Source organism: Pelobates fuscus, chromosome 13 (genome assembly GCF_036172605.1).
Source record: "Pelobates fuscus isolate aPelFus1 chromosome 13, aPelFus1.pri, whole genome shotgun sequence".
NCBI classification, from domain to species: domain Eukaryota; kingdom Metazoa; phylum Chordata; class Amphibia; order Anura; family Pelobatidae; genus Pelobates; species Pelobates fuscus.
In genome coordinates this window covers 102,147,344-102,214,916 of record NC_086329.1, presented here as the reverse complement: position 1 = coordinate 102,214,916, position 67,573 = coordinate 102,147,344, and the positions used below count along the sequence as shown (strand labels likewise).

Genomic DNA, 67,573 nt, shown 5'->3' with positions numbered 1-67,573 from the left:
TTTTTTTAATCACATATTTCAAATTGTTCATTCTGTTTTCCTAGCTGTCTTTATTTGCTTGTCAATCAGATAAATAAGTATTTGATCCCCTATCAATCAGGAGGATTTCTGGCTCCCAGGTGTCTTTTATACAGGTAACGAGTTGAGATTAGGAGCACTCTCTTAAAGGGAGTGCTCCTAATCTCAGCTTGTTACCTGTATAAAAGACACCTGTCCACAGAAGCAATGGTCAGATTTAAAACTCCCCACCATGGCCAAGACCAAAGAGCTGTCCAAGGATGTCAGGGAACAGATTGTAGACCTACACAAGACTGGAATGGGCTACAAGAATATTGCCAAGCAGCCTGGTGAGAAGGTGACAACAGTTGGTGCGATTATTCGCAAATGGAAGAAACACAAAATACCTGTCAGTCTCCCTCGGTGTCAGGATCCTACCTCACACGCCTGGGCTGATTACTTATCCTACAAAAGGCTACACTCTGCTCAATGCAAGGCCTTTACATTGGAGTTGATGGTCTACCTGAAAGACCTCTGTTCCTGGCTCATATAACCTTACCTACTTTGTTACCAGCCTGTTGAATACCAACCTGATCTACGCTACTAATCTACTTTACCTTTCCAGGCTGCTTGATACCAACCTGATCTACGTTATCAACCTTTGTTACCAACCTGCTTCATACCAACCTGATCTACACTACTAATCTTCTTTACATTTCCAAGCTGCTTGATGTCTACCTGATCTACGCTACTAATCTTCTTTACCTTTCCAAGCTGCTTGATATCTACCTGATCTACGTTATCAACCTTTGTTACCAACCTGCTTCATACCAACCTGAACAACGCTGTCAACCTGCTTTATATTACCGACCTGCATAATACCAGCCTGAACTACGCTACTTATTGCCTATAATGTAGTTTATAGGTTCTCCTTCTACCATTGCCTATAATTTCATTTATATGTTCTCCTATTTTCCTTCTGCCTATAATCTAACTTTTAGGATTTTCTTCTATGTTACTATGTCTAAACTTACCAATAAAGAACCAAACGTTAACCCTGACCAAAGTCTCTCATCTGACATGCTTAAGACCATGACACAAGGTCTGGTCTTCCATGCAAGATCTCACCTCGTGGAGTTACAATGATCATGAGAATGGTGAGGAATCAGCCCAGAACTACACAGGAGGATCTTGTTAATGATCTCAAGGCAGCTGAGACCATAGTCACCAAGAAAATAACTGGTAACCCACTGTAATGATATTGATGTTGCAAAGTTTTGGAGTCCAGTAGCCAGATCAGCAATGTTTTCTGCCAGAGGTAGCCAGTTGTTACCCAGGTGGTTGAGCCCCGGAGTCTTGAGTGGCAGTCTGGTCTTAAGCAGAGATGAGAGACTGGAACAGAAAGATGATAATCGTAGTGAGGCAAGCTGAGGTCAGTGGGAAGGAGAAGCAGCAAAGTCAAAACGGTCCAAATTCAGCAACAGGTAGGAGAAACAGGAACAAGCTTGATTAGAGAGTACAGGAACCACAATAATCTGGCAAAGGTACAAAGACAGGAAGTGGCTTTTATAGGCCAAGAACCAGACACCTGACCAGACACAGCTGAAGAGAGTTGTCACTGATAACCTTGACTCTACAAGCAATGGTATCAGATCTCAGGCAAATTTGCAAAAGGCAGGCTGGTGTACTGGTAAGGAAGAGGTTTAGCAGCATGTAAACCAGGGTTTGAAACCCAGCAGAGTCAGTTCCTCACACCCACTATGCTGTGAAGGAATGAAATCATGCAGCACCCGCAAGGTCCCATTGCTCAAAAGCACATGTACAGGCCTGTCTGAATCATTCAGATGTTCATTGGCAAACTTCAGAGTAGAACTGGGTGAAAGTGTTGTGGTCAGATGAGACCAAAATCGAGCTCTTCGGCATCAACTCAACTTACCATTTTCGGAGGAGGATGAATGCTGCTTATGACCCCCAAGAACACCATCCCCACTGTCAAACATACATAGAAGTGGAAACATTATGCCTTGGGGGTGTTTTTCTTCTAAGGGGACTGGGCAACTGCACCGCACCAATGGGACGATGGACGCTGAAAGAAGGAGGTTCTCACCCACGATTTGACATGTAGAGTCAAATCGTGGGTGAGAACCTCCTTCCGTCAGCTAGGGCATTAAAAATGGGTTGTGGTATTCCAGCATGACAATGACCCAAAACACACAGCCAAGGCAATAAAGGAGTGGCTCAAGAAGTAGCACATTAAGGTCCTGGAGTGGCCTAACCAGTCTCCAGACCTTAATCCCATAGAAAATCTGTGGAGGGAGCTGAAGGTTCGAGTTGCCATATGTCAGTCTTGGAACCATAATGACTTGGAGAGGATCTGCAAAGAGGAATGGGACAAAATCCCTCCTGAGATGTGTGCAAACCTGGTGGCCAACTGCAAGAAACATCTGACCTCGAAACGTCTGACCTCTGTGATTGCCCTGTGATTGCCAACAAGGGTTTTGCCACCAAGTACTAAGTCGAAGGGGTCAAATACTTATTTCACTCATTGAGTGACATGCAAATCAATTTATAACTTTTTTGACATGCGTTTTTTCCTGGATTTTTTTTGTTGTTGTTGTTTTTCTGTCTCTCACTGTTAAAATACAAAAAGGATCAAAAACATTTTTCCCACACTGTAAATTGCTTTCTTTTCTATGTTTTTTTTTTTTTCCTGACTTTCATAGACTTACCCATTTATTGCAGTGCATCACACATCTCAAATAGTGGGGAATTACAGAGTAATATATAGTATGACTCCTTTTGTTACACAAGTCACAGTCTAACATATAATATTTTATATTCCGCATTATCATATTGATTCCTGGACTGGATTTTCTTCTCCTGGTCTCTCCCTCACAGGTACAGGCAGAGGTACACTCAGTCATCTTCCTTCCTGATAGCATGAAGTGCATGACGGTCTGCACCATGTGACTGAAGAAGGAGCTCCCGGTTGTATGCAGCATCCCACTGTTAGCTTGTGGAATCTCACTCTGCACAGAGTGATACATGCAATGAGGGAATGTAGGTCTGAGTTCTGTTCAGATTAGGTAGGTATTGTGAGCTGTGTGGCTATCTGGTGCATCTGTTGCCATGGCGTCCTGTGCAGCTGCACATCTTGTTCACTCCGAAGGCCGACCATGTCCAGCTAAACCTGTATACTTATCACAGAGAATATAGAATAAGCGTTATATAACAGTATATAAAGAGCTAGTGCATAGTCACAATAAACAAGACAAAATTCTATATTTAACTCATTGAGTCTACATGCAGGCACAGGGGTGCATTGTGGGAGTAAAGCAGGTTAACAGACCTGCTAAGCTAATAATGGGTAACTCCTACGTAATGAGTGATCAAAGGAAGCAGTGACGTGACAAAGTTATACGATGCCATTTCCTCTTACTACAATCGACCCACTTTATAGGAAAACGAAACTACACAGATCAGAGGCGTACCCAGGTGTCTGGCCAAATTGCGTAATGCCCCCCCTCTCCCCTCAAACTGTAGATTTATTTTTTTATTGTCTCTCTGCAAAGCATCCTTTTGTAAGGGAATTTATAAACACACACACTCACATTAATTTACACTGAGATAAGGCCACTACAAGCATAATAAGAAAAGAAATGAAGATAAAAATGGAATTCAGCTCTTGAATAGTTACTGATATACTTAGCTCAAGTGCAGTGTCTAATTTCCTGTTGAACAAACAGGTAAATCAGAAGAGTAGGCGAAGCGCCTTATATGTCCTTAGTAATTTTATAATATGACAAAAAGAGAGAGCAAAAGCTAATAGTGTAGTAAATTTCCAGAAGTAAGTAAGTATATAGGTTTATACTCATATGTATTTGAGCCCAGAAATGGCTCCTAGAGTAAAGCCGGGAGTGGTATGACCCCCCACTCTATGGTATGGAGGTGGTGTAAATCCTCTCCATATAAAAGAGAATACAAATGTATAGTGCACAGTGTGATGTAAAACAGTACAAATAAATGTAAAAAAACCTACTTACATGGAACAGAGCAATCTCAGATTGCTTAATCATAAGTGCGCAGGTGGTTTATATTGGCCCATCTTATGCATTCCACCATGGATTTTGTCCGGGAGCTATCTTCGTTCTGGGCTGTGCCCTTACAGTCGGCTTATGATTCACTGTATGGCTGCAAATGTCTCCCCACAGATACACGCCGCCTCAGCAAAGCCATCCTCCTTTCACAAGGACTTTGAAAATGCCTGACTGACTGGAACTCATTTATATGTTCTCTTTTTACTATCCATATTAACACATGCTAAATAGCTTCCACATTTATAAAAACCTTGTTTATTATGGAAAAAAAATGGTTTCCCCTCTAAAAATGGTTTCAGGTTTCTTAGGAAGGATTTTGTTTAAGGATGGCGGGCATTCTATGCCATCGTTAAGGGGGCAGTCCCCCAGCTATTTTTGGATAATATGAATTCTTCTTCCTAGCGTTACATAAATTAGCATAACTGTGCGCAAACTTGGTACCCATAGCGTACCTTTCTTTAGTAGATAAAAATTAGTTTTAAACCAAAAATAATTGTTTTCTAAAATGAGTTTACTATCGCCTAATATATAATCATTCTCATTCTTGCATATGCATCCCAGATTTATAAAAATAATGTTTCCTAGCCTCACATCCTTTATCATGAGGTTTATTGCTATAGAAACAGGCTACGTCATGTAACTAAAATCTCCTTTTTGCCAATTAATATTTTCCAAAATGTGTAAACTACCTTTAAGGTGTGATGGAGAAAATTGTACTAAGGGCTGTAGTAAATGGTCTATATATTCCTTTGTTCAGCTAGAAATATAATCAATGCCTGAAATAATCAGCCGCCCTGGAGGTTTTTTTGCATCCTTGCGCACCTTTGGCAAAAGGCAGAAAACCGGAATTTTGGGATGGTTTACATCAAGGTATTCCCATTCTTTTTGAGTTAGAATTTATTTTGCTTTCCCACTATCTATCTTAATTTTTATCAGATGATCTATTGTTCCATCAGAGACTTAGAGATACACTGCATACTTATGGGGCATGCATTGCAATCAGCACATTCTGGCAACTCAATGCTTCTTACAGAAAACCAATAGTCGCTCTTACTGTCAATCTGTGTATTGACAGCAAATGTAAAGATGTATGAAATTTAAAGGTCTTAAGAAAGAAGTGGCTGTTTGAGATTAGAAATCTCACCTCACCTGCGGCCATCATATATCTTAATACATTAGCAACAACCTCTTGGTTGGGTGTGACTTGACAGTAAGCCAAAGAAGTGACTTCATAAACAGTAGCTGTATCTTTTGCTGCCCGTGCCATGTGCTGTATTTCCCAGGTAGTATGCGCGAACACCGCAAGACTTCCATATGCCAAAATTTTCGGCTCTAATTATACAAACAAAGCGGTATAATGTAAAAACATTATTCAAACTACAGATACTCTGGAAATGTATTGACAAACTCTGATTTATATATATAACTGTGTGTTTGATATTCCCGAAATAGATCGACCGCACAGCCTGATTTTGTGGAACTATTTTGGGCACAATTAGGTATAAAAAAGCACCAATATTATTGAAAATAGAAAGCATAATAGAGCAACACACTAACGCGTTTCACTTATTTACTGTCTTTCTCTGGTTTGACTGCCGACCGCATACTGTAAACAAGCGCTAGAAACCTTCCTCTGTGGACATATTAAAAGGAAAATTAATACCTACAAGTAAAGTTGCACAGAATAGTTTTGTAGCGCTAAACCCATTCCAGACCTGGAATAGTTTTCACTAATCAGGAGTCTTGTTGTATGATTTGTTTTTTTCTTACTGCTTAAACCTCTATGCATCATAGATTTCTGGAATACATTGTTCAGCCCCTAGCAGCTTCTCTACTCATCACATAGGTTGATATGCCAATACCTGCAATGCAGCAGCTGTTATCATATACACAGCTTAATTTGGTTGTAAGAAGCTGGCTTTGCAGCAGTCTCCAAGCCTCATGTCATAGACTATGGTTCAGGCTCTCTCCAGAGCTGAAAGTAATGTCTTTCCATAAGTTTGATGGATCTTGGAAGGAAAACAAGGAATTCAAATCCCTCCCTTGACATCACTCATACAGAGGGCAGTCTGCTAGCTGCAGTGATTATATGTTATAAGCCAGTCTGGGCATGGACAATGTGTAGGGTGTTCTTTCACTGTAACCTTTGCAATAAGGTAATGTTAATATGGTACTTTACCTTTAGCAGAAAATGTCATAAATAACCAGTCTGTGTAGAATGGATGGGAAGCAGGGCTGTCTCTAGAGATTGTGCTACCTGGGTCCAAGGATAAAACATCTACCCTTTACTCCCAATCCACCCACCTACTCAGTCCACATGAAGTACTTCCCATTCCCATTACAAGATGAAATAAATATTTGCACCCCACAGCCCTTTACGCTTACTCAAAGCCTGAGCCATATCCCCCTAGTTATTACCCTGTCACTTTCACATGCATATCACACCGAAATTAACACCCAAACGCCTACACCCCCCTTACGACCACACAACACTTCGGTCAATGACTCAACAGCTATCATGGCTTATCAGAGACCACTTTTTCCATCAACCCCCGTTAGTCGGGTCTGTGAGGATAAAGGTGGGCACACAGGTAATACACTTCAATTGGAAAAGAACTTGCTATACATCATTTCTATTGCAGAGCTTTTCTCACTCACACCCAGCAGTTGCGACAGAACACGGAAAAGTAAAAGAAAGTCAAAGCAAAAACATATTATACAAAGAAAAGTAGTAGAGAGGATGCATGTGACATTTAACGTCTGGATGCTGCTTATGTTCTCTCTTCAACACTGTAAGTACAATGTTATAAATACTAACAAAAAGTTTCAGATGCAAAAATTTATCTAAACCAGAAAGGATTGAGTGGGTAAATTAGAGGGTTTAACCATAGTTAAACGGTCAGGAACTAAGGGGCATGACTTCAAATTAAGTACAGCTACTAAAACATTACTTTTATTAGTAAGATAAAATAATCAATTATAAAGATATATGTGTATAAAGAGGAAGCATAAAGGTGAAAAAAATGAACAAAATAAACAAATAAGTGATAAAGTGATCAAGTGCTTAATGTTAGGGAATCTAACATTAATCTTAATCTATGTATATAGTACAAAAGAACAAACACTTTTTGCCCTTAAAACAAAAAAAAAATTGAATATATAGCACTTATCTCAATAGACAGTGGTAACAGCTTCCTCCAGGGACATCCCAGCAATAATCCCTCCAATACAGAATAGATATCTAGATCTACAGATCTGTAGATCTACAGCTGCATCCTCATTTTTTTTTGTATATATCTATAAATCTTAATCTAGACTGTACTTTGCAAAGCTGCCGTATGCACCTAAACTGTCAGATATACGGATCTGATACTAAGTGGAAGACACTAACAGCAACAAAGTCCCTAACTGGGATCTTAACATTCTGTGCAGTATCTTCTATCACTTTAGAGTCTCGTAGAATGAATCTACAGGCCATACATTTGCCCCATTGGAAGGTTCCTATCAGTGTATTTTTTAACTAGGTGTGTGAGGATTTTTTTTATTTATTTTTTTATAGCAAGCTCATAGTATTCAGTGTTTTACTACAGATCCACGTTATGTGACTTTTTGTTGACTAGGCAGATCGCTGAGGGAGTCGTTCGTGGAGGTTCATACTATCTACAGGCGTTCATACTCACTGCATAGATTGCGTAGACGTCAGTTCGTAACTTTGTTGCTGTTAGTGTGTTCCCCTTAGTATCAGATCCGTGCATCTGACAGTTTAGGTGCATACGGCAGCTTTGCAGGGTACAGTCTAGATTTCACAAGCCCTGCTCACATGGTGTATATTACTGCTCACTTGGAGTTGACTTACTATGTAGGGCAATTGTGATTGATTCTCCTCACAGCAGTATATTATATCATCTCTGCAGGGATCAGTTTTGACCAAGCAATAATAAAGGAATTCTTCATAATTAGCATTGGCTTTGCTTAGATATAGTCTTATATAGTATTCTATTCCACAACACTTTTTTCTTGCACGTTTAATTAATTTAGGACTTTATTATGTATTTATTATTTTGCCCTATCAGCAAGTGTTGCTCCAATACTTTGGTTCCTTTAGGGAACATCTATTTTAATTCCTACTTTCTAGGGTTAGACCCTTTTCAATTGGAGGACCTTATCTCATTTCTTTCTTCTAGAACTGGTTTCTACCTAAACTAAGAACCCCAGATAATGAGCTATAGTTAAGCCATGAGGTACTATAACCCCCTACCAAATACCTCCAGAGGGTGAGGGACATGGGATACGGATATTACCAGCACCCTACATATTGAGTTACCAACTAATGGGAATAAACTATAAAAGGGGGTATCAGCAATGCACACTTGTCGCTATTTACCTCGGCCCCTCACAAAGCTAGTTCCTACCTGCACCAGACATCCCTCAACCAATAAACACCAAAAAATAAAAATAAATAACATGTGAAGTGAAAAAATAAATGAAAATAGGAGCCGCCCGACGCACGTTTGGCGTGAGATCACGCCGTCCTCAGGGTCCCCTAGTACCCTGACTGTCTTTCTTCTCATGCTATTCAGATGTAAGCTGATCAGTACTTTCCCCTCAGGTTACCACCTGCACAAATATTAGGATATCTGTTTATCCGGTGTTTATCCTTATTTTGTAGGATATAGGCTCTAACCTTTTTCATTGATAATAATAAGGTTTTGGGTTGTTTTTTTAAGGCTACTATCAGATTGGACTGGGCTATTATCCTATTAATCACCTTCCACGGAACTGATTATTGGGATTATTTTTCCTTTTCTTTACGCATTTTGGGTTATCCCCTGTTACCCAGTCTAGGTGACACTCCTGAGGTTCGGAAGTGGGACGTGGGTGCACACACCCACTTAACAGTTGGATACGCGTATGTGACAGCCATATAATCCCCGTCTCCCTTGTTTCGTTATTTTGCTGTTGATTGTAATTGCTGGATTGTGTGTGGTCCCTTTAAAAAAAAACAATTAGCTAATTAATTAATTAATAATATACACATGTGTTGGATCTTCTATTCATCTTGTTATTCATTTTGGGTCTATATAATCACTGCAGTTTGCCATTCTTGTTTATTTATTCTTGATAAAGTCCATAAAATGGATGAAACATGTTGGCTAGTGCACTTTATCCCATGTTTAGGTATTACCCATTGTGATTTTGCAATCTACCTTTTTTCCCACATGTTTTTGCTGCTATTAAGTTTAAAGCAGCACTTTCACTGTCTTGGGACTTTGCCAAAATCGCAAAGTCCCCCGACAGTGACATAGCCGTCGGAGGTCCAGTGGCCAAGGAGGGCAGATAAGGGTGAAATTACTTACCCAAACCTGGCCCACTGTCCGCGCTGCTCCTCTTAAACTCCTGGCCGCTTCACCGCACCAAGAAGCGACATCACTGATGTACTCTCACACATGCGCGAGAGTACAGCATTGAAGGCTATGCTGAATGTCCTCCATAGACAAAGACAATTCCTTGCAGCTGTCACTGATGATGGCTGCAGGAATTGACACATATTGACTAACACATTCAATAGGAATACTTCAGATTCTATCTTTACTAAATACTCAATTTTAACATGGGGCTGACAGTGCCGCTTCATAGATTATTAGTTTTACTACCGATTGCATATTATTGTGCTGGATGTGGCCTACTGGCGTGCTGTGTGCTACCCAACCATACCCTAGTGCCTCCTGATATTCTGCCTTATTAAGGGCTCTCCTGCTGACAGACTATAGTTTATTGCCTGCTGACATATATGTTACCTCCATTGCGGGCTGCTGTACCCGATACTATCTAAATACTGACCTTGCTACATTGTTGGCGTTGTGACTTTCTTTAATTTCCTTATATTCTGCACTTTCTACTTACATTGAATATTTAAGCCGACTCTCCTATTTTGCTTATATTGCCTTTCTGCCAAAAATAAATTTTCAAGGATCGATGCTATTGGGTTGGACTTTGTCAAGTGGTCATCACACCGGTGTGATTGTTTGATATATTTTATCTGTTTATTAGTATTGTATATTTGTGATCATTGTGGAGTTTTTATTTGGTTACTGTTTATATTTATATATTTCATCTGTTTATTAGTATTGTATATTTGTGATTATTGTGGAGTTTTTATTTGGTTACTGTTTATATTTATATATTTCATCTGTTTATTAGTATTGTATATTTGTGATTATTGTGGAGTTTTTATATGGTTACTGTTTATATTTATATATTTAATCTGTGTATCTAAACTGATAAATGAGACTGGACACAATTTTGTGCTGCTCTACCTTACTTAGTATTTTCTTTTTTTATTACCTTCAGTTAGTTACCTTTTTTTTTCTTCTGTTAAGGTGGAATTCCATAAACGAGTATGTGATCATTGTATTATTGGGATTTTTGGATTTTAATTTTATATTATTTTATATTTAGGATTTCTGTTTTTTATATTTTTATTTGTGTCCTACTGATATAACTATTGTGTAATTGTGTTTTAATTCATCATTAAACATGTGGCATATTTAAATAAAGCAGTGTCACTATCTTCTAGTTAAATGATGATATGCTAGAATTATGATCATAGATTATCATAATGGATTATTTGCACATGGTACTGTGATGCAAAATAAATTGGTGCCTTATAAATAGAAATAGTATTTCTCAATCCATGTGGGGAAAATTAACACGAGTACATGATAATAATGATAAATATGATAGTAATGCACATGAATATAAATCATTCTATACAATAATTAACCGGAGTATGAAAAATGCCTGCCCTGGGAAATACACTGCCCTGGGTCCGTATAATGCCACTGTAATTATTACCCATTATAAATAGTACACACCATAATTATTATTCAATAACTATTACTCAATAATTATTATTTTCCCCACCGTATTTTTTTGGTCTGATGAAGACAACCATGTAGGTGCAGGTGTGTGTGGGTTGTGAGTTGGGTGGATGCTATAATTAGTTGAGTGTTGAATCTGTTGAGTGGGCAGTAGGTGAGGTGGTGATATTTTAAGCACGTAACGCATGTTCCGTAGGTTATTCCTCCAACATATTCTGCTATTTGTGGTGGGGATACCTTCATGTTTGCTTAAAGAAACGTATAAGGTAATTGAGGTGTCATATTGTGTTTTTCCAACCTTTACATTTTGTTTTCTAAAAACTAAAACAGGGGTGCCCAAAAGGTAGATTTACGGAAGTTGTAGAACCACAACCCCCGTGATGTGCATGCCTTTAGAATGACAAAGCATTATGGAAGCTGTGGTTTTAAAAAAAAACATCTGTTGATCTACCTTTTGGGCTCCCCTGATCTAAAAGACCTAAAGGATGTAATATAACATTGTAAAATTTTCCACAACCTTCTGTTTTGGCTTTATCTGAACTCATAATAGTAATAACAGTATCAAAAGAAAGAAAACAAATTCCAGAAATTTAAAAAAAAAAGTTTTATTAGCCACCGCAGGCCACTGGCTATAATTCATTTCTAATCGAGATGCTGGATGCCAGGTGCCTAATCCTCCATATTAAATAAGCCAGAATTCCACGATGGTTCAATGGCTGTGAGGGCACGTGGACCAGTCTATTCTCTGGTTGTACAATATCTTTATAGATAAAGGGGAATTGGGGGCACGCTTGGAACATATCCAAAAAGATAAAGGACACAGTGGCACTGACAAATAAGCTGGTGCAGCTAGAAATTACCAAAATGTAATGTCACCAATTACACTTTACAGATGTGATATAATAGAAGAAACAGAAAGGGTGATTTGCGCACACAGAAAAAAGATAATTTGTGTTACCTTACAAATAATAATTTTCTGATAACCAAACCATAGGTCTTTTTTTCAAACCTATGTTAGAATGAGTTAAAAACACACATAGTGTAAACTGTATATGTGAGGTTATGTATAAGTAAGAGTATCTCTTCAAACTCACAATTTTCAGAGCCCATTAAAAGTTGGCTTGGTTCTTTTCATCTCATCCGTGAGATATATAGTAGAATTACAGGAACATCCATCCCTGGGGTAAGCAAGGGAGCTCTGAAGTTGTATCTGCTACAAAAGTAAGCAGGGACAGCTCACTATTTCTCTAGACAGCAGGGACAACCCTACAGATCTCTGGATCTCCTCTCCCGGCTCCTTTTCACAGAAGAATAAAAAGGAGAATCAATGAATTTTATTTTTGTTTACATGAGTGTATTGGCACTTAGATATGCGAGATTGGTTTAGTCTGTGTGTACTTGTGAATGTCTAATTACATGTATTTGTGTGTGTGTGTGTGTGTGTGTGTCTGTGTGCCTGTGTGTGTCTAACAGGCTTTCATGAGAAATCGATTTGTTATGTTTATAATTGTCTTTAAATATGTTTATGGTACCATGTGTAATGCATGTGAGAGATTAAATTGAGTATATTGGATGCTTAGAAATAATAATGTTATCTTCTTCTTAACTTTTGTCGTTGCTTCTGGGCGTTGGGGAAATTTGACAAAATCCTGTTCTAGTACCAAATTGTTCCTGTTACTGCATTCATTATTTTTGTATTGTGAATTATACTCATTTTGTTTCTGATATGGAATTATTAATATAATCGTAAAATGAAGAAAAAGCTGCTTTAATATATACATATTTTTTTCAACAAATTTGTTGTTAGATGTTGACTCCATGACACAATGTGACAATATGAAAACCATTATCCGTGCAGAGGGAGTAGATGTCAGCTTACAATTGGATAAGTCTGGTATAAAAGAGGTCTCTTGGCTTATGGGAGGAAGACACATCGCTACAACCAAGTCCATGGACACCATTGATGTAAAATCTCAGATATTTAAAGGTAGACTGAGTCAGATTTCCAGTAATTCCTTGAAGATTAAAGAAATAACCAGAATGGACGAAGGACTCTACGTGGCACATATATTTATGAAGAGTGGGCAAGAATTTGTTCAGTGCTACAATATCAGTATACACAGTACGTTATTTTGATTGATCGATCAGTTTCTGTTTTGTTTTATATTTATAATATGCGTATTTATTTTACCTGAACTGCCTTTAAATGAACAAAAAAAAAAGCACAGGGAGGCTTCTAGAATGTCATTTTAGGAAATATATGTCACCTAGTTTATTAATGTATTTGTTTTATGCATAGGGAAATTGACAAAGGACAATATATTTGTCCTTCCCAACATCTACCATAATGGGAGCTGTGCAGTGTCCTTAACTTGTAAAGTAAATCTAACAGATGTGACTGTCACCTGGAATAGAGATGACCTAGCCATGACAAATGACACACTCTATCTGGACAATGTTGAACCAAGCAGTAACTACAGTTGCACAGCAATTAATCAAGTCAGTAATGCCTCCATTGATGTAAAGCCGTGGAATTACTGCCGAACGGCAAAAGGTAAACTTATACACTTAAGAATTCATGAATTTGTAAAACTATAAAACATAAAAAAAAAATTTGAACATGTTTTAAATAAATCGAAATCTTCTCGATCTTGGGCTAAATGTCGCCTGCAATGTGTGAATCCATTGAAGGGCATTAAAAAAAATAAACAAAATTAAATAAAATTATTGGCCAATAGGAAAAAAGGAGGTTGTGAGGCATGGTGGGACATTTATTAAAACATAAATAGGTTTCAGAACAGACAGATAAGGTAAACCACTAGCTCATAGGACTATCCTAGACTAGAATGAAGGAGTTTATTTTCCCCCAAAAATTCAAATATTCTAGCTTTTAATTCATTTAGACCAAAGAGGAAAAATGACATTTTAATGTATGTGGGATTCACTAAAGGGAGCTATCACACCTCCACAGTAAAGAAGACTAATGGTCAAGACAGAGTTTTGGAAATCATGTTTATATACATGTTCCAGGAAAACACTATACCTCAGTCTTGGGTCAGTACAGCCACTTACCTGCTTAAACTTACCTGCTAACTAAGGTTCAAAGACAACTGAAGGTGACCATCGGCATTTCATTACGGAGAGGACTACACATAGAGGAGCTATATTATTTTATCTTTGAGATTTGCTGATTTTTGATGTACAATATCCAGTTATATGCATATGGATAAGGTTCAACATACACCTGAAATGCCAATTTTATATAAGAATATTGAGATTGTTTTATGAAGAGGAAATGTGTAATTAAAAATGCATAAAAAGTGAGCCTGACCCATTTTATACACAATCCCCATAAAACTTTGAGTGTGCTTACTTGTTCCTGGAACTTAGCACTACCGCCGCCAACTAACAGTCTAATTGTTTTAACATAAATGTATTTCTAATACACCTGAACAATTTGCTTTCAACTGTCTAATGCTTACATTTTAAGGATCAAAGTGAACTTACTACACATTTAATATTATTTCAACTGTTTATATTATATTTTCAGAACAAAGTTTCAATCATAGCAACATTCCCATATTCTACATTATAACAATATGTGCAATCTTTATTGGGATTTTTGTGGTTGCTTTATACATAAAAAAGAAAAAGAAAGCAGATGGAAACCCTGGAATTAGAGGTAATTGTTGGTTGGATGGCTTTGATGGCCAGCTGAGTTGGTGATTAACTGGCTTGGGTGATAATCTGGGTTGGTGGTTGACTAGCTTGGTTGGTTAGCTGGGTTTATGGCTGACTGGTTGGGTGATTATCTAAGTTGATGGGCTTGTGTTTTAGTTGAGTTAGTGGTTGACTGGCTTGGATGGTTAGCTGGGTTGGAGGTTGACTAGCTTGGTTGGTTAGCTGGGTTCATGGCTGACTGGTTGGGTGGTTATCTAAGTTGATGGGCTTGTGTTTTTAGTTGAGTTAGTGGTTGACTGGCTTGGATGGTTAGCTGGGTTGGAGGTTGAATAGCTTGGGTGGTTAGCTGGGTTCATGGCTGACTGACTTTGGTGGTTAGCTAAGTTAATAGGCTTGGGTTTTTAACTGGGTTGGTGGTTGACTGGCTTGGATGGTTAGCTGGGTTGGTGATTGACTTTGGTGGTTAGCTAAGTTGATGGGCTTGGTTTTTCTGGCTTGGGTGGTTAGCTGGGTTGGTGGTTGACTGGCTTGGATGGTTAGCTGGGTTGGTGATTGACTTTGGTGGTTAGCTAAGTCGATGGGCTTGGTTTTTCTGGCTTGGGTGGTTAGCTGGGTTCATGGCTGACTGACTTTGGTGGTTAGCTAAGTTGATGGGCTTGGGTTTTTAGCTGGGTTGGTGGTTGACTGGCTTGTGTGGTTAGCTGGGTTGGTGGATTACTGGCTTGTGGGGTTAGCTGGGTTGGTGGCTGACTGGTTTGGGTTGTTAGCTGAGTTGGTGATTAACTGGCTTGGGTGGTAATCTGGGTTGGTGGTTGACTAGCTTAGTTGGTTAGCTGGGTTCATGGCTGACTGGCATGGATGGTTATCTAAGTTAATAGGCTTGGGTTTTTAATTGGGTTGGTGGTTGACTGGCTTGGATGTTTAACTGAGTTGATGGTTAGCTGGGTTGGTGGTTGACTGGCTTGGGTGGTTAGCTGAGTTGAAGGTTGACTCGCTTGGTTGGTTAGCTGGGTTGATGGTTGACTGGCTTGGTTGGTTAGCTGGGTTGGTGGCTTACTGGCTTAGGTTTTACACTATTGCCTGGCTTTATATACAACCTTTCTGTGGTCAATGTATCTTACGACAATTACACAAGCATGTACCTAAATACAACTCTTTCTTTATTTTATGTAGATGTGGAAGGTGTGACAGATATACCGACTGTCTATGCTCAGGTTAGACTTATTCATTTTTTTTTTTTAAATCAAATAGGATTAACTAAACAGTTGTCTAGCTTCACTATCCAGCTGAGATCAATAGAAATTCTAGTGAGCAAAGCAAGTTTCAACATTTGTCCATGACAGTGTCCCTTTAATTTTACCAATTGTCTTATTTTGAATACATCCATGTTTTGGCCAAACTTTCCATAAATGCCTTCCCCAATGTTTACAGTGCACAAATACAGTGCACAAATTAAACTTCTTTTTCGTGCACTATTATAATGATAATTTGAATGAAGCAGTATAAATAAATAAACACTGAATCTAATTATAGGTGTAAATGTGGTCAACCTAAATCATACTGTTAATACAAAATGAAAACTCTAAACAACAAGGACAGTGCATTCCAGTGGTTATAGTGCTATGAGTCTTTGGGTGCAGTTCCCTCCTGGCCCCCCAAAGAAATACGCCTGATACTTGGGTCAAATGTTTTAAAAATAATAAGCTATGAATACTGGGATAAACTCCACCTTAAATGTGAGCCCAGTTGTATGGATAATACAGAAATGGAATTTGAAACACAATTTGGCAAAAACCAGCGCATCTGTACCTAAAGACTCCTTCCACCATAACAACTACAAAAATACATTTACACAAATTGTAACGGCGGCAACTAAAGACAGAATCTAGGGAATTCTTAGCCAAATAGGTTTGGGGGTAATTGTAGATAAAGGGATAATGAAACATTGTGTAATGTAAGTCAGTAACGGTCAACAGCGCGTATTGGGTAGGAGGCTCACAAAACACAGGATTCAAAAATATCTTTACATGTTTTTTGTATTTCAGGTGAAACAAGACAGAAGAGAAAGTTTTGCAACAATATATAGTGAAGTTAAAAAAACAAACACTTTTCCAAGACTGATATATTGACATCAAATTTCAGTATTTTCAGGCATTCAGTTTGAAATATTATTTACAAAAAACAGTGTATCATTCAGGAGAGGATAAACTGAGGACTCGGTATATCTTATCTATCATTAAATCGAATTGCAATGGGACTGCTAAAGACAGTGTTAAGGACATTCTTAGCCAAACAGATTTGGGGCTGATTGTGGATACAACGATGCAGGAACATTGTGTAACATCAATCCCAACAGTGACTGCCCAGGCCGGAGAGATATGCCAGGTATACAAAGATGTATCGACCAATGGAGAGATATGGAAACTGTTACAGCTGCTTAAATCCATAGTGGGTCCATATTTTGAATATCCATCCTCGAGGGATCAGTTAAAAAAAAAAAAAACAGATGACATGTTTTAATGAAAACTAAATTAACAAAACAATGGAATCATTTCTGAATAAATATTGTGTGGAATATTGAGTCTGCGTACAGCAGTTAAGAGATATCTGAGACAGGATAAGATAACTTAACATCAATATGTCCATGTTGACCACATGAACTGTCTGGTGACTTGTCCATTGCTGTAAGTCAGAAGGATCTACCGTGGGAATGAAATGTTACTTTAGCAGTAGATGGAATCTCTTTATTTTTACAGTGAGAGCAGTAAAGATGGGGACGTAACATGTTCCAAAGACGTTACCAAATGCAATCAACAAGGATGGACTAGGCATCTTTTTCTATTGTTTAAACCATGTTTACACCACTGAGTCCTAAAGGAATACTCCCTCCAACAGTACATATGAATTTCTCTAAACAGTTAAACATTGATAGACTGAAAGAGTTAGCTTATTCTTTGGCCAAGCAGACAAACCTTCCTCATACAGGGGAGGCCAAGGGGGAGGAAATTGGGTAAAATGTTGTCAGGTGGCAGAACTTTAACTTGCAAAGTAGCAGTATGGTTTAAACATTGAAGGTAAGACCTGGAAACTCCAGCCCCCATACTAACATCAAAAAAGCTGAAATTGTCATGGGATGGGAGTATTCCTTTAATCATTTTTATTTTGTCATGGGATAGGAGTATTCCTTTAATCATTTTTATTTTTTCATGGGGTGGGAGTATTCCTTTAATCATTATTATCTAGCATTTTTTTTTAAAGTATGTGCACAGCTTTAGCTTGGCAAACCATACTTTAAAGGACAATTGCAACAACAACAAAAAAAATATATTATTTAAAACATCATTATTTGATTGCAACAACTATTGCCAATACATTTATTTATTTTTTTAATACAATGCTCAGCTTCGATCAAGCAAGTTCTCTTTGAAGCCCCATCGGCCTTACATGATATCTTTCTCTCTCACCATGGACCAATGAAATGCTTCTCATATAAAACCATTATGCGACGTACGGCACATGTGCAGCAACTGCATTCGCCCTAATCCATCAGAGCACAGGGAGGGATGGAGGCACTGCAAGTGTTCATGGGGCTTGGAGAACAGTTGTTCTGTTCTGTTAACAGCTTTTGTTTTGTAAGATTGCTTGACGTGTCAGAACCTTCTTGCATGTAGACATGTTTTGCTGCTTCATAAAACTATTTTTTTGTGTGGACCAATATGAGTCTCAACTTACAGTTAATAACCGCTCGTTTAGACACATCTTTTATTTCACCTTGTTTCTTGCTCTCTGCAAGAGTGCCTTCCTGTGTCATTTCCTGTGTATTTTTAAAATGAGCTTCGCAAAAAATAAACATTCTCTCACCTGCTTCAAAGAAGCAATTGGACATATCGCAAAACAACTAGTCTCCTGGGGAGTACGCAAACATGTGATTCTGTGTTTCTTATGTTTTCACTTTACTCCTAATAATTTATCTGACCACTTATTATTAATTATCTGTGAAAAAAGAAAATCCAACAGCCAAGTGTTCCTTGAGATAAAAATCGTCATCAATAGTATTTGTGATAGTGTTATAGTGACACGTCAGTGTTAAAATAGAATCTCCTGGAAACAGCCCCGATCTACTCTGACTGTGATTATCATGATTCTTTAATCCGATGCTTTACATAAAGAAGCACCAGGAAGCATTGCATTAAACTTTAAAGGAATGTCCAAAGCGGCAGGGAACCCACCCGGGCCGTCTGAGCTCGGCCCAGGTTATTGGAGCGGTTGGGCGAAACTTTGACTTTTTTCTGCATGGCTACAAGCGATATTTTACAACAATGGACACTTAGATCTGCCCATTAAAATTATGTAGGACATGCGGGAATACATTAATATTGGGGGTATTTCTGTGTTGTACTCTCTGTATCCAGGAAAGTATTTGTTTATCGGTTATCAACTCAATTATCTCCCAGACACAGAGACGCCTGGGTGGTCTTAAGGTGTTCTGAATAGAGACCCCATGCTGGAGGTCTGGGTATAAATGGATCCACATTTGGCTGAATAAAACCAGTTCTTGTACCGTTCATCCAGTCTCGACTGATGTTTGGATATGAAGGAGTTAAAATCCCTGCTTCACTACAGGATCTGGGAGAATCTACAAAGGAGGTTCACTGATAGCTTCGCAAGACATAGACAAAAATATTGTACGCCAATTGTTATTATGGTACTGCTCACTTTTGATTTTGTTCCTCGTTACTTGATTGTTATTTATTACTTTTTAATATCCTTATTGCAAGAATTGTTGAAGACAAACATGTTTTTTGTATTGTTTTGCTCTTTTATATATATATAACAGACTTTATAACAGTGTGGTTAGTCTCATCCCAGTTTCCTAAAAATGGCACGTACGTTACCCCATCCTTAATTCTTGGATGAGCATTTCCATTTCAGTAATATTCGGTAGTGAAAATTATAATATATTTTCCTACATTCCCCACTTTAAGTGTTTTATATTGTATGTTTATAACTCTCTTCTCATTGTAAACAAGTGTTCTTACATCATTCAATTTATCATCCTCATCGTCGCTGTCCCGTTGCCCTTATCTCTCGTTTGTTAATTGTGTTTATTTTTACCCATTTAACCCCTTAAAGACACATGACATGTGTGACATGTCATGATTCCTTTTTATTCCAGAAGTTTGGTCCTTAAGGGGTTAAGGTAGCTTTCATCGAATACTCTATTTTTATATATTTCATAATATGTTGCTTCTTATGTCTCCCAATATAAATTTGCATGAATACATTTGTTTCTTTGTTTTTCTATTTGGAATGGTTAATTCAGAAATAAATTAAAACACAAGTGAAAACATAATTTGTTCTTTAATTCGCTTTAACATTCTACTAAGATCACTTTACAAGCAGACTCTAAATGACATTATATTGTCAATGGATTAACACCATCCTCTCATCTCCAGAATGTGTGCTTAGCAATGCCATCATCATACAGGAATAGTGTTAGGAGTACAAATATGTATTTTATATTAGGTGATCGGCCTCCACCTGCAGGGAGAATATTTTTTTACTTACCTCTTCTCTCTCTGATGTCCGGCTGGCCCCACCTCCTTGGTAGAGATAATTGTGATCGATGATCTCAGCCAATCCAATGCTTTCTTAATCCAATGTTTGGGAGGCAAGTGTGCGTCAGATGTTTTTACTTTGCTAATTCTGTGGAAGCGCCTCTAATAGTTGTCTGAGTGACAGTCACTACGTGCAAGTTAATCATGCAATGTAGACACTACCATTCCTGCAGTATGGCAAAGTTCACTGGTTAAAATGAGGGGGACATGGCACCTAGACCCCTTCATTGAGACACATCATTGAGATGAAGTGGTCTTGGTGGTAATAGTGCCCCTTTAACCTGTACATTCTGCTGGGCAAATCACCTTGAACGCTGCAGTTTTTCAGGAACTCGTCTTGGAACCATTTCATTATTAGCCCTTAAGTCCTCTGTAGTACTGAGAGAGAAATTACCCCTCCAATTACACCATTTGTGACTTGGCCATATTTGGAGTTAAGTGTACAGTACACAGTGTGGAGATATTGCTGCGGGTGATGGGGTTTTAATGCATTGAGTAAAAGGGTTAATTCAGCAAGGTTTGAGGTCAATACCTCAGTTGGGCTGCTCAGGGTGTCATTTCCTCCCCTCAGCTCACACAGAAAGTAAAGTTTTATATTTTCAGAACTGACAGCAACGGAAAGAGAGACCACAGCTGCACAGCTCTGAAACCGATTACTCTGTACTCTGATTACACAGGCTATGAGAGCGCTGCTAGCCACATTCTGTCAGAGAGTGCTTTTCTAATGTAATCACTGCCTTTTTAGAGAAAAGGCATTGTTTACATTGCTCCCTAGGAACACCTCTGGTGGCAGTAACTCAAACGGCTACTAGAGGTGCTTCCTATATCAGTGCTGCGCACTGTGCAACACTGACTTTCATCGTCTCCACGCTATGCATGGAGGTCCTAAACGTTCCCCATTGATTAAATGCATCTCTATGAGGATATGCTAATTAATGCAGTGCGCATAGCCTGCCAATGCTTTCCTATGAGAAAGCATTGGATTGGCAGAGATTGCCTGATATGATGATATTGGCCAAGGAGGTGGAGTGGGGGCGGGGCCAGATACAGCCAGAAAGGCGCACCATGGTAAAAATATAAGTAAAACACATTTTTAATGGGGGAAAAGGGAGACCAGCCACCTAATCAGTGGTTTTAGAACTATAGTGTCAGAAATACACATTAGTATTCCTGACACTATTGTTGTCCTTTAACCCCTTAAGGACACATGACATGTGTGACATGTCATGATTCCCTTTTATTCCAGAAGTTTGGTCCTTAAGGGGTTAAACAGCAGTTGGTCAGATAAAATAACAATAGAATATGTCCCAGCATTGCTGCTCAACCAGATGACAAAGTGGTTGAGCTACCTACTAAACAGCTTTCTAATTTGTTAATTTAAGAAGGGCAATCCCACATCAGCGTACCAAATTAGGGAGCTATCTACTACACAGTGCTCTGATTTGCTATCTTAAATATTGCAGTCCCACATAAGGGTCCCAAATTAGGGAGCTATCAACTAAACAGTACCCTAATTTGCTATCCTTATATAGGCAGTCCCACATAGGAGAACCAAGTTAGGGAGCTATCTACTAAACCGTGCTCTAATTTGGTATCTTACATATTGAAATCCCACATCAGGGTACCAAACTAAGTGCACTATCAACCAAACAGCACAGACATTTGGTATCATTAGGCAATTCTACATAGGGGCATCACATCAGGGGGGCTATCTATTAAACACTACCCTAATTTGGTTTAAATAGGACAATCCCACATCAGGGTCTCAAAATAAAAAGAAATGAGGTAAACGTAACTGCAGTATCTAAAAAGTGTTAAAAAAAATATACAAAACAAGAACTGTGATGCAACACCTTTCACCCCAGCAGTGTGGCTTAAGCAAATCCAAGAAAATTAGGTGTGCATTAGTGTGCACACCATGTGCTACCAATCTTTTATTGAATGACAATGTTATATGGCAAACGTTTGTCTTTTTGTCCATTTGCATTGACAAAGGGCTTGTGCCTAAAAATGTTTGCCATATAACTTTGTCTTTCCACATCAGGGTCCCAAATTAAAGAGCTTTCAACAAAAACAGCATCCTAAATCGCACGTAAGGGTACCAAACTAGCAACTAAACAATGCCCTAATTTGGTATCTTAAATATTGCAATCCTACATCAGGGTATCAAATTAAAAGAGATATCTACTAAACAGCACCCTAATTTAATTACCTAAATAGGGTGGTCCCACACCAGGGTACCAAATTAAGGCGCTATCTACTAAACAGTGTCCTTATTTGATACCTAAAATAGGCAATCCCACATCAAGGTACCAAATTAAAAGAGCTATCTATTAACAGCCCCCTAATTTGGTATACTAAGAAGGGCAATCCCACACAAGGGTACCAAACAAGGGGAACTATCTACTAACAGCCCCCTAATTTGGTATACTGAGAAGGGCAATCCCACTTTAGGGTACCAAATTAGGGGAGCTATCTACTAAACAGCTCTCTAATTTTGTATCTTAATGCAATTCCGCATCAGTGTCACAAATCAGGGAGATATCAACTAAACAGCTAACAGAAAACAAAAAAAGGGGACTTAGTGCCAAGACCATGGATGGACTGGGGACAGAAATTCGGCCTGGGCATTTAAAGGCTGAGTAGCCAAACACGGATGGGGTCTAGAGAGCAGTGTATTGTGTCATCAGCAATGACATGCACACTTCCCAAAGTGGGCATGTCAGTGGGAGGCTCCTCCAGGTCAGCTTGTACATTTTTGGTACATAAATGATTGTTACAAGATTGTTCATATTAATAGCTTCATGAATAAAAGGAACATTGGAGTGGGATGCACTGTGGAAGGCAAACACTTCCGGTTTTGCTAGATGGAGCAGTAGATGAAATTCATGGTGAAATATATGATATCATCGCGCCGGCATTTAGCAATGGAAGATCACACTCATCTAGAGGCAGGAAGCACCAATAGGAATGGAAGCAAGACAGTCATGGGGGTTTAAAAAGACTCCAAAGGGGAACGGAGATTTATATTTGTTTTTTTATGTTTTGTTTAAATCTAAATGGTCTCTGAGAAAGTTCCTAAAAGATTATAACATTATAAAATGTCATGCACAGTTATACACTAAGTTGTTTTTTTTTTATTCTGTTCTGTTAGCAGAATTTCCCTTATTTTTGTTTGTATTTGTATTGGTATTTGGAGGCTAGAGGAAGTCTTAGGGGGACACATTCTTCTCTGTCAAGGAAAGTTATTTCTTTACATATTTTTTTTCACATGACAGGTGCATTGTCACCATATGGGCAGGAGGAGCTGTCTACTACCTTATACCAACCCACCCCTAATAAAACACTGACCCTCTTAGGTATGGGTCAATACATGCACAGCTTTAATTTTATTATATTCATAATTATAATAATAATAATAATAATAATAATAATAATAATAATAATAATAATAATAATAACATATGAATAACTTGTTAAAGTCATGCCCTACCCCCAAATCCTCAGCCATCCAACAGTATCACTTCCCCACATATCAAATCACAAGTCAATGACCCATTAATATAACATAATATAACATAAACAAGATCCAACATTTTCCACATGATCCTGGCAGGGGTATACCTTGATACCCTACACCACCTCACCCGGATTCTGAGCTACCAACAAGCTTGAAACCCACTAACATCTTACCAACAGGTAACCAACCATATTAACCAGCCAACTAACTACAGTTGCTCTTCTCTTCCTTAAGCATGCCTGTTATCCTCTTAACCTTCCTTATACCAGCCAGAAGTTCAGACCTTGAACCCTTAAGCTGTCTGAGCTCTGCCCCCCCAAAGAAACAAAGCCTTGGCCAGCCCTTTCTGTAGCCCCAAATTAAACAAATCACATCCCACATCTGAGAGATGCACCCTATCCCGCCTGAAATAGCCAAGCTGCATGACCTCCCGTTCCCTGTGCCTGACTACCACCCCGCCCAACTTCAATGTAAAACTAGCCATTAACCCGTTAACTTTCCCTCGGCAGCACCCCACAGCCACAAAACTCCATGTGTTGCGAAAGTAACCTTGCCACTTGTACTTGCCTGCTTGGCAGCCTCCTGCCCACAAACTACGGGCCCTGCAGGAAAACCTGTAGAAGACTATCGAACATGACCTAGTATTAGCACTGATTTCCCTGGAACTGTTTTGGGCATAGGACCATGTGCATGGTCAAAACTATGACTTCCAGGAAATTCTTGAACCCCTGAACCGATCTGGGTGATTTTTGGATATGTTGTTCGTCCAGATCATGTAACTTTTATGGGGTTTTATGAGTTTTTAAGGTACTTTTTTTGTGCTTGGAGATAATTGGGTTAGATTAGTACAGTTCTGATTCAATTATCTCCCAAGCACAGAGGAGGGATTCTATTGTTTGTGTATGGGAGTGTCTCACTGTATGACTCTGTTTTTATTGGTTTATTCACTTTGTTTCCCTGTGCCCAACAAGGTCCACCTGGGTGTCACCCTTGTTGGGAAAATTGCATGAAAGGCCAGTGTGCCTCCATTAAAATTCTGTTACTGCTACGCTCTCTGGAGTAGGAGAATTCACCCACTGGAACCTGGAGCCTGGTCTTGGGTCCAGGGTGGGTGAAGGACAGCGAGACCAAGGCGCAGCTGCATCAGTGGAAGTGGGGTCTGCAGTGCTTATGTCTGGTGGAGTGCTAGAATTCCTCGCTGAGCATTAGGAGCATCGACTGGCAGAGTCGGAGTGCCAGGCGGTCCGTCATACCATGCATGCTGCCGACGGAGCTGGGGAACTATCTCCGATCCCACCAACTGAACCCCAGGGACCCAGGTCCTAATCCTATTCACATCCTGCTTCATTCTCTTAACTAAAAGCCGTTGCGGGATAAGCCCAAGGTCGATACCGCCCGCATGCAGCACTAGTACATCCGTCCGCCTACCCCCAACTACCATACTAAGGACCTCGTTACATACATCCCACCAGCCATAACTCCGATAACCAAACCATTGCAACTTAATCCGGTCCTCAGGAAAGTCTAACTGCTGACCCCAGAAATGAGTTGCAGCTCTCCTCGTGGCGCAGAAAATAAAGGAATGGCCCACAATCCAAGCCACTTGACCTAGGGAAGCAAAAGAGGAAAAAGAGGAACGCCGCTACAAACAAACCCGCCTCATACCCGTCGAAGCATAGCCCCTGAAGACTGCGCACTAGGTCCTTAAGTAAGTCGAGCGAGACCAGCCTCCGCATGTCAGGGGCACTGCACCCCTTCTAGAACCCGTTCAAGGCTTGCCGAATTATAAAATTTTTGGTATAGTCCTCCCACCTCCCAAACTTTGGATGGGGGTTGGAAGGGGTTTCACGTTCGCAACCTTAAAACTCTTTGGAATCACTGGATCAATATTACAAGCCATATCCGCTCTCGGGGTCAGGTTTTACATCACAAAACTTCAATATTAAAATCGGGACTAGACAAGTGTGCCTTCTCTCCCCCTTTTGTATATAATGGTGTTAGAACCCATTGAAATTTCAATAAGACAAAATAAATAAATCAAAGGTTTTACGAATGCAGTAGGACAAATAACATTAAATATTTACAATATCCTACTATACTTAGAAGAACCAAAAATTTCGGTCCCAGAGTTTCTAAAGGAGATAGGTAAATACTCTAAAGCAGGGGTAGGCAACCTTTTAGCAGCAAGAAGACAGGCAAGGCTGCGCCAATAAAACAGTAAAAAATAAATATAAGAGAAACAACATTCCAGTAATAAGGGTATAATCCACTGGAATAGGTAGTCGGAAATAGAAGTCTCACTAAAATATCAGGATAGAGTGGGGGTGAAATCCTCAGGAATTGATCCATCCGGATGGTTAAAATATCCGTATATGTGGAGAGACAAAGGGGAGATACAGCGACTAATAGTGCAATATGCCAAAATCCAGGGATAAAACTGAATAAAGATTGGTAATACACTCACATTGAAAAGAGCTATACCAGCTCTGGAATGGAGGGCGTGTAGCGGTATAATCCCCGCTTAGCGGATATACCGGAGTGTTATGTCCGTCAATACAGTCTGAGTATCCAAGTGATAAAAAGACAACAATAGTGCTCTCAATGTGATAAAAAATGAGATATAAAATAGATAAAATTATGCTCACAAACATAGAGCAGGAATTACTGCTCTATTTATAAAGCGTTGGTGGAATGTTCTGTACACACAACAACGATACAAAACAACTTAAATTTACTGGTATCAAAAAATGTGTCACCCCTTGGAGAGGTGGTGGTATCAAAAACATTTTAGGCAACATAGAGATGGAGTGGGTATTTAACATGAAAATCAGAAAAACTTAATACATTTTAGGAGATATTTATGATGACAAGAGTACCAAGCCTGAATCACAGAAGCATCAGCAAAAATAATACCAGGTAGGTACATGTCTGAAATATATATAAAAAAAAAAAAAGTTGAGCGAGCCCGACCTCCGCGTGTCAGGGGCACTGCGCCCCTTCCGGAAACCCTTCAAGGCTTGTCTAATGATAACATTTTTGGTATAGTCCTCCCACCGCCTAAACTTAAACCAAAACGCGAGTGAGTGCAGACATATGCCGATCCACGTTCTGCAGGAGACGTACCTTTGGCCAAGAGTCAGAAGATATACCAGAGCAATGCGCCCAACCGGGAACCCCGGACTACCTCCATGTCCAACCCTGCAATATACCACTTGTAAGCATCCAAAACCTTACAATAGGCCGTCCATGTACCGGTGGCCAATGATGACCTCACGAGTCTCCCAAGAAAGCCGTTTCGAGACTCCACATCTCCCCGGGCCAAACTGACCATCTGCCATCACCTCCGGTGCCTCCTTCCGAAATCGATACCGTTGCGAACGAGACAGAGCATCAGCCACCACATTCAAATACCCTGGCAGATGACGCGCGCAGAACACCAAGTTAAGCGACATACAAAGCAACATGAAGCGATGCAAGAGACCACTGAGACGGAAGAAGCCAATAGATTATTAACTGCATGCACCACTGACAAGTTGTCCGAGTAGAAAAAAATGTTCCGATCCATGAGGAGATAACCCCATAGAGACACCAACAGAGGGAAGAGCTCCAGGAAGGCCAAGTTCTGCATCAGCAGGCTGCCTGCCCAGGACCCCGGCCAAGTCGCAGCACACCACCACCCCCGAAATAAGACCCAAAACCTACACTGCCTGAGGCATCCGTGTACAGCTCTAGGTCCGCTGCCGACACTGCTGCCTTACAAAATAATAATTTCCCATTAAAGTGCTCCAAGTAGGTGTCCCAGACATCAAGGTCCACCCACATGAGCTTAGATATCCTTAAAAAAGGATGCGGAGACCGTACAACCGCCGTCGCTCGTGAGAGACTGCAATTGAAAATTCGCCCCAATGGGATCAACCGACACGCAAACGTAAGTTTGCCTATCAGTGACTGCAATTGCTTCAACATGACTTTCTGAGACCGACAGACACCTGCCACCACCTCCTGCAGCCCCAGGAGTTTTTATGAGAGGCCGGCGCGGGGTACTGACACCCTGCACCGGCTGCGTACTGAAAGGGGGACTCCCTCTGAGCCAGTATCAGCTTCATCCACAGAGGGAGATCCATCTGATCCAACCACATCCCCGGATTAGCTGCCAACCGCTGGCGGAACTGCTCGTCGTACTTCCACCACGCCATCCCCCCATACGTATGATAAGCTTCCCAGATCCTATCCAGATAGCAGAACAAGGAAGAGCAGGTCCCCCGAAGACTTGTCGTCTATCACACTGGCTTGTATACAAAATGCCCGCAGCCAGTTCCCTAACGACTTAGGGATCTTACGATACCTCTTCCATTTATCTTTTTTCTCCTTTTTGGTGTCCTTCTTATCTGCCTCCTTGAGGTACAGATATTCCTCCAAAGGGAGGAGTGGGAAAACCTCCACAAACTCAACCTGCCAGATCTTGTCCTTCATGTCCTGTTTGAGGTGCATGCACAGGGGCACGCGAACGAAACGTATGCGTTCTGGCGTGCCGCATCCGGCACAAACCCTGCCTCTCACTTGACGGACGTTCCATCCGCGGCAGCACCCTGCATTGCTTGCTTCGCCATCGCGGGGACCCACACCTCCAGGGCACAAACCTGCCCCGCGTCTGACCTATGTGTACCTCCCTTTCCTCAAGCCTCAATAAGGTGTTGTATGGATTGTAACAAAGCAAGTGAAGATGCAGTAGGGTTTGACTCACCAACCAAGCTCTTTGTAGGCAACAGCCTCAGGGGTTGCTCCTTGAGGTTCCACCGGAACAGAATGCTCCGCCACATCTCTCCTCACGCCAACCGGGGAATCCACCCAATGCCGGGAATATCCAGAATGCAAACCACTGCCAGACCTGGAACAAGAACAAGAATGCCTGGGTCGGTTGTACTGTTCTGTGCTCTCCCTACCCTTGCGTCCCCGGGCGCAGGGTGACCCCCTCCTGGTGTCTGGCCCTGGCTCCTATCAGCCCAATCCCTAAACCCTACCCCACCAATCACCATAAGGCTCCCCCTAGGCCCGCCACCAAGTCCTGTCAGGACCCCTCTGCTAAGTTGCAGTTTTCTCCTTGGTGCTACAGTTTTGCACTTGAGTTTGGATTGTCTCATTCTATATATGTTTGAGCGGAAGGCTGCTTGAGGTGTTATGTTTGAGGTAGACTAGCTGCTGCACTGTGTCTGCCGATATGTGGGGAAACTTTGTGAGATTTTCTGCGTGGAGAGGTAAATGCATGTGGAGTTTCTGCTTTGGTGTTGTGTTCTTGGTTTGCATGTGACGTAGGCTGCTTGAGGAGTTGGGGTTGTTTGCAGTGCAGTGAGTGTGAAGAGGCCTGTTAGTGGTGCAGTGTGTTGAGAATGAGGGGTTGTCTATATGTATGGGGTTTAGGAGCTGTAGTGTATATGGAGTAGAATTTGACTGCAGTGTGTGGGGCGCTGGATGGAGGCTATAGGATGTGGGGGATAAGGGCTGCAATGTGTCGGGATAGGGGCTGAAGTTTATGGGGGCAATAAGAGCTGCAGTGTGTGGGTGGGATAGGGACTTTAGTGTATGGGGAAGATATAGGATGTAGTATATGGGGGATTAGGGGCAGTGTTGTTTGCATGATAAGGGGCTATGGTGTTTGGGGGATAGGGGCTGTGGTGGGGCAATTAGGCTGTGATGGGAGTATAGGAGCTGTGATGGGGGAGATTTGGGCTGAGATATGGACAGTTTGCAAGTGTGGCAACTCAGACGTCTGTTCTCAGACGTCTGAGGAGGTTATAATTAATAATTGTATACGTGATAACTTATAATGTGAACTTCAGTACATTGGCAAGATGTATCAGAATTTAAAAGATGGATCCTACAACACATATGTTCTGTTACTAATCCCTATATCTTTACTCCAATATTCCGTCACATTAGAGCACACCATGAAGGTGAGCCATCACACTTGTCCTTTCAAGTTATCAAAAAAATGAAAACTGAATAGTAGGAAAGGTAACTTCAATAACCTACTTCTTTAACCCCTTAAGGACCAAACTTCTGGAATAAAAGGGAATCATGACGTGTCACACACGTCGTGTGTCCTTAAGGGGTTAAAAAAGAATCTATGTGGATCTATATATTCAAAACATTGCCTCCTGGTGACCTTAATGAGGAGTTTCAGTTTACTCCCTTTATAGACAATTAGGAATTTGAGTGACATCTATTATTTATGTTTACACGCAAAAGGGTGATAAAACATCAATCCAATTGTCCCCCAAAACAAGGACAGAAGGTGCCTGTAGCAAGTGTGTTAAAAAATGATAAGCTTAGAGTCATGTCTACAAATGCTCGCAGTTTAGGGAATAAGATCCATGAACTTGTGGCAATAATGGCAACTGATAGTTTAGATTTAGTCGCTGTTACTGAGACATGGTATAATGAAAAAAATGACTGGGACATAGCAAAACCAGGGTACTCTTTATATAGAAAAGACAGGGAAGGCAAGAAAGGGGGAGGGGTGGCCCTGTATGTGAAGGATAGCATAAAATCTAGCCTAATAAAGGTTAGTGAGACGAACATAGAGTCCATTTGGGTTACGTTAGAATTTGGTAATCACACAGTAGTTTGTGTAGGTGTGATTTATAGGCCCCCAGGACAAATTGAAGAGTTAGATAATCTACTAGTTGAAGAAATAGCTAAAATGACAATGAAGGGGGAAGTTATCACCATGGGTGACTTTAATCTTCCTGATGTGAATTGGAAAACAAAAATAGCTACTTGTGCCAGAAGCACACATATTCTAAACTCCCTACTGGGATTGTCTCTAAAACAAGTCGTTGAGGAGCCAACTCGTAAAGAGGCCATACTAGATTTAGTGTTAACAAATGGAGATTTGGTATCAGATATTACTGTAGGTGAAAGTTTAGGATCCAGTGATCATCAGTCAGTGTGGTTTAATATAAGAACAGTGACTGAGTCACACCACACAAAAACAAAAGTTTTAGACTTTAGAAAAACAGACTTTTCTAAAATTAGAATATGTGTAAAGGAGTCATTATCAGACTGGATCAACTTAAATGGAGTCCAAAATAAATGGGATTATTTAAAAGCTGCACTACTGAAGGCAACAGAAAATTGCATTAGGCTTGTCAGTAAAAGCAAAAAATTCAAGAAACCACTGTGGTACTCCGCAGATGTGGCCAAAATAGTAAAAAACAAAAAGTTAGCATTTAGTAATTATAAAAAAACCCAGAGTGAGGAAGACAGAATGACCTATAAGATTAGGCAGAAAGAGGCTAAGCAAGTTATAAGAGCTTCCAAATCACACACAGAAGAGAAAATAGCACAGTCAGTAAAAAAGGGGGACAAAACTTTTTTTAGATACATAAATGAGAAAAGAAAAGTAAAACAAGGATTAGTTAGATTAAAAACAAAAGAAGGAAGGTATGTAGAGGAGGATAAAGGTCTAGCTGACTGCCTCAATGAATATTTTTGTTCGGTATTTACAGCTGAAAATGAAGGAAAGGGACCTCTGTTAAAAAAAAGGATAAATGAGTCATTTATTACATGTGAGTTTACAGAGGAAGAGGTTCTATTTCAACTGTCAAAAGTAAAGACAAATAAGTCAATGGGACCTGATGGAATACACCCAAAGCTATTAAAAGAGCTTAGTGGTGTACTAGCAAAACCATTAACAGATTTATTTAACCAATCATTGTTAACAGGAGTAGTCCCAGAAGATTGGAAGTTAGCGAATGTTGTGCCCATTCACAAGAAAGGTAATAAGGAGGAGTCGGGCAACTATAGGCCAGTAAGCCTTACTTCAGTAGTGGGGAAAGTGATGGAAACCATGTTAAAGGATAGGATTGTTGAACATCTAAAAACACATAGATTTCAAGATCAGAGACAACATGGGTTTACTTCAGGGAGATCATGCCAAACTAATCTTATTGATTTTTTTGATTGGGTAACTAAAATTATAGATCAGGGTGGTGCAGTAGACATTGCTTACCTAGATTTCAGTAAGGCTTTTGACACTGTTGCACATAGAAGGCTTATCAATAAACTGCAATCTTTGAGTTTGGATTCCAATATTGTTGAATGGGTAAGGCAGTGGCTGAGTGACAGGCAACAGAGGGTTGTAGTCAATGGAGTATATTCGAAGCTTGGGCTTGTCACCAGTGGGGTACCTCAGGGATCTGTACTTGGACCCATTCTCTTTAATATTTTTATTAGTGATATTGCAGAAGGTCTTGATGGTAAGGTGTGTCTTTTTTGCGGATGATACTAAGATATGTAACAGGGTTGATGTTCCAGGAGGGATAAGCCAAATGGCAAATGATTTAGGTAAACTAGAAAAATGGTCAGAGTTGTGGCAACTGACATTTAATGTGGATAAGTGCAAGATAATGCATCTTGGACGTAAAAACCCAAGGGCAGAGTACAGAATATTTGATAGAGTCCTAACCTCAACATCTGAGGAAAGGGATTTAGGGGTGATTATTTCTGAGGACTTAAAGGTAGGCAGACAATGTAATAGAGCAGCAGGAAATGCTAGCAGAATGCTTGGTTGTATAGGGAATTAGCAGGTATTAGCAGTAGAAAGAGGGAAGTGCTCATGCCATTGTACAGAACACTGGTGAGACCTCACTTGGAGTACTGTACACAGTACTGGAGACCATATCTTCAGAAGGATATTGATACCTTAGAGAGAGTTCAAAGAAGGGCTACTAAACTGGTTCATGGATTGCAGTATAAAACTTACCAGGAAAGGTTAAAGGATCTTAACATGTATAGCTTGGAGGAAAGACGAGACAGGGGGGATATGATAGAAACATTTAAATACATAAAGGGAATCAACACAGTAAAGGAGGAAACTATATTTAAAAGAAGAAAAACTACCACAACCAGAGGACATAGTCTTAAATTAGAGGGACAAAGGTTTAAAAATAATATCAGGAAGTATTACTTTACTGAGAGGGTAGTGGATGCATGGAATAGCCTTCCAGCTGAAGTGGTAGAGGTCAACACAGTAAAGGAGTTTAAGCATGCGTGGGATAGGCATAAGGCTATCCTAACTATAAGATAATGCCAGGGACTAATGAAAGTATTTAGAAAACTGGGCAGACTAGATGGGCCGAATGGTTCTTATCTGCCGTCAAGTTCTATGTTTCTATGTTTCTATGTTAACTAATTCCTATTTGTTTAACATTCTATGTATTTATACACATGTACGTTTATATTTTTCTTCTTTCTTTTTCCATTTTTACTTGGTATCCATTTAATTATGTTTTCAGTTAGTTAGTCTTTATTATTTGTTTGGGTATATTGTATCTATGTGCTTTTTGCACTTATTTATTTTAATAAAAAAATATTATAAAGCTATTTATTTTACTTGCGTTCAAGCCCCAATCATGCCACAGGCATTTTTCTGCATGATACATTCCATGTCAATTTAGTACTGTTTTAAATACACTGCCTTTTTTATGATTGACGTTGGAGGAGGAGGGGGTATGTCAAGCATATCTGTACCACTACAATAAGTTATTTAGAAGCTACCACTGTCTGATGCTTTATCATATTTTAGACTGTTACGGACCGTTTCAGCATAAAAGGGGAAAAATCAGTTTAGGCGATAATCCCCTTTTCCCAAAAAGGCACAGCTACTGTAAAAGCACCAAAACTCACGAATTCGGATATAAATGAATGCACCAAACTCCCGAACTGCATACAAGGGAATAAGGTAGCACTCCAGCTGGAACCACACGAATAGCTGCTAGCAGACGAACAGGAAAAGCAGATATCAGCTTACACTCCTAGCAGTCAATCTCCAGCAGCATACAGTGAATCCCCCCAAGAACGAGACAAGGCTCCGTGTTGATAGGTCAAGCAGTGGTCTGAGGTGCTGGGCACCCAGCCTGGTTTTTATTACATGAGTACACATACAGGCCACACCCAGGGGGAGGCATAAAATAACCAATAACATAGATGTTACCTCCCACACATCCCTTCCCCTTAGTGTGACACTTAATCCCATTATGTGTACAGTTCAAAATATACTTTTACATAACTTTCATAACTTTACAACCATACATCGTATCCACATAACAATCACATATTCAGACTCAGCATACTTTAAACATAACCACTCTCAAAAATCATACAAATCCCTCCAGTAAATAAAAAGTTACACGAAAGTCCTTTTATGACCGACCGCAAGCACCTTTTCTTGCCCAAAACAGTTCCATGGATTTGGGCTGTGCGGTCGGTCACTTTCTAGCATAAAAACGGCTAAGTCCCGTTCGAAGTATGGCCGGTACTTCAACTTTAGTCGAAGTGTCGAAGTGAAGTCGATGGTACGGGTCGGCGGTGTTCGAGTTAAAATGGCCGCCGCCACGTGGTCCTTTGTCCGATGCCGGTCACTTCAATTACTTCGACAACTTCGGAAACTCCGGCACTTCGGTAACTTCGGCACTTCGGCTGCATCCGAAGTGCCCTATAAAAAGTGTCAATTCTTCTCCCATAGTAATAAAAGGGCCGAACACTGTTTGTAAAGGGCCCAATCTCCCAGGGCCATAGTCCAAAGGCAGCAGGCGGGCAACCAGGCTCCTCCAATACAATGTGGCGAGATTGGTTTAGTCACATAGACGTTAGCTTTTTATTCTACCTTACTGAGCTCTATAATGAGTGAGCTCAGCACCAGTATTTAAAGCATAGTTTAGTCCCTGTTTTTTTTTTTTTATTATTATTATTATTTATTCATTCATCATTGCTCCTTACACCTGTTGGGTTTTCCATAATCATCTAGGCTCTTTAATAAAAATGTCATGGGTTCGGTCCTTATATGCCTCGTTTCCACTGAGCGGTACCTTTCGGGTCGGTTCGCTCTGGTCGGCTATTTATACTTAAAGCGGTACGGTTCGTGTTGGTTCAGTCTAGTACGCTATTTTGAGTGTTTCCAATATGAAAGTGGCCAATGCAACCGAACCAAACCGCACCATTCCTGGGCCCCCTTTAGATGTAGGGCCATAGGAGATTGTATGGTACGGTTAGGGCGGATCTACTGGCGTCACACTATATAATCCATTGATTGGCGGTCAGGAAAAAGTCAATGCTCACGACAAATGACCCGCTAGGCATTTGGTCTAAACCCCCCATGCTCCCTGGCGGTCCGACTTGCAGTGGAAAGGCTCACCTGAATAGGCTGGACCATTCTAACCTTTCCGAACTGTACCGACCCGAACCATACCGCTCAGTGGAAACGTGGCATTAGTCTATTATGCTGTGATGGACCTCCCTCTGTTCCTTGTATTTGGAACATAGGCGTGCGCACGGGGTGTGCCGGGTGTGCCTGGGCACACCCTAATCCCCGTGGCACGCCTATGTATTGAGTCCTGCAGGAACAGCGTTCCTGCACTTTTATTTGAGCAGGAACGCTGTTCCTGCAGGCACTCAGCTCCCCCTTCCTCACCCTATGTTCCCCCTGTCATGGGGGATGAAGGACCCCCACCCCCCGGTCAGGCGCCGGTCTCCACTCAGCCGCGGCGAGGGAGCTGTGTGCTCTCTGCTTCCTCTCGCCGCGCGCTGTTTGCTGATGCTGGGAGCCGGAATATGACGTCATATTCCGGCTCCCAGCTACAGCAGACAGCCCACGCGGCGAGAGGAAGCAGAGAGCACACAGCTCCCTCGCCGCGGCTGAGTGGAGACCGGCGCCTGACCGGGGGGTGGGGGTCCTTCATCCGGCGCCTGACCGACCCACTGGACCCCAGGGACAAGTCCACCAGAACTCCAGGTAGGGAGGCTGGGTGGACATTTTTTAATTAAAAAATACTAATTTGTATGTATGTGTCTGTGAGTGATTGTGCCTGTGAATGTATGTATGTGTGTGTGTGTCTGTGTGTATGTATCTGTGAGTGATTGTGCCTGTGAATGTATGTATGTGTGTGTGTGTGTGTCTGTGTGTATGTATCTGTGAGTGATTGTGTCTGTGAATGTATGTATGTGTGTGTGTGTCTGTGTGTATATGTCTGTGAGTGAGTGTGTCTGTGAATGTGTGTGTGTCTGTGTGTATGTGTCTGTGAGTGAATGTGTGTATGTGTCTGTGTGTCTGTGAGTGAGTGTGTCTTTGAATGTATGTATGTGTGTGTGTCTGTGTGTGTGTGTCTGTGAGTGAGTGTGTCTGTGAATGTATGTATGTGTGTCTGTGAATGTAGGTGTGTATCTGAGAGTGTGTGTGTCTGAATGTGTGTGTGTGTCTGTGAATGTGTGTGTCTGTAGGTGTGTTGGTGTCTATGAATGTGTGTGTGTGCACGCGTATATATGTGTGTCTGTGTATGTGTCAGTCTGTGTGTGCACGCATATATATATATATATATATATATACACACACACACACACACGTGTATATTATTTTTTTTTGGGAGGTGGTAAAAGAGTTCCCACACTTTATTCCCCAGGACTTCACCGGAGATCTCCGGATCTCCCCTGTCGGCTCACGCAGAGTCGGCGCTATCTGAGTGCCGGCTCTGCTCTAAGCCTCCATGGGCTGGCTGGCGGGGAGATCAAAGATCTACCTCACCAGCCCACAGCAACATGGAGGGAGGCAGTAGAGGACCCGGGGAGCTCTAGACAGCAGCTCCGCCAGGTTCCTCTCACGAGATCTGAGCATTGCCACGGCAACACTCAGATCTCGCGAGAGTTAACTCTAGCCCCGCAGGCTAGAGTTCACTCTCCACTGGACCACCAGGGATGGCACATGGCAGCAAGGATCCCCCCTCCCTATATAAGGTAGGGAGGGGGGATATTTACTAATCTGCCCCCACCTCCACAATAACTCCAAACATACAGCCCGCACGCTCACACACACAGTACACTAACCGCACCCTCACAAACACACAACACCCTCACACACAGCACACTAACAGCACCCTCACAAACACACACAAACAGCACCCTCACAAATACACGACACCCACATCACACAAACGGCACCATCACACGCACACATCACACAAACAGCACCCTCACACACACAGCACCCTCACACAGCACAGTAACAGGACCCTAACAAACACACACACAAACACCCTCACCCACATAGCACACTACCAGCACCCTCACACCACCCTCACACAGCACACGAGCCTCACACCACCCTCACACAGCACACGAGCAGCACACACATACACAGCAGTATATGTGTGTATGTATGTATGTATATATATATATATATATATATATATATTACATATATACACATGCGCCGTGTGTTTGTGCTTTAGGGTGCACACCCTAATGCAATAGGCTGCGCACGCCTATGATTTGGAATGATTGGTTGAAGTTAGCTACCATAATGTGCATACTCCCTTGAGTAGACAGCATAACATACAAAAAAAACTGGTTGTGCCAAAATGTGTAAAACCTATAATAATAGAAATATTTTAAAAAGTCCAAATTATCACAGTCCAAATGTCACAATCCCAGCTGTTTCTGGATTCTTAGAGAAAGTTGGTTCTTGGTTAAGGTGCTTGCAAATATATGTAGGGAGATACAAAGTGACAAATAATAGTGCAGACTGTTTTGGTAGAAAAACAGAGCTCACAACAGTAGTATATGAGGTAGCACTCACATATTATGGAGCCTAAACTAGCTCTAAGTAAGATTTCTTGCATCAGTACAATCCCCACTGGTGAACATAACTTATGAGGCGAATATCTCGATGTGCAGGTAGTTATATGAAAGAAGAAGAAAATATCCAATAGTGCTAACTGTAAACATAAATATGTGATGCAGTACAAAAATGTATTATACTCACATTTGATAGAATGTTAAGTTGCTCAAATATCTGTGCATAGGTGGTATAAGCCCCACTATGGATATGTTGGTAAATAGTTGTCGAGATCTGAAGTTCGGTGTGCCAGGAACAAATAAAAATTTTTTTTTTAATTGCATACAAAGTGTAATAAATGGTCTATCAGAAAGTGAATTAAAACCAAATATACGTTAATGCTTAAAAGAAATGAAACATAAATGTTACAATATTACACAACACGTTTCACCCAAAAAGGCGTTTTCAAGTGTAAACAGATTGATCTGGCACACAGGGGTATATATAGGGGTAATGGCAAAAAAAAAGAGGGCAAAAGTGTCCCCTTGAAGAGCCCTGTGGCGGCGAAACGCGCGTCGGGACTTGCTTGTCTCTGTGTGTGATCGGTGCTAAGATCGTGGAATTTTATTAGTACTAAGATTCAAGTTTGATACACCATTTTCTAATGATGATAATACAATGGTATATTATGATCACACACAGAGATTTATCTTTTAATATTCACCCATTTACCCTGTAAATAGTATTTGATTACTTTTTCTATTATTACTTGTTGTATTTTTTTATTTTGCTGGTTAGCAATATTAGAGTTTAGTTACCATAGGGAGAGGGGTGGGATCTAGCAGAGGTGCCCTCGAAGGCACAGGTTAGTAACCCTAATTATTATTATATTTATTTACAATCTATTAATTATTTATTTATCTATCATTGTTCACTTTATTTTGATTTATTTCTCTTTATTCATATTTAAAAAAAAAATGTGTGTTTATCATTGAGGTAACGTATGACTCCTTCGTATGACTCTCCATACAACCCTGCTATATATGGACACTAATATAATCTTTGCAAATTTTATTTATGGTTAAGAGGATTAAGGCAGCCTATTTGGCTGTTCGGAAAACGTTATTCTAAAAGTCATTATTTTTGTATAATATAATAGTGTTCAATATACATTTTAACACTCAAATAAAAGTTACATTTTAGATATAATCAGGCTGGATCATTTTTTATTGTTATATCCCTTCACAAACAAGGAACAGAGATACAAAAAGATAGCAAAGCCACTGAATGATTATTGATTTACAAGATTACAGTGCCGATGTCCCTTAGCGCTGGCTCAGGCTCCTCTTCCTTCGCTGATATCCGCCGATGTGGAGACCTAAGGAGCAGCGTGGTGAGCAGGGCAAGCACATCCTTAAAGGCAAACATTGAATCAATTATTTCCTATAGGATTTTCCATAACGCATGCAAAGCATGAGCACGTCCACCATCATTTAGTGGACATGAAATTCACTAGAGACCCCGGAAGTGTCTCTAGTGGCTGAGTTAATTACAATAATTACAATTGCAGGGTTAAGGGTACAGGGGCACTGCACCTGAATCAATTCAATGAGATAAAGTGGTCTTGGTGCCTATAGTGCCCCTTTAACGGGACACTATAGGCACTCAGACCAATTCAGCTCATTGAAGTGGTCTGGGTGCAGTGTCCCAGCACCCTTAACCATGCAAAGCTAATTTTTTAATTTTTTTTTATAAATTTCAATAATTAGCTTTGTGGGTAGCTCCACCTCTACTTTTGGTCACCTAACTGACGCTGGACGTCCTCAAGGACATCCAGTGTTACTGGGATCCCATAAGAAAGCATTGTATAATGCTTTCCTATGGGGAAATCCTAATGCGATGCGCATTATGTCTCCCCACTGGCTGAGGTCGGTGAGGGAGGAGCTGAGGCAGACCCAAGACCCGGGTAAGTGACAGAAGGGGTTTTAACCCCTTCTGCCCTTTGGGGAAGGTGGGAAGCACTATAGGGAACTACAGTCTAGAGTACAGTCTACTCTAGACTGTAAGCTTATTTGAGCAGGGTTCTCATCAACCAATTGTTCCTGTAGCATTTTGCAATTGTCTTATTTCTTGTAAAATTTAAATTTAAAATATTGTAAAACACTGTGGAATACGTTGGCTCTATATAAATGCTAATAATAATAATAGTAATAAAGTTCCCAAATTAGGGGAGCTATCTACTAAACAGTACCCTAACTTGGTATGTTAAGAATAGCAATCCCACTTCATGGTTCCAAATTATGAAGCTATCTACTAAAAAATGCTATAACTTGGTATTTTAAATATTGCAATCCCACACCAGGGCCCCAAATTAGGGAACTTTCTACTAAACAGTGTACTGATTTGGTATCCCTACATAGGGCAAATTCACATAAGGGTGATATTGATATTGTGATATTGTGATAGTGATATTGCAGAAGGTCTTGATGGTAAGGTATGTCTTTTTGCTGATAATACTAAGATATGTAACAGGGTTGATGTACCAGGAGGGATAAGCCAAATGGTAAACTAGAAAAGTTTAGGTAAACTAGAAAAATGGTCAGAGTTGTGGAAATTTATACTTGATTAGAATTAAATATATAAAAGATTAACGAGCACCATAGTAATTGGAGGTAAACTGAGACATCAAAAAGGAAAAGGAATGAATACTTATTTTTTTTTTAATTTATTTATTTATTTATTTATTTATTTTATTGTTTTTTTTTTAATTTATTTTTTTGTGTATAATAGAAATACAATCGTTAAATTTAGGTTGAAATAAATACTAAAAAAGTATAAGAAAGAGAGGAAATTGAGGAAGAGATAGAAGATTAGGAACTTTTCCCTTAACAGTTTAATATGTTACAAATAAATATGTCAATTTCATCAGAAGTATAATGCAAGATTATATCTCATGTTGTGCACTATGATAACATCCTCTCTTTTGATAACATTGACTTGCTTGATGTGTACTATGATAACATGGTTTCTCTTTATACACCCCTCCCTTTTTTTTCTGTATCCCCTTTGATTTTATATGAAGAAAAACAATAAACAGTAAATTCTAAAAAAAATGTGGATAAGTGCAAGATAATGCATCTTGGACGTAAAAACCCAAGGACAGAGTACAGAATATTTGATAGAGTCCTAACCTCAACATCTGAGGAAAGGGATTTAGGGGTAATTATTTCTGATGACTTAAAGGTAGGCAGACAATGTAATAGAGCAGCAGGAAATGCTAGCAGAATGCTTGGTTGTATAGGGGGAGGTATTAGCAGTAGAAAGAGGGAAGTGCTCATGCCATTGTACAGAACACTGGTGAGACCTCACTTGGAGTACTGTACACAGTACTGGAGACCCTATCTTCAGAAGGATATTGATACCTTAGAGAGAGTTCAAAGAAGGGCTACTAAACTGGTTCATGGATTGCAGGATAAAACTTACCAGGAAAGGTTAAAGGATCTTAACATGTATAGCTTGGAGGACAGACGAGACAGGGGGGATATGATAGAAACATTTAAATACATAAAGGGAATCAGCACAGTAAAGGAAATGACTATATTTAAAAGAAGAAAAACTACCACAACAAGAGGACATAGTCTTAAATTAGAGGGACAAAGGTTTAAAAATAATATCAGGAAGTATTACTTTACTGAGAGGGTAGTGGATGCATGGAATAGCCTTCCAGCTGAAGTGGTAGAGGTTAACACAGTAAAGGAGTTTAAGCATGCGTGGGATAGGCATAAGGCTATCCTAACTATAAGATAAGGCCAGGGACTAATGAAAGTATTTAGAAAATTGGGCAGACTAGATGGGCCGAATGGTTCTTATCTGCCGTCACATTCTATGTTTCTATGTTTCTATGTTTCTATGAACATTTGGGTAGCTATATACTAAACAACCTAGAGAGCAAAATAATAAGAAAAAAAAGCAATTTTTTTAAGGATACCACATTAGGTAGCTATCTACTAAACAACCGAGAGAGCAAATTTAAAAAAAAAAAAAAATTCTTAGTTTTGCTCTTTTATTTGTCATCCTTATTAACAACAACTAGATCGGAAAAAATTCAGATCCATTCATTTCAAAATCTTTCATTTTTGGTAATTTTGAATGCTGCCAAATTGGAAAATCAGATGCTTCTGAATTCCAAAATTCAAATGAAATTTGATTTGACTGAATCTGAATGCATATGTCTAGAACTAATCTAAGTCCAACTAAATATTGCCTACTCTTAGCTTGGGTGAATTGAATCAATAATATTTTTAATGCCATTTTCATGTCAACACGTAGGAATTCATGTTTTACCTCTTCACTTCCAAAATAAAGCATAAATCAAAATAAATATTTTGACTTGCACTGCTACTAATTCCTTCAGGCATGTTACAAAAACCTAAAAGCAGGCTATTTGACCACTTTTATCTATCTATTTTTGTCACACCTACTACATTTGAGAACATTTGTATTTTTACTTTTATACTGAGATTTCAGGCCCTGTGTCAAATATTGCAAGATTTAGGATACTGTATAATGTATACCGTTTTTTATTTACCATAAATCACTATCAAAGATGAATTAATAATAAAATTACATTTATGTAACATTTTAATTTTACATTTTGAATATCAAGCTGTAACTAAAATTGTAGTATTATTATGTTTACATACAAGCTATGTGTCATTTGCTTCAAAAAAAGTGTTATGCTAATATTAATTTCAAATAAAAGCTGCTTGGTAGGGTTTGTGTTATTTTTGGGATAAGTGGATATGAGAGACTTGATTTTATGTAATTTTATGTAACTTTGTGTATCATTTTTATGTTTTTTTTATGTTTATCTTTTTTAGATTATAATATGACCCTAGTTGTAATCAGAGCTCCAAAGTTATAACCAAAGCCCCTATTTAAAGAAAAACTATTTTCCATTTTTTTAATGTACGTAATTAATTTTTCTGACAGTTATTCAATCTGTTGTTTTTTTTTGTCAATACATTTTTTTTATTGAGAAGTAAAGAATTGTTACATGCAACAGTACAATACATTTTGTATAGGAGTGATTGGACATAGTAGCGTTTTCATTGTACATGCCAAGTTTCTGCTTGTTTGTCCTTGTTTAGGTTAATCCTCTTAAGTATGTAATATCGCTTAAACTAGGTGATACAATAGATAGTGTATGCTCCTCGTACCTAAGAGAATCATCTGGGGTAGATCTGACGTCGGGCGTGTGTTCCCGATTAGTGTGAGGACACCTGGAGTTATGAGATTGGGCCTCTGGGGTATTTGAGGTCTGGATACCCCCCTGTATCGGGATGACAGCGCACCCATCTCAAAGAAAGTGTATGTGACTGTGTGTTTCCTATCCTTCCTCCCCCTACCCCCAGCATCCTCCACATCTGTTATTATTGTCCAGGCTGTGCAAGTGAGGATATGCGGGTAAGCCACAATGTGTGGTGAACCGTACGTCTTTGTCTTATGGTGTCTTGTAGGTATTGTGTTAAACTTGTAATTTAGTTTATCATCCTCAGTGTTTATCCATGTCGTGAGTCGTGAGTGTTCATGTACCCATTGTTGCCTGATCTAAGCCCCTATTGTGACCATTCAACCCTTGTCTGTCTGGTGCCCTCACGCGCACCGTCGCTTTTCTGGGCTGAATTAATTGCTTCATCGGTCCATGTGCCCCTGGTCCTGTCCCCCACCCCCCCTTGACTTAGTACCCTTTGTGGTGTAGCACCTCGCGTTGTGGGTGTCGGAGGCAGTACGGTCACAGGTTTCCCTATTTAAGCACTGGGCGCTGGAGTCTGTTTTGTTGGTGGTGTCGAATGTTGTCTGTGGCTGGGATGGCCCCTAGTTTGTGTGCAACGCTTTGTTCCGTGGCAGGGGAAGCCTGTGTCCCTGAGTCATTATGTCTTAGGTCCCGTTCTGTGCCAGGCTGAGGACGTGGTGAGGGGTTCAACAGTCTTGAGTTATGGTATGTCAGAACTATGGCCGTCATCAGACTGGGGGGTCGGGGACAGGGGTTATTTTGATACCAGAAAGTTGTCCACTTGTTCGTGTGAGTCTGGTCTGTATTAGTCCCCAGCCCCCGGCCCCCCCGGAGCGGACGCAGCCCCCACCCCACTTTGCGGCCCCGCCACCGCAGCTCTCTTGGACACATAGTCCATCCATGGGTACCAGGTCAGCGCACACTTGTCAGCTTTTCCCTGCAGTGAGGCCGTCATCATTTCCATGTTGTAGATGTCTTCCACCCTGGCGATCCACTGCCCCAGGGAGGGTACTGTCATGTTTTTCCAGTGTGTGGGGATGAGCGTCTTGGCCGCCGTGAGCAGGTATATGGTGAGCCCTTTTTGTATGCTTTCAATGGTGTGTGCGTGTGGTTAAGCAACATCGTCAAGGGTTGCAGTGGTAGATCGGTGTCTGTAATTTCTTCTATTGTGCGGTTCACCATTTCTCAGTATGGGGCTATGAGTGGGCATGTCCACCAGACATGGTAGGCTGTACCCTTCTCGGTTCCGCATCTCCAGCATTCGCCGGGAATCGTGTCGTGGACATATCTTAAGATGTCCAGGGTCCTGTACCAGTGCGTCAGGATTTTATAGTTGCATTCTTGGTACTTTGAGCTTACGGTTCCTTTGTGCGTCAACTGGAAGATCTTGTTCCATTCCAGGTCCGTGAGTTCAATCCCCGTTTCCCTTTCCCATCGCTCCGTGAAGCCTAAAGCGCCCTTGTCTACTCTATTCATTAGTGCTGAATACATAGTTGATATGCCGTGTGAGAGCTGTTGCCTAGCTGTGCATAGTTGTTCCGGATATAGGAGGGGCGGTGTACATGATCCTTACCCTTGATAGCGTTATAGTAGGTTTTGAGTTGGTGGTAGTGGAATTCATCCAGTCTGGTCACTCCACGATCCTGTGTCAGGTCTCTCAGGGGTTTAAGGTTCCGGCCACTACACCATTAGTGTAGGTAAACCCAGTCCGCCGCCTGGAAGTTTTTAAGGGCAGCAGTGTTTGGGCCGCCCGCTAATTTTGGGTTGTTAGTTATGGGTGTGAGCGGATTGGGTGATGTGGTGAGCTGTTTGGCGTACCGTATCCCGCACCAGACCCTAAGAGTGGCGTCTATCATCGGCTTGCCTGTGCTTATTTCTCTGAGCGTAGCCTCACCCAGCCACCGTAGCGCTGGGATCTTCCCTTGTGCTTGTTGAAGCTCCATGTCCACCCATTGTTTGGGTTGGCGTGCCAGTCGACCAGTCGATGTAGGTGGGTCGCCTGTTAATACATGAGTGCGGAGGGGAGTCCCATTCCTCCACTGCTCTTTGGACGCTCTAATATTGATCTCCGGACCCGTGTAGGCCTTTGGTTCCATATAAACTGTCTAACGTTGGTGGTTAGCGTCTGGAAGAAGACTTGGGGGATGGTGGTAGGCAGCGTCTGAAATAAGTATAGAATGCGCAGCATAATATTCAGTTTTATAGCGCTTATGCGGCCAAACCACGATGTGTACTTGGATGTCCATTGTTTTAAATCTTGCTGTAGCGTCACGAGGAGAGGTGCGAAGTTCAGTAGGTATATCTGCGAGAGATCTTTTGGCAGCCAGACTCCAAGGTATCAAAGCTTTGAGGTGCAGATTTTGAATGGGAAGTGTGCTTCGATATGTTGCGTTAGGGCTATGTCCTGTGCCAACGGCATCGCTTCCGATTTCTCTGAGTTAAGTTTCAAGTTAGAGACTATGTTGTATTGTTTAAACGCCTCTAGCAAGTTCGGGCAGAGATTCTGGGTTGTTCTATGAAGAAGAGCATATCGTCAGTATATGCCGCAACCCAATGTTCCGCCCCACCCAGTCGGGTCCCCACAATGCCCCCGTCCCGTCTGACCGCCTCCAGAAAAGGTTTGAGAGTGAGGGCAAACAGGAGGGGTGACAGGGGACAGCCCTGGCGGGTGCCATTGTGAATGCTAAATGGTTTTGTCAGTGCTCCGTTGACCCGAATGCGTGCCGTTGGGTTGGTGTACAGAGCGGCCACCCATGTTTGTAAGTTGGGGCCGAAACCCATATGGCGTAGCGTCTCCGCGAGGAAGGTCCAATCCACCCGGTCAAACGCTTTTTCAGCGTCTGTTGACAGGAGCATAACCTCCCGTTTACCAGACCTGGCCGCGTGGATTACGTTGAGAGCTCTGATGGTGTTGTCCCTGGCCTCCCTCCCGGGTATGAAACCGACTTGGTCTGGATGTACCAGATCAGGTAGAGCTTGGGTGAGCCGAAGCGCCATTGCCTCAGCAAATATCTTCAGGTCCGCGTTCAGTAATGAGATTGGACGGTAGCTGGCACAATTAGTGGGATCTTTACCCTCTTTTGGGAGGACGGTGACGATGGCACGCAAGGTGTCCATGGGGAAGCAGCCACCCGTTAGGATTGAGTTGAGGCCTGTTAAGAGTCTCGGCAATAGTATGTCCTTAAAGGTGCGATGGTACAATAGCGGTAGCCCGTCCGGACCTGGAGCCCGATGTGGCTTTGAGGCTTTCATTGCTCCGGCCAGTTCTTCGATCGTCAGAGGTTGGTCTAATTCTGCCTCCTGCTCCGGGGTGAGTTTTCTAGCCACATGTCTTTCAAGGTATGCCAGAACTCTGTTTCTATGGCGCTGCCCCGCGGGTCCCTCCCTTGCTCGTGCCTGTGCGTATAGCGCCACGTAGTATTCTTGGAAGGGCTCCAGGATGCCCTCCGGCAGGCGTGTGATGCCTCCGTCTCGTGTGTGGATCTTGTGGATGTGTTGTGTCCTCTTTTTATCCTGTAATATCCGTGCCAGCAGTCTGCCACTCTTTTTAGAGTGTTCATAGAAGAATCTAGCTGACTTCCTAGCTGTGTGTAGTTGTCCCTGCGATAGGATGTCTCGGAGTTCCCTACGGGTCACTGTGAGGTGGAGATATGTGCCTTCATCCAGTGTGTGTTTATGTTCGTGTTCCAGGTCAGTTATGCGCTTCGTCAGGGTGGTTAGGCGTGTGAGTCGGTCTTTTTAGCGCCTCGTACTCTCTGTGATGAGGCGGCCCCGGATGACGCATTTATGCGCTTCTCAGAGCATTAGTGGAGGCACCTCCGAATGCTCGTTGTCAGCGAAGTATTGGGTTAGGGTTTCAGCTACCATGGTCTTGAGTGCGAGGTCATCGAGAAAGGACTCATTAAGTTTCCACTGTCGTTCTCTGCGTTTGAACAGTGGAGATCGTGTGTGAGCCACCACAGGTGCGTGGTCAGAGTGATCCATTGGTTCAATGTTAGTATTATGCAGCAGGTTCAAGTATTCTAGTAAATTTATGTTCATGGTTTATGACTTTCACGTTACTTCACTGACAAGATTGAACAGCTAAGGAAAGAATTCTCCCCGCCTTGCCTTTCTGTTTCTCAATCACACATAGATCATGCCTTTCCTACCCTTCAGACATTCTCCCCAGCTACTGACCAAGAGGTGGCTGCTCTTCTTTGCTCCTCTCGCCCCACCACTTGCCCGCTCGATCCTGTCCCATCTCACCTTATCAGATATCTCTCCACTTGTCTCGTGCCTTCTCTAACACACATCTTCAACTGCTCGCTCTCTTCTGGCATCGTCCCTGCTGACCTTAAACATGCCACTGTAGTGCCTATACTAAAAAAAACATCCCTCGACCCATCCACCCTCTCTAACTACCGTCCCATATCCCTGCTCCCTTTTTCCTCAAAGCTTCTGGAAAGACTTGTCTTTACCCGTGTGTCTCATTTCCTCAATTCCAACTCTCTCCTTGACCCCCTTCAATCTGGCTTCCGCCCTCTCCACTCTACAGAGACCGCCCTTATGAAAGTCACTAACGACCTAATCACAGCTAAATCCAAAGGCCACTACTCCATACTAATTCTTCTTGACCTCTCAGCGGCCTTTGACACCCTTGATCATGCTCTCCTTCTTCAAACTCTTCAATCGCTTGACCGTCTGACCGCCTCCAGAAAAGGTTTGAGAGTGAGGGCAAACAGGAGGGGTGACAGGGGACAGCCCTGGCGGGTGCCATTGTGAATGCTAAATGGTTTTGTCAGTGCTCCGTTGACCCGAATGCGTGCCGTTGGGTTGGTGTACAGAGCGGCCACCCATGTTTGTAAGTTGGGGCCGAAACCCATATGGCGTAGCGTCTCCGCGAGGAAGGTCCAATCCACCCGGTCAAACGCTTTTTCAGCGTCTGTTGACAGGAGCATAACCTCCCGTTTACCAGACCTGGCCGCGTGGATTACGTTGAGAGCTCTGATGGTGTTGTCCCTGGCCTCCCTCCCGGGTATGAAACCGACTTGGTCTGGATGTACCAGATCAGGTAGAGCTTGGGTGAGCCGAAGCGCCATTGCCTCAGCAAATATCTTCAGTAATGAGATTGGACGGTAGCTGGCACAATTAGTGGGATCTTTACCCTCTTTTGGGAGGACGGTGACGATGGCACGCAAGGTGTCCATGGGGAAGCAGCCACCCGTTAGGATTGAGTTGAGGCCTGTTAAGAGTCTCGGCAATAGTATGTCCTTAAAGGTGCGATGGTACAATAGCGGTAGCCCGTCCGGACCTGGAGCCCGATGTGGCTTTGAGGCTTTCATTGCTCCGGCCAGTTCTTCGATCATCAGAGGTTGGTCTAATTCTGCCTCCTGCTCCGGGGTGAGTTTTCTAGCCACATGTCTTTCAAGGTATGCCAGAACTCTGTTTCTATGGCGCTGCCCCGCGGGTCCCTCCCTTGCTCGTGCCTGTGCGTATAGCGCCACGTAGTATTCTTGGAAGGGCTCCAGGATGCCCTCCGGCAGGCGTGTGATGCCTCCGTCTCGTGTGTGGATCTTGTGGATGTGTTGTGTCCTCTTTTTATCCTGTAATATCCGTGTCAGCAGTCTGCCACTCTTATTAGAGTGTTCATAGAAGAATCTAGCTGACTTCCTAGCTGTGTGTAGGATGTCTCGGAGTTCCCTACGGGTCACTGTGAGGTGGAGATATGTGCCTTCATCCAGTGTGTGTTTATGTTCGTGTTCCAGGTCGGTTATGCGCTTCGTCAGGGTGGTTAGGCGTGTGAGTCGGTCTTTTTAGCGCCTCGTACTCTCTGTGATGAGGCGGCCCCGGATGACGCATTTATGCGCTTCTCAGAGCATTAGTGGAGGCACCTCCGAATGCTCGTTGTCAGCGAAGTATTGGGTTAGGGTTTCAGCTACCATGGTCTTGAGTGCGAGGTCATCGAGAAGGGACTCATTAAGTTTCCACTGTCGTTCTCTGGGTTTGAACAGTGGAGATCGTGTGTGAGCCACCACAGGTGCGTGGTCAGAGTGATCCATTGGTTCGATGTTAGTATTATGCAGCAGGTTCAAATATTCTAGTAAATTTATGTTCATGGTTTATGACTTTCACCTATCTGATCCTTCCTATCTATTTATCCCAAATGTTCTCTCCTTTAGTTTTTCATCTCTAATTAATTACCTCAATAGCCCCATGTCTCCCCACCCATAATAGTGTTTTATTTCTTTTTTTTTTCTCTAACCTCAGACCTTATATTTCAGACTGGGCCCCTTAAAACAGCATTAACACCCAGCACTCCCAAGCAACCAAGTCCTGCAGAATCTTCTGAGCAGAGGTATCATCTCTGGAAGATTGCCCACCCTACCCTCCCCACGCCATCCCACCCCATGGTCAACAGCTTACTTATAGATAGTGCACATCAGCTGGTTTCCTTAACACACCAATCATGTCACTAAACCTCTCCTCACCTGAATTCATTTAACACACTGCATCCTTACATTGGTTTAAACACTCATTGATATTTGTGTGTGTTTGTATATATGATCTACCTATCTATATAATACACATTTTCTCTAATGTTCTCCCTTCTATTTTTCACTTTAACACTAACTTCTCTGATCACTAAAATATCCCTATCTTTTCACTCACCTGTCCCTGGCAACACAATCATCATTACTTCCACCTTACTCCCCTCCCCTCTCTATTCATCCCATGCACTCTACACATACCTTTCCAGCCTATCTCCACCAACTCCTCCCAAACCCTCTACATACATACCCTCCTACAAAACTTTCAAATCCTACTCCCACCTTCACTTCCTTTCTATTCTTCTGCTCCTAGCAGCTGGTGATGTTTCTCCAAACCCCGGTCCCCTCTCAACAAACACAGCACATACTAACCCAAGGACCCACACTAATCTCATACCCATCTCATGTTCCTCTAGATCCTCCTTCAATACTGCCCTCTGGAACGCACGCTCTGTTTGCAATATAACTAAATCCACTGCTGTCCATGACTTCTTCATCTCTCGTTCAATAGATTTACTAGCCTTAACAGAAACCTGGCTCTCCCCCTCTGACACTGCCACCCCTGCATCTCTGTCCTTCGGTGGTCTCCAACTTACCCACAACCCAAGAAACTCTGAATGTAAAGGTGGTGGTGTTGGGTTTCTCCTCTCCCCTCACTGCTCTTTTAAACCTCTTCCCACCCCCCCTTCCCTCTCTTTCCCGTCATTTGAAATACACTCAATTCGCCTTTTCAAACCTTTCTCTGCTAACATTGCTGTTATTTACCGTCCGCCTGGTTCCCCTCTTCTCTTCCTTGACCACTTTGCTGCCTGGCTACCCTATTTCCTCTCTTCTAACATTCCATCCCTAATTCTCGGGGACTTCAATATTCCTATAAACCCACCTTTGACCTCTGCAGCCACTAAACTACTTTCAATGACTTCCTCCCTCGGGCTATCGCAGTGGGCAAATTCTCCCACCCATGTAGCTGCCAATATCCTTGACCTAATCTTCACTTATGCATGTACAGTAACTAATATCTGCAACACTCCATATCCACTCTCTGATCACCACCTCTTATCATTTGCTCTTGCGTACCCCCTCACCCAACGACCTCAGCCTAACCCCCCTCAACTCAGGACGGACCTTAATTCTCTTGATCTCCAACAGTTGTCAGCTGACATTGATTCACAACTGCTGTCCATCCCTTCCCTCTCCTGTCCTTCACTGGCCATCTCCATATATAACTCTACTCTTACATCTGCCTTGAACACTGCAGCGCCACTACAAACAAGCACCTCGAAGAGGACCCGCCCCCAACCATGGCATACTAAATTAACGCGCTACCTGCAAAGATGCTCCCGTTGTGCTGAACGCTCCTGGAGGAAGTCTCGTACCCAATCAGACTTTCTCCATTATAGATTCATATTGTGTTCATACAGTGCAGCCCTTGCCCTTGCCAAACAGTCCTATTTTTCCTCTCTCATTAGTTCATGTTCTCGCAACCCCAGGCGTCTCTTTGACACCTTTAATTCTCTTCTTCGCCCTGCTGTGGCCACCCCCAAAACTAACCTTACTTCTGATAACTTTGCATGTTACTTCACTGACAAGATTGAACAGCTAAGGAAAGAATTATCCCCTCCTTGCCTTTCTGTTTCTCAATCACACATAGATCATGCCTTTCCTACCCTTCAGACATTCTCCCCAGCTACTGACCAAGAGGTGGCTGCTCTTCTTTGCTCCTCTCGCCCCACCACTTGCCCGCTCGATCCTGTCCCATCTCACCTTATCAGATCTCTCTCCACTTGTCTCGTGCCTTCTCTAACACACATCTTCAACTGCTCGCTCTCTTCTGGCATCGTCCCTGCTGACCTTAAACATGCCACTGTAGTGCCTATACTAAAAAAACCATCCCTCGACCCATCCACCCTCTCTAACTACCGTCCCATATCCCTGCTCCCTTTTTCCTCAAAGCTTCTGGAAAGACTTGTCTTTACCCGTGTGTCTCATTTCCTCAATTCCAACTCTCTCCTTGACCCCCTTCAATCTGGCTTCCGCCCTCTCCACTCTACAGAGACTGCCCTTATCAAAGTCACTAACGACCTAATCACAGCTAAATCCAAAGGCCACTACTCCATACTAATTCTTCTTGACCTCTCAGCGGCCTTTGACACCGTTGATTATGCTCTCCTTCTTCAAACTCTTCAATCGCTTGGTCTCTGTGACTCTGTCCTCTCGTGGTTTTCCTCTTATCTCTCCCAACGCTCATTCAGTGTCTCCTTCTCTAATGATACCTCCTCCCCTCGTCCTGTCTCGTTTGGAGTCCCCCAAGGCTCCGTCCTTGGTCCCCTTCTATTTTCTCTTTATACTGCCTCTCTTGGCAAACTTACTTTTGGATTCCACTTTGGATACTGCCTCTCTTGGCAAACCTCTTTTGGATTCCACTACCACCTGTACGCTGATGACACCCAGCTATATCTCTCCTCCCCGGACCTCTCCCCTGCCGTCTTGCAACGTGTCACTACTTGCCTTTCTTCCATCTCTGACTGGATGTCCTCCCGCTTTCTGAAACTCAATCTCTCAAAAACTGAGCTCCTTATCTTTCCTCCTCCTAATACTGATCCTCCTCTTTCGCTCTCCCTTCAAGTTTGTGGTACCAACATCAGTCCATCCTTGCAAGCGCGCTGTCTTGGCGTCATACTTGACTCTGGTCTCACCTTTGAGCCTCACATCCAGCATGTTGCCAAATCCTGTAGATTTCATCTTAAAAACATAGCCCGCATCCGCCCCTTTCTTGCACCAGATACTACCAAGGAGCTTGTCCATGCTCTAGTAATTTCCCGCATGGATTACTGTAACCCTCTCCTGATTGGTCTTCCCAAAAGCCGTACTGCACCCCTACAGTTCGTAATGAACACTGCTGCTAGACTGATTTTCCTCTCTAGTCGTTTCTCTCACACCTCACCCCTCTGCCAGTCCTTACATTGGCTTCCTGTATGCTATAGGAGTCAATTCAAGGTACTTACTCACACCTATAAAGCACTGAACAACTCTAGCCCCTCTTATATCTCCTCACAGATCCATAGGTATGTCCCTTCTCGGTCTCTCCGCTCTGCCTGTGACCACCTCCTGTCCGTTGTCCGCACTCGTACGGCCAACTCGCGCTTGCAGGACTTCTCGCGGGCGGCTCCCTTCCTATGGAATAGCCTGCCTACCGCCATCAGACTCTCCCCTAGTCTTGCATCTTTTAAGAAGTGCTTTAAAATCCATCTCTTTAGGAAAGCTTATGGCCTCCAAGACTAACCAATACCTCACATACCTGTCTCTTGCCCTCTCCTAAAGGGCAGTCCACCTTATTTGATTGCAAATTCCTGTCCTAATGTGTTTTACACCCCACCTCCTATAGAATGTAAGCTCGATCGAGCAGGGGCCGCCTGCTCGATCGAGCTTACATTCTATAGGAGGTGGGGTGTAAAACACATTAGGACAGGAATTTGCAATCAAATAAGGTGGACTGCCCTTTAGGAGAGGGCAAGAGACAGGTATGTGAGGTATTGGTTAGTCTTGGAGGCCATAAGCTTTCCTAAAGAGATGGATTTTAAGGCACTTCTTAAAAGATGCAAGACTTCAACCTATTTTTCCTGTAAGTTTATTTGTAATTGTCCTATTTATAGTTAAATCCCCTTCTTAATATTGTAAAGCGCTACAGAATCTGTTGGCGCTATATAAATTGCAATAATAATAATAATAATAATATTCTTGCGCTAGGAATATGTAGTCAATGCGACTGTAATGCGAGTGGACCGCCGAGTAGTGGGTGTAGACACGGTCGTCTGGGTGGCTCACCCTCCAGCAGTCCACCAGCCCCAGTTTGCTCAGGGCCCTCAGTGTTGTGCGTATGCAATGCACGGGCACCACGCTTGCCATTCTGGTGGTGTCTAGGTGGGGGTCGAGCGGTATGTTCAGGTCCCCTGCCATTACCAACAGACCTTCTCTAAAGCCTTCCAACTTGGCCAGAGTCCGGTTTATGAAGATATGTTGTCTTCTATTGGGGCTATAGATGCTTGCGAAGGTATACGTATGGTCTGCTATGGTGCCTTTGATAAAAAGATAGCGCCCGTTGGGATCCGCCAGCGTCACCCTGCATTGGAACGGCACCATATGTGCAAACAGTATTGCTACCCTCGCCTTCTTGGCGTAATACCCTGCTGGGAAACGTTGGTTCTCTAGTTTGGGTGCATCGCTGCCTCTGAGGTGCGTCTCCTGCAAGAACACTATTGACGCCCTCGAGGCCCACAGCTTGTTGAGCAGGTGTGTGCGCTTCTCCGGCCCATTGAGCCCTTGGATATTGTTCGACCAGTATGTTAGCTGGGCTGGCGTGAAGCCACCCTTGGCCGCCACAGGGAGGCGGCCCCGCACCCGCCCCAGGGAAGGCACGGGGTAAGGAGAGGGCATAGCGGGGTGTGGTTTGTAGTCAGGAATGTGTCTAGGTTGTTGTCTCCGTCTAGTGGTGTGGATGTGGGGTATGGGGGAGGGTTTTGATGTGACTATGGGGCAGAGAAGTGTCTCTGTCCCGCAACCCCGGTATTATATACAGGTAGGGTCTGTCACAGTGAGGTTCAGTGTAGCCACCGAAGGAGGTGTGTCCGTATGTCTGGTGTTGTGTCCTATCTGCGGTCTCCTTAGGAGACGCCCAACCTGCGGGGGCTGCACTTGGTAGTGTTTGGTGGCTGATTTGAGCTATGGGGGCTATATGTCTGTCTGACCCGCTGGCCATGTCTGCTATTCCTGTCCCTGCGTGTGCAGCGTTAGTTTCTGCTTGTGTGCTATGTGCCCGTCAGGGCTCATCCGTCGTCCTTCAGCTCGTCCTGGCTTGCTCTCGCTCATCAGTGCGCAGTCCTTATGTCGCCCATTAGCTTAGGCGCCACCCATGACCCGTGGCCCCCTGGACATGTCTTCTCGTCACAAAGCGACCCCCGCGGGGAGCCCCTCCTGACCAGTGACCGAAAACAGAGGGTGGCCTTATATAGTTATCTGGTCCCTAAGGCGGTGCCGTTATCAATGTGGCGCCATGAGTCGTCATCGTGCGCCCTAGCCACCAGGGCCCCCCCACCCCCCACCCCTGGTGCCCCTTAGGACTTTTTCTGGTCTGCATGCTGTATGGGGTGAATACGTGTGTAGTGGTATGTCGCTAAGAGGAACATTTGTGTAAAAGCTCACAACAATAAACTTGTAACTGTCAACTATTAACTTTTCGCCTCGGCCCTTGCCATCACGCCGCACCCGAGGGCATGCACCTGGCTTCCTCTTACGGCTGTCCAGCTTGGGCCGTTGCAAACACCCAGGCCAACCCCTGCCCCATCCCCCCGCAAAGCCCTGGTCACCCGTGCAAATTGTGAATCAATGGGTTAAGATTCAGCCGTGGTAGTGGTCCTTCAAACAGTCAAAGGCTTGTAGCCGTGGCTATCTGTTGACCCCCAGGGGCCCACTCCAACGGCTGAATCCCCTCACTCACCCTTGCTCCCCCCTGGAGTCCCCGACCCACCCAACTTGTGAGGGTCCCCAGCAAGCTTTACCATTAAACTATCGGGCATTACGCTAAGGTGACAGGGCCGCTGGAACAGTACATACCCCCAAAGGCCTCCACGTGTCCTCGGTTTGAAGCGTAGAGTTGTTGCAGCAGGAGCCGGCAACCTCCAGGTGGGCGCTGTTCCAAGCGGGGCGGTGGAGCGGGTCCCACGTGCGTGGGCGCCTCCCCAATGGTATCTATTCTTCGGGGCCCTCTGGGCCGCCCCTGCGCCCTGGCGGTCCGGAATTTGGCTGGAGGTTCTGCGCTGCTTCTGTTGGTCCTGTTGTTCGAGCCGGGGGATTGTCTAGGATCCAGTTCGGAATTGGCACGTCAGGTAAGCCGGTCATCTGGAGGAAGCGGGGCACGTTGTTGGGCTAGCGAATTACATGCCAGGCGTTCCCCATTCTGGCCTGGAGGCTGAATGAAAACCCCCATTTGTAGAGGATTCTCCGTTCCTGTAGAAGGCGGGTAAGTGGCCTCAGGGCCCGTCGGGCATCGAGAGTGATAGTAGACAGGTCCTGGAAGAGGGTGACCCCTGCGTCCATATAGGATACATGCGGCCGTGCTCTGGCGGCTCTCATGAGGGCCTCCTTTAGCTGGAACGACACCAGTGAGCAGACGATGTCTCTGGGTTGGCCGTCTCTCCTGGGGGCCCTCAGGGCCCGGTGCGCTCTCTCTATGCCACATTCTTGCGGAGCTGTGTCCCCCAGGAGGTGCGTAAATAGGCCCGTGAGGATCTCCTGCAGGGCCTCACCATCCGCCTCCGGCAGGCCCCGGATTCTGATGTTGTTCCGGCAGCCCCTGTTGTCCAGGTCTTCGATCTGCCGGCGGAGATCCAGGAGGATGTTGCCCTGCCTCGTGGTGGCCAGATCTGCGGCCTGCTGATGCTGTGCGGCCTGCAGGTGAGTCTCTTCTAGGGCATCCACCCTCTGCTCCAGTGCGGAGAGGTCGCTACGAACTGCTGCAATTTCTTCTTTGATGATTGATCGTAATTCAGCCACCATTTCTGTTTTATCCCTGCGGGTCAGCTTTACATTTAAAATAAATATTTTTTTTTCACTGTAATAGAAGAACAGTTGCCGGCCTGCCAGCTTCTGTGTGAGGTTCACATTGGATACTGTGCCCACTTGCCCAGTGCCACCACTCATATCTGTTTTAACAATTGGTTAAGCTTTAGATTTTAAATAAATAATTTGTTTTCATTGTAATAGAAGAGCAGTTGCCTGCCTGCCAGCTTCTGTGTGAGGTTCACATTGGATACTGTGCCTACTTGCCCAGTGCCACCACTCATATCTGTTTTAACAATTGGTTAAGCTTTACATTTAAAATAAATATTTTTTTTCACTGTAATAGAAGAGCAGTTGCCTGCCTGCCAGCTTCTGTGTGAGGTTCACATTGGATACTGTGCCCACTTGCCCAGTGCCACCACTCATATCTGTTTTAACAATTGGTTAAGCTTTAGATTTAAAATAAATAATTTGTTTTCACTGTAATAGAAGAGCAGTTGCCTGCCTGCCAGCTTCTGTGTCAGGTTGGATGCCTTGCCCATTTGCACAGTCAGTGCCACCACTCATATCTGTTTTAACAATTGGTTAAGCTTTAGATTTTAAATAAATAATTTTTTTCACTGTAATAGAAGAGCAGTTGCCTGCCTGCCAGCTTCTGTGTCAGGTTGGATGCCTTGCCCATTTGCACAGTCAGTGCCACCACTCATATCTGTTTTAACAATAGCTTAAGCTTTAGATTTTAAAGAAATCATTTTTTTTCACTGTAATAGAAGATCAGTTAGTTGTCTGCAAGCGTCTGGGTGTCAGGCCTACTTCAGCGTGTGCTCTGCAGACCTGTGCCAGCGTGCTTTGACAGTTGCCAATCATATCTGGTGTCTCTTTAGCATGCTTTTACAAAGAAAAAAGGTTTCCAGTGTAAGCTAATAGCAGACAGTCAGTGTCCTTCAAGCGGCTCTGTCAGGCCTTCCTTCAGCGTGTGCCCTGCACAACCCTGCCAGCGTACTTTGACAGTTGCCACTCATATCTGGTGTCTCTATAGCGTGCTTTTACAACCAAAATTTTGTTTCCACTGTAATAGAAGAGCAGTTGCCTGCCTGCCAGCTTCTGTGTGAGGTTCACATTGGATACTGTGCCTACTTGCCCAGTGCCACCACTCATATCTGTTTTAACAATAGGTTAAGCTTTACATTTAAAATAAATATTTTTTTTCACTGTAATAGAAGAGCAGTTGCCTGCCTGCCAGCTTCTGTGTGAGGTTCACATTGGATACTGTGCCCACTTGCCCAGTGCCACCACTCATATCTGTTTTAACAATTGGTTAAGCTTTAGATTTTAAATAAATAATTTGTTTTCATTGTAATAGAAGAGCAGTTGCCTGCCTGCCAGCTTCTGTGTGAGGTTCACATTGGATACTGTGCCTACTTGCCCAGTGCCACCACTCATATCTGTTTTAACAATTGGTTAAGCTTTACATTTAAAATAAATATTTTTTTGCACTGTAATAGAAGAGCAGTTGCCTGCCTGCCAGCTTCTGTGTGAGGTTCACATTGGATACTGTGCCTACTTGCCCAGTGCCACCACTCATATCTGTTTTAACAATTGGTTAAGCTTTAGATTTAAAATAAATAATTTGTTTTCCCTGTAATAGAAGAGCAGTTGCCTGCCTGCCAGCTTCTGTGTCAGGTTGGATGCCTTTTCCATTTGCACAGTCAGTGGCACCACTCATATCTGTTTTAACAATTGGTTAAGCTTTAGATTTTAAAGAAATATTTTTTTTCACTGTAATAGAAGAGCAGTTGCCTGCCTGCCAGCTTCTGTGTCAGGTTGGATGCCTTGCCCATTTGCACAGTCAGTGCCACCACTCATATCTGTTTTAACAATAGCTTAAGCTTTAGATTTTAAAGAAATCATTTTTTTTCACTGTAATAGAAGATCAGTTAGTTGTCTGCAAGCGTCTGGGTGTCAGGCCTACTTCAGCGTGTGCTCTGCAGACCTGTGCCAGCGTGCTTTGACAGTTGCCAATCATATCTGGTGTCTCTTTAGCGTGCTTTTACAAAGAAAAAAGGTTTCCAGTGTAAGCTAATAGCAGACAGTCAGTGTCCTTCAAGCGGCTCTGTCAGGCCTTCCTTCAGCGTGTGCCCTGCACAACCCTGCCAGCGTACTTTGACAGTTGCCACTCATATCTGGTGTCTCTATAGCGTGCTTTTACAACCAAAATTTTGTTTCCACTGTAATAGAAGAGCAGTTGCCTGCCTGCCAGCTTCTGTGTGAGGTTCACATTGGATAATGTGCCTACTTGCCCAGTGCCACCACTCATATCTGTTTTAACAATTGGTTAAGCTTTACATTTAAAATAAATAATTTGTTTTCACTGTAATAGAAGAGCAGTTGCCTGCCTGCCAGCTTCTGCGTGAGGTTCACATTGGATACTGTGCCCACTTGCCCAGTGCCACCACTCATATCTGTTTTAACAATTGGTTAAGCTTTAGATTTAAAATAAATAATTTGTTTTCACTGTAATAGAAGAGCAGTTGCCTGCCTGCCAGCTTCTGTGTCAGGTTGGATGCCTTGCCCATTTGCACAGTCAGTGCCACCACTCATATCTGTTTTAACAATAGCTTAAGCTTTAGATTTTAAAGAAATCATTTTTTTTTCACTGTAATAGAAGATCAGTTAGTTGTCTGCAAGCGTCTGGGTGTCAGGCCTACTTCAGCGTGTGCTCTGTAGACCTGTTCCAGCGTGCTTTGACAGTTGCCAATCATATTTGGTGTCTCTATAGCGTGCTTTTAAAACCAAAATTTGTTTTTCACTGTTATAGATTAAATAGCAGTTACTTGTCTTCAAGCGGCTCTGTCAGTCCTTCCTTCAGCGTGTGCTCTGCAGAACTGTTCCAGTGCACATTGCCAATCATATCTGTTGTCTCTATAGCGTGCTTTTAAAACCAAAATTTGTTTTTCACTGTTATAGATTGAATAGCAGTTACTTGTCTTCAAGCGGGTGTCTCAGGCCTACAGTGTGAGCTCTGCAGAACTGTTCCAGTGCACATTGCCAATCATATCTGGTGTCTCTATAGCGTGCTTTTAAAACCAAAATTTGTTTTTCACTGTTATAGATTGAATAGCAGTTACTTGTCTTCAAGCGGGTGTCTCAGGCCTACAGTGTGTGCTCTGCAGAACTGTTACAGAACTGTTGCACGCATAGTACCACTAATCCCAAAAAAAATTACAGGCAGAGGCAGGCCACCCCGCAGGGGCCGTCGTGGTCGTGGTGCTGTGATTCCCTTTTGCCCTAGAATAATGCCCAGTTTTCAGAAGCCACGTACCCTGAACTTGAAAAGTTCTGAGGACATAGTTGACTGGCTAACACAGGACACCCAATCTTGTACAGCCTCCGCTCGGAACCTTGACGCACCATCCTCCTCCAGCTTAGCTTCAGGCACCTCTCAAGATAGCACTCACCCGCCTGCCGCCACCACCAAAACTAGCACCACAGCCGCTTTACTTGGTATGTCAGAGGAGTTATTCACACACCCGTTTGAAGAAATGAGTGATGCGCAACCATTATTGCTAGAGGATGTAGATAACAGGGATATGTCTCAGGCAGGCAGCATTAAACACATGGAGGTACGGTGTGATGATGATGATGTTGTACCCGCTGCTGCTTCCTTTTCTGAGTTGTCAGATACAAGCGAAGCGGTTGATGATGACGATGCGTCCATGGATGTCACGTGGGTGCCCGCTCGGCAAGAAGAAGAACAGGGCGAAAGTTCAGATGGGGAGACAGAGAGGAGGAGGAGATGAGTTGGAAGCAGGGGGGGGTTGACGCAAGGAGCTAGTGGCACAGTCAGACAGCATGCATCGGCACCCGGGGTCAGCCCGACAGCACGCCAATCAACGCATGCTGTGTCCACCACCAGAATGCCGTCATTGCAGAGCTCAGCAGTGTGGCATTTTTTTTGTGTGTCTGCCTCTGACACAGCGATGCCATTTGCAACCTGTGCTTAAGGAAACTGAGTCGTGGGAGGTCCAACACCCACCTAGGTACAACTGCTTTGCGTAGGCACATGATCTCACATCACAAACGCCTATGGGATCAACACATGAGTACAAGCAGCACGCCTACTCTAAGCCGCCATCCTCCTCCTGGTCCAGCATCTTCAGCCACGTCAACCACTGCTGTCCTTCTTGCCCCCTCTCAACCATCCGCCACTCCGTCTCCCGCCTTGAGCAGTTCCCGCTCATCTGCCCACAGTCATGTGTCTGTCAAGGACATGTTTGAGCGTAAGAAGCCAATGTCACCAAGTCACCCCCTTGCCCAGCGTCTGACAGCTGGCTTGTCTGAACTATTAGCCCGCCAGCTTTTACCATACAATCTGGTTGAGTCTGAGGCGTTTGGGACACCGCAGTGGAAGGTACCCGGCCGGAATTTCTTTTCACAAAAGGCAATCCCCAACTTGTACTCGATTGTGCAAAAGGAAGTCATGGCATGTCTGGCACACAGTGTTGGGGCAAGGGTCCATCTGACCACTGATACCTGGTCTGCAAAGCATGGTCAGGGCAGGTATATCACCTACACTGCGCATTGGGTAAACCTGCTGACGGCTGACAAGCAAGGAATGCGTGGCATTGCAGAGGAGTTGGTGACACCGCCACGAATTGCAGGCAGTCCTGCTGCCACCTCCTCTACTCCTCCTACTCCATCCTCTTCCATAAACTCCTCGGCTGAGTCCTCTTGTGCCGCTGCTTCTTGCTCCACATCAACGGCACCCCCCCAGCTCCCCAGGTACTATTCCACATCCCGGATACGGCAGTGTCACGCCGTCTTGGGTTTGACTTGCTTGAAAGCAGAGAGTCACACCGGACAAGCACTCCTGTCCGCCCTGAACGCACAGGTGGAAAAGTGGCTGACTCCGCAGCAACTGGATATCGGCAAAGTGGTGTGTGACAACGGAAAAAATTTGATAGCGGCATTGAAGTTGGGCAAGTTGACACATGTGCCGTGCATGGCACATGTGTGTAATCTGATCGTACAACGCTTTGTGCATAAGTACACAGGCTTACAGGACGTCCTGAAGCAGGCCAGGAAGGTGTGTGGCCATTTCAGGCGTTCCTACACGGCCATGGCTCACTTTGCCGATATCCAGCGGCGAAACAACATGCCAGTGAGGCGCTTGATTTGCGACAGCCCTACACGTTGGAATTCAACACTCCTAATGTTCGACCGCCTGCTCCAACAAGAAAAAGCTGTTAATGAATATTTGTATGACCGGGGTGCTAGGACAGCCTCTGGGGAGCTGGGAATTTTTTTGCCACGTTACTGGACGCTCATGCGCAATGCCTGTAGGCTCATGCGTCCTTTTGAGGAGGTGACAAACCTAGTCAGTCGCAACGAAGGCACAATCAGCGACATCATACCATTTGTTTTCTTCATGGAGCGTGCCCTGCGAAGAGTGCTGGATCAGGCTGTAGATGAGCGTGAAGAGGAAGAGGAAGAGATGTGGTCACCATCACCACCAGAAACAGCCTTATCAGCATCGCTTGCTGGACCTGCGGCAACGCTGGAAGAGGATTGTGAGGAAGAGGAGTCAGAGGAGGATTGTAGCTTTGAGGAGGAGGAGGAGGAGCAAGACCAAACACAACAGGCATCCCAGGGTGCTCGTTGTCACCTATCTGGTACCCGTGGTGTTGTACGTGGCTGGGGGGAAGAACATACCTTCAATGACATCAGTGAGGAGGAGGAACGGGAAATGAGTAGCTCGGCATCCAACCTTGTGCAAATGGGGTCTTTCATGCTGTCCTGCCTTTTGAGGGACCCTCGTATAAAAAGGCTGAAGGAGAACGACCTGTACTGGGTGTCCACGCTACTAGACCCCCGGTATAAGCAGAAAGTGGCGGAAATGTTACCGAATTACAACAAGTCGGAAAGGATGCAGCATTTGCAAAATAAATTAAAAAGTATGCTTTACACAGCGTATAAGGGTGATGTCACAGCACAACGGGAATCTAACAGGGGGAGAGGTCGAAGTCATCCTCCTCCTCCTCCTCCCACGACCATGCCGGCAAGGACAGGACGCTTTAAAGACGTGTTGTTGATGGAGGACATGCGGACCTTTTTAAGTCCTATGCATCGCCACAGCCCTTCGGGATCCACCCTCAGAGAGCCACTCGACCGACAGGTAGCAGACTAACTCGCCTTAACTGCAGATATCGACACTCTGAGGAGCGAGGAACCCCTTGACTACTGGGTGTGCAGGCTTGACCTGTGGCCTGAGCTATCCCAATTTGCGATAGAACTTCTGGCCTGCCCCGCTTCAAGTGTCCTGTCAGAAAGGACCTTCAGTGCAGCAGGAGGTATTGTCACTGAGAAGAGAAGTCGCCTAGGTCAAAAAAGTCTAGATTGCCTCACCTTTATTAAGATGAATGAGGGATGGATCCCGAAGGGACTGACACTGGGCGATACATTCGCTTAAAAAAGGCCTGATGAGATGAGCTGCCTTGGGCTAAAAATGGTCCACACGCTGCTGTATTTTAGCTCTGAATGACGTTTGACTTGCGTGACTTATCCGCCACCAACTAGGGTTCAAGCCGCCATGTTTTAGGGCACTTTCTGCCTGTGAAACAAACATAAATTTTTCTGGCCGCTGCTACAGCAGCGGCTGCAACAATACCAAATTTTTCAGGCATGTGTACATGCCTAATTTTTAGGCCCACTGGTGCAGCACTGTGGCTTCAAAAACCAAACCAAAAATTAAAATCCTCCAAGATGGCACCAATATACCAGTGGTCTATGCATCTTCCCACCTTGGCCTAAAAAGGGGAGGTGATTCAACAATTAAAAATCTCTGCCATTTACACGTCCACTGATAGGAGACGCGGAAGGTATTAAACTGATATGAACAATACTCCACTCCTATCAGTAGGTCCGTCCCATTGTGATTTATGCCCCCACCCACCACGCAGGGATGGGGGCCGGGGGGGAGGAAAGTAGGCCCCCCCATTGTGATTTATGGCCCCCACCCTCCGCGCAGGGGTGGGGGCCGAGGGGGGGAGGACAGTAAGTCACCCCATTGTGATTTATGGCCCCCACCCACCACGCAGGGATGGGGGCCGGGGGGGAGGAAAGTAGGCCCCCCCATTGTGATTTATGGCCCCCAACCACCGCGCAGGGGTGGGGGCCGAGGGGGGGAGGACAGTAGGTCCCCCCATTGTGATTTATGGCCCCCACCCACCGCGCAGGGCTCCCCCCAGTGTGTATCATGGGCTTTGAGGACAGGTGTCAATCCATACCTGCCAAGTGACACTATGTAGGGGTAACAGTCCCTATTCTGCTCTGTGTCAGTGTGTATCATGGTCTCTGTGGACAGGGAACAGTCTCTATTCTGCTCTGTGTCAGTGTGTATCATGGTCTCTGTGGACAGGGAACAGTCTCTATTCTGCTCTGTGTCAGTGTGTATCAGCAGTTTTGAGGACAGGTGTCAATCCATATCTGCCAAGTGACCCTATGTAGGGGTAACAGTCTCTATTCTGCTCTGTGTCAGTGTGTATCATGGTCTCTGTGGACGGGGAACAGTCTCTATTCTGCTCTGTGTCAGTGTGTATCATGGTCTCTGTGGACAGGGAACAGTCTCTATTCTGCTCTGTGTCAGTGTGTATCAGAGGTTTTGAGGACAGGTGCCAATCCATATCTGCCAAGTGACCCTATGTAGGGGGAACAGTCTCTATTCTGCTCTGTGTCAGTGTGTATCAGGGGTTTTGAGGACAGGTGTCAATCCATATCTGCCAAGTGACCCTATGTAGGAGGAACATTCCCTATTCTGCTCTGTGTCAGTGTGTATCAGGGGTTTTGAGGACAGGTGTCAATCCATATCTGCCAAGTGACCCTATGTAGGGGGAACAGTCTCTATTCTGCTCTGTGTCAGTGTGTATCAGGGGTTTTGAGGACAGGTGTCAATACATATCTGCCAAGTGACCCTATGTAGGGGGAACAGTCCCTATTCTGCTCTGTGTCAGTGTGTATCAGGGGTTTTGAGGACAGGTGTCAATCCATATCTGCCAAGTGACCCTATGTAGGGGGAACAGTCTCTATTCTGCTCTGTGTCAGTGTGTATCAGGGGTTTTGAGGACAGGTGTCAATCCATATCTGCCAAGTGACCCTATGTAGGAGGAACATTCCCTATTCTGCTCTGTGTCAGTGTGTATCAGGGGTTTTGAGGACAGGTGTCAATCCATATCTGCCAAGTGACCCTATGTAGGGGGAACAGTCTCTATTCTGCTCTGTGTCAGTGTGTATCAGGGGTTTTGAGGACAGGTGTCAATCCATATCTGCCAAGTGACCCTATGTAGGGGGAACAGTCTCTATTCTGCTCTGTGTCAGTGTGTATCAGGGGTTTTGAGGACAGGTGTCAATCCATATCTGCCAAGTGACCCTATGTAGGGGTAACAGTCTCTATTCTGCTCTGTGTCAGTGTGTATCATGGTCTCTGTGGACAGGGAACAGTCTCTATTCTGCTCTGTGTCAGTGTGTATCAGGGGTTTTGAGGACAGGTGTCAATCCATATCTGCCAAGTGACCCTATGTAGGAGGAACATTCCCTATTCTGCTCTGTGTCAGTGTGTATCAGGGGTTATGAGGACAGGTGTCAATCCATATCTGCCAAGTGACCCTATGTAGGGCGAACAGTCTCTATTCTGCTCTGTGTCAGTGTGTATCAGGGGTTTTGAGGACAGGTGTCAATCCATATCTGCCAAGTGACCCTATGTAGGGGGAACAGTCCCTATTCTGCTCTGTGTCAGTGTGTATCAGGGGTTTTGAGGACAGGTGTCAATCCATATCTGCCAAGTGACCCTATGTAGGGGTAACAGTCTCTATTCTGCTCTGTGTCAGTGTGTATCATGGTCTCTGTGGACGGGGAACAGTCTCTATTCTGCTCTCTGTCAGTGTGTATCATGGTCTCTGTGGACAGGGAACAGTCTCTATTCTGCTCTGTGTCAGTGTGTATCAGGGGTTTTGAGGACAGGTGTCAATCCATATCTGCCAAGTGACCCTATGTAGGAGGAACATTCCCTATTCTGCTCTGTGTCAGTGTGTATCAAGGGTTTTGAGGACAGGTGTCAATACATATCTGCCAAGTGACCCTATGTAGGGGGAACAGTCTCTATTCTGCTCTGTGTCAGTGTGTATCAGGGCTTTTGAGGACAGGTGTCAATCCATATCTGCCAAGTGACCCTATGTAGGAGGAACATTCCCTATTCTGCTCTGTGTCAGTGTGTATCAGGGGTTTTGAGGACAGGTGTCAATCCATATCTGCCAAGTGACCCTATGTAGGGGGAACAGTCTCTATTCTGCTCTGTGTCAGTGTGTATCAGGGGTTTTGAGGACAGGTGTCAATCCATATCTGCCAAGTGACCCTATGTAGGGGGAACAGTCTCTATTCTGCTCTGTGTCAGTGTGTATCAGGGGTTTTGAGGACAGGTGTCAATCCATATCTGCCAAGTGACCCTATGTAGGGGTAACAGTCTCTATTCTGCTCTGTGTCAGTGTGTATCATGGTCTCTGTGGACAGGGAACAGTCTCTATTCTGCTCTGTGTCAGTGTGTATCAGGGGTTTTGAGGACAGGTGTCAATCCATATCTGCCAAGTGACCCTATGTAGGAGGAACATTCCCTATTCTGCTCTGTGTCAGTGTGTATCAGGGGTTATGAGGACAGGTGTCAATCCATATCTGCCAAGTGACCCTATGTAGGGCGAACATTCTCTATTCTGCTCTGTGTCAGTGTGTATCAGGGGTTTTGAGGACAGGTGTCAATCCATATCTGCCAAGTGACCCTATGTAGGGGGAACAGTCCCTATTCTGCTCTGTGTCAGTGTGTATCAGGGGTTTTGAGGACAGGTGTCAATCCATATCTGCCAAGTGACCCTATGTAGGGGTAACAGTCTCTATTCTGCTCTGTGTCAGTGTGTATCATGGTCTCTGTGGACGGGGAACAGTCTCTATTCTGCTCTCTGTCAGTGTGTATCATGGTCTCTGTGGACAGGGAACAGTCTCTATTCTGCTCTGTGTCAGTGTGTATCAGGGGTTTTGAGGACAGGTGTCAATCCATATCTGCCAAGTGACCCTATGTAGGAGGAACATTCCCTATTCTGCTCTGTGTCAGTGTGTATCAGGGGTTTTGAGGACAGGTGTCAATCCATATCTGCCAAGTGACCCTATGTAGGGCGAACAGTCTCTATTCTGCTCTGTGTCAATGTGTATCAGGGGTTTTGAGGACAGGTGTCAATCCATATCTGCCAAGTGACCCTATATAGGGGGAACAGTCCCTATTCTGCTCTGTGTCAGTGTGTATCAGGGGTTTTGAGGACAGGTGTCAATCCATACCTGCCAAGTGACCCTATGTAGGGGTAACAGTCTCTATTCTGCTCTGTGTCAGTGTGTATCATGGTCTCTGTGGACGGGGAACAGTCTCTATTCTGCTCTGTGTCAGTGTGTATCATGGTCTCTGTGGACAGGGAACAGTCTCTATTCTGCTCTGTGTCAGTGTGTATCAGGGGTTTTGAGGACAGGTGTCAATCCATATCTGCCAAGTGACCCTATGTAGGGGGAACAGTCCCTATTCTGCTCTGTGTCAGTGTGTATCAGGGGTTTTGAGGACAGGTGTCAATCCATATCTGCCAAGTGACCCTATGTAGGGGGAACAGTACCTATTCTGCTCTGTGTCAGTGTGTATCAGGGGTTTTGAGGGCAGGTGTCAATCCATATCTGCCAAGTGACCCTATGTAGGGGGAACAGTCTCTATTCTGCTCTGTGTCAGTGTGTATCAGGGCTGGGCTTTGAGGACAGGTGTCAATGTTAGGTGATTTCTGCCCTTTATGGATTAAAAGCAGACTCTGCATCAACTGTGCAATTTTCCATGGGAGTTTTGCCATGGATCCCCCTCCGGCATGCCACAGTCCAGGTGTTAGTCCCCTTGAAACAACTTTTCCATCACTATTGTGGCCAGAAAGAGTCCCTGTTGTTTTTAAAATTCGCCTGCCCATTGAAGTCAATGGCGGTTCGCGCGGTTCGCCGGCTCGCGAACATTTGAGGAAGTTTGCGTTCGCCTTTCGCGAACCGAAAATTTCGGGTTCGCGACAACACTACTTACCTCTAATGACAATCCTCCCCAGTAAATGGTCCAATAGAATTTAACTGAGGTAAGAGAAAGATTCCATACCTGCATCTAAATTTGCTTAAATAATTCCTTATCGCTGTTTAAGATAGGTGAATTCATAAATATAGGACCTCAAGAAAAAAAACATTCACTGTTTATCCAAAATAAGGATCGCCCAAGCACGTTTTATTCTTTGATAAGTTCTTTTCCCAGTATATCACGGACATGATCAAAAGGTGCCCATTTCACATTTTTTCACTGAAAAATCTATTAACAAACTTAAATCTCAATTTAATCAATCTCTCATTGATTGCTCATGCTAAACACGAGATCGTAGATGTTGTAACCTACATTCTACAGAAGGGAAAGGAGGCAAATTATCAGAAAGAGTGACCCCGTGCTATGTTTTTATAAAGAAAACCACATTATCTGTCTTACTCCATCTAGCACCTACAAACTGTGAAAATATACAAACAAAGTGGTTAAACACGTGGCTTAATATTGCAAAGGAAATGTGTTGTATGCTTTCCCAGAAAGCAGACCCAGTGCTATGATTGTAACACCGGCTCTACTATGAACACCAGCCCCTGCCCGCGCTGGTGGGGAGATATATTGATTTTCTTGCCTGTCCCTGTGCTCACTGTCA

The 67,573-nt window shown here is 43.4% G+C and overlaps 1 protein-coding gene across 1 annotated transcript; it reads left to right on the top strand.

Annotated features, from left to right (window-relative positions):
- Nucleotides 1-6,834: 6,834 nt before the first annotated feature.
- On the top strand, nucleotides 6,835-16,785 carry LOC134582668 (SLAM family member 9-like). The gene is made up of 5 exons (XM_063439320.1): nucleotides 6,835-6,886; nucleotides 12,783-13,097; nucleotides 13,275-13,529; nucleotides 15,830-15,870; nucleotides 16,702-16,785. The coding sequence occupies exons 1-5, from the start codon at nucleotides 6,835-6,837 to the stop codon at nucleotides 16,783-16,785; spliced, it is 747 nt and encodes a 248-aa protein (XP_063295390.1).
- Nucleotides 16,786-67,573: the final 50,788 nt, after the last annotated feature.

Excerpts from the sequence above, each read along its gene's own strand:
- LOC134582668 (XM_063439320.1), top strand. The coding sequence starts at position 6,835 with ATGCATGTGACATTTAACGTCTGGATGCTGCTTATGTTCTCTCTTCAA. Across the intron at positions 13,530-15,829 it reads TTACTGCCGAACGGCAAAAG|ATGTGGAAGGTGTGACAGAT; the intron begins GTAAACTTATAC and ends TATTTTATGTAG. Across the intron at positions 15,871-16,701 it reads TACCGACTGTCTATGCTCAG|GTGAAACAAGACAGAAGAGA; the intron begins GTTAGACTTATT and ends TTTGTATTTCAG.